Source organism: Lolium perenne, chromosome 3 (assembly GCF_019359855.2).
Source record: "Lolium perenne isolate Kyuss_39 chromosome 3, Kyuss_2.0, whole genome shotgun sequence".
NCBI classification, from domain to species: domain Eukaryota; kingdom Viridiplantae; phylum Streptophyta; class Magnoliopsida; order Poales; family Poaceae; genus Lolium; species Lolium perenne.
This window is the reverse complement of record NC_067246.2, coordinates 314,171,003-314,242,517: the sequence shown is the minus strand read 5'-3', so window position 1 is coordinate 314,242,517 and position 71,515 is coordinate 314,171,003. Positions and strand designations below refer to the sequence as shown.

At 45.4% G+C, this 71,515-nt stretch overlaps 4 protein-coding genes across 4 annotated transcripts; 3 read left to right on the top strand and 1 right to left on the bottom strand.

Annotated features, from left to right (window-relative positions):
- Positions 1-17,038: 17,038 nt before the first annotated feature.
- LOC127345520 (thiamine pyrophosphokinase 1) lies at positions 17,039-20,282 on the top strand. Its single transcript, XM_051372003.1, has 6 exons — positions 17,039-17,297; positions 17,406-17,502; positions 18,449-18,521; positions 19,347-19,448; positions 19,545-19,794; positions 19,873-20,282. The coding sequence occupies exons 1-6, from the start codon at positions 17,150-17,152 to the stop codon at positions 19,992-19,994; spliced, it is 792 nt and encodes a 263-aa protein (XP_051227963.1). The 5' UTR covers positions 17,039-17,149; the 3' UTR covers positions 19,995-20,282.
- A 3,927-nt stretch (positions 20,283-24,209) lies between these two features.
- On the top strand, positions 24,210-27,692 carry LOC127345519 (uncharacterized). The gene is made up of 7 exons (XM_051372002.2): positions 24,210-24,546; positions 24,937-25,055; positions 25,148-25,213; positions 25,320-25,517; positions 26,328-26,446; positions 26,615-26,720; positions 26,802-27,692. The coding sequence occupies exons 1-7, from the start codon at positions 24,270-24,272 to the stop codon at positions 27,423-27,425; spliced, it is 1,509 nt and encodes a 502-aa protein (XP_051227962.1). The 5' UTR covers positions 24,210-24,269; the 3' UTR covers positions 27,426-27,692.
- A 486-nt stretch (positions 27,693-28,178) lies between these two features.
- On the top strand, positions 28,179-37,432 carry LOC127340286 (uncharacterized). Its single transcript, XM_071827638.1, has 18 exons — positions 28,179-28,614; positions 28,705-29,044; positions 29,141-29,476; positions 31,328-31,756; positions 32,150-32,571; positions 33,975-34,236; positions 34,334-34,471; positions 34,757-34,838; positions 34,991-35,067; positions 35,143-35,258; positions 35,344-35,461; positions 35,866-35,982; positions 36,066-36,157; positions 36,234-36,300; positions 36,396-36,477; positions 36,566-36,657; positions 36,875-37,018; positions 37,108-37,432. The coding sequence occupies exons 1-18, from the start codon at positions 28,256-28,258 to the stop codon at positions 37,252-37,254; spliced, it is 3,420 nt and encodes a 1,139-aa protein (XP_071683739.1). The 5' UTR covers positions 28,179-28,255; the 3' UTR covers positions 37,255-37,432.
- Positions 37,433-57,292: 19,860 nt separating this feature from the next.
- Positions 57,293-58,012, bottom strand: LOC127340284 (uncharacterized). Its single transcript, XM_051366054.1, has one exon. The coding sequence runs from the start codon at positions 58,010-58,012 to the stop codon at positions 57,293-57,295; it is 720 nt and encodes a 239-aa protein (XP_051222014.1).
- Between the last annotated feature and the right edge of the window lie 13,503 nt (positions 58,013-71,515).

Sequence of the window (71,515 nt, the reverse complement as noted above, 5' to 3'; positions counted from 1 at the left end):
ACTTTATATGCATGCTAATGGGAATGTTATTAATATGAATGCTTTGAACACTATTGTTGCTAATGCTATGGAAAATTCTAAGCTTGGGGAAGCTGGTTTTGATGAGCATGATCTTTTTAGTCCCCCAAGCATTGAGGAGAAAATTTTCTTTGATAATACTTTGCCTCCTATTTATGATGATTATAATGATAGTAGTCTTTTGGTGCCGCCTGTTATGGAGGATAAATTTGATTATGATTACAATATACCTCCTACACTTGATGAGAATAATAATGATAGCTACTTTGTTGAATTTGCTCCCAGTATTACTAATAAAATTGATTATGCTTATGTGGAGAGTAATAATTTTATGCATGAGACTCATGATAAGAATGCTTTATGTGATAGTTATATTGTTGAGTTTGCTCATGATGCTACTGAAAGTTATTATGAGAGAGGAAAATATGGTTGTAGAAATTTTCATGTTACTAAAACACCTCTCTATGTGCTGAAATTTTTGAAGCTACACTTGTTCTATCTTCCTATGCTTGTTGCATTATGCTTCATGAACTTGTTTACTTACAAGATTCATTTTCATAGGAAGCATGTTAGGCTTAAATTTGTTTTGAATTTGCCTCTTGATGCTCTCTTTTGCTTCAAATACTATTTCTTGTGACTGCATCATTAAAACTGCTGAGCCCATCTTAATTGCTATAAAGAAAGAACTTCTTGGGAGATAACCCATGTGTTTATTTTACTACAGTACTTTTGTTTTATATTTGAGTCTTGGAAGTTGTTACTACTGTAGCAACCTCTCCTTATCTTAGTTTTGTTGCATTGTTGTGCCAAGTAAAGTCTTTGATAGTAAGGTTCATACTAGATTTGGATTACTGCGCAGAAACAGATTTCTTGCTGTCACGAATCTGGGCCTAATTCTCTGTAGGTAACTCAGAAAATTATGCCAATTTACGTGAGTGATCCTCAGATATGTACGCAACTTTCATTCAATTCGAGCATTTTCATTTGAGCAAGTCTGGTACCTCTTTAAAATTCGTCTTTACGGACTGTTCTGTTTTGACAGATTCTGCCTTTTATTTCGCATTGCTTTTTTTGCTACGTGGGATGGATTTCTTTGTTCCATTGACTTCCAGTAGCTTTGAGCAATGTCCAGAAGTGTTAAGAATGATTGTGTCACCCCTGAACATGTGAGTTTTTGATTATGCACTAACCCTCTAATGAGTTTGTTTCGAGTTTGGTGTGGAGGAAGTTTTCAAGGGTCAAGAGAGGAGGATGATACAATATGATCAAGAAGAGTGAAAGGTCTAAGCTTGGGGATGCCCCGGTGGTTCATCCCTGCATACTTCAAGAAGACTCAAGCATCTAAGCTTGGGGATGCCCAAGGCATCCCCTTCTTCATCGACAAAATTATCAGGTCACTTCTCTTGAAACTATATTTTTATTCGGTCACATTTTATGTACTTTATTTGGAGCGTCTGTATGTTTTTGTTTTTGTTTTTGTTTGAATAAACTCATGCTTGTGTGGGAGAGAGACACGCTCCGCTGGTTCATATGAACACATGTGTTCTTAGGCTTTACTCATAATATTCATGGCGAAGGTTGAATCTTCTTCGTTAAATTGTTATATGGTTGGAAACGGGAAATGCTACATGTAGTAATTGGTAAAATGTCTTGGATAATGTGATACTTGGTAATTGTTGTGCTCATATTTAAGCTCTTGCATCATATACTTTGCACCTATTAATGAAGAAATACATAGAGCTTGCTAAAATTTGGTTTGCATAATTGGTCTCTCTAAGGTCTAGATAATTTCTAGTAAAGAGTTTGAACAACAAGGAAGACGGTGTAGAGTCTTATAATGTTTACAATATGTCTTTTATGTGAGTTTTGCTGCACCGGTTCATACTTGTGTTTGTTTCAAATAACCTTGCTAGCCTAAACCTTGTATCGAGAGGGAATACTTCTCATGCATCCAAAATCCTTGAGCCAAACACTATGCCATTTGTGTCCACCATACCTACCTACTATATGGTATTTCCTGCCATTTCAAAGTAAATTGCTTGAGTGCTACCTTTAAATAATTCAAAATTTATCACCTCTGATTTGTGTCAATGTTTTATAGCTCATGAGGAAGTATGTGGTGTTTATCTTTCAATCTTGTTGGGCAACTTTCACCAATGAACTAGTGGCTTTATCCGCTTATCCAATAATTTTGCAAAAAGAGCTGGCAATGGGATTCCCAGTCCCAAATTAATCTATACCTAATAATAAAGGGAAAAGCGTTTCCGCGGTTTGGTCCGTCCCAATAGTTTCGTCCGTCATCCTTTGTCCTTCGGTCGATCGGTAAAAGAAATTGTTTTTCACTTCGATCGCTACAAAGGCTAACGTGGGTCGTGCGGTTTCCTTTCCTTTTTCCTTTCCCTGATCAATGGGTGGGTGATGGCCGGCCAAGTAAAGAAAATCCAACCGGATTGGATACCATGTCCAAGCCAGAGACGAGGAGTCCAGCTTTTGTAAAGCAACCCACCAGCGCTACCTCTTAAACCCAGACTCGATCTCATCAGCCCGGGCCGCGCGGCTGGTAGCAATTTCCGTTCCGGACTATGCATTGGATTACATACGTATTATTGGGACGTAGGACGAGGCCATGGAAACAGTAGCGATTAAAACTACGTCGACGGATAGGAGGGCGGTTTCCTCCACGACATCTTCGGCGAAAGATCGGCGCCAGTAACACCGTCAGGTCACGCATCATCGACGCCGGAGGCTGCCATGAACTTGACGACGAGACCGTAGTCATCACGCCCGGCGACTCGCACAACTGCGTCCCCCGGTGGCACAGATCGCCCCCGGACGCGACGCTCATGATCAAACTACAGAATCGCCTCTGTTCACCTCCGACAGGGTAGCCCAGCTACGGTGATTGGATATGCACGCCACCGGGCAACCTCAGGTCGCATGAGTTCGCCCCTGGTCGCGTAACCCAACTGCGGTGGTGGCGATGTACGCCGCCATGCTTCCCTAAACCTACGTCACAGGATGACGTTCCCTCGTCAAAACGATAGGCACACCTCATGGCTGCCATGGCCCATGGCCACGCGCCAGGTGATGAGGATTGTGGTGACGATGTAGTGCGCGAGTCCCATGGCGAGCTGCAGCCACAACGTGGCACCCGGGAACGTCAGTCCGACCACACAGAGCCGGGCTGAGTACTGCCGCCTTGCAACGTTTTGGGCACCAGACTGCCGTCGCCGCTACCACGCAGAGCTGGGTGCCAGACTACCACAACACGCGAAGCTAGGCGTCGACTGCCGCCGGATGCTGGCCGCTTGACTGCCGCCATGGCCAGATGGAGGGAGGGGTAGGGAGTGGGAAGCCGTGCTAGGATGGTGAAGCATGGAAGAGATGGAAGTACAAGCAGGAAAGCAGCATATTCGCCATGGCCACAACCTCGTGCATGCAGAGTACTACTTGTAAAATAAGATGGGGAATTAATAGGTGTTCCAAGACCGTTCGTGCTCATTATTTTTTTAAAAAAATAGACCGCTCGCGCTCGGCCGCCGCAGGAAATTGCAGGCTGCTCGGCTCTCTCTTTCCAGTGGCTGCAGTACAACACATCCACACAACTTCTTCTATCTGGTGTGTATTGGATCTAGAAGCGAGGTTATGTTGGCCGTTTCCTTGTACTCATACAAATTGGTATGGTCGAGTTGCAACTTGCAAGTGATCTTATGGCTGAAGCTTTAACCAATCTAGAGGGGATTGAGATTGCTATTAATCAAAGGCAGAGCACACTCTCGGAGGCTAATTGTTTTGAGTTGTGAAATCCATCAAAGAAAGGTGTGCACTGGAGCTGCGACTTTCTATTTTTTTCTTATTTTGTGGAAATATTTAGCTGTCTAACACCTTCGCAAGCTCATGGTGCCTGGCTGTAGGCCACCCTCGGTCTTCCGAAGATTAATTCAAACGGTGGTTCAGTGTTCATACTGATTAGGTTTCAGCATTTGGGACCGCCAGACAGCGACGGTACAGTCTTCATGGAACAACAACAAAATCTTGTTGATGCACTACAGGCACGAAAAGGCTCCATGATTGCAGCTGTGTTTCTTGGGTTATCTTAAGGTTCAACAAGTATACAACATGCTGCCCCAAAATTTATGACATCATAATGAAGCATGTGAAGCTTATTACTATGTTATAGTAGCAATGCACATCAAGCATACGCGATTTTGATGAATCATATAAAGCTTATTAGATTTCGCTTCGCCGGACTGTGTGCCTCTTCGAAATCTTGGATCACGCCCGAGTTGCCGCAAAATTTGCATTTGTAGGCTGCTATTGATAAACTCAGGGCTTCCCGCCGCACCTAGGCCACCGTGTGCCGCTGGGAGCCTTAGAGCACCCCCATCCGTCTCCCCGACGAGGACCCTGGCGCCCGTTTTTTTCATGGCGTTATTCGGTCCAGCTACGTCCCCGGTTTCTCGTTTCCCTCTAAAAAAGGGCATAAATCCCCAGGCCATCCCCGGCCTCCCGGGGTGCGCTCGGGGAGTCCGGACGAGAGAAAAGCGGAGACAAGCACGCTCTGTCGACGAGAAAATAAAGCCAAATACGCAGATTGTCAGGCGCATAGCTGGGGGACGGCTGGAAGTTTGGTGCTCCCCACGCTAAACTTTCGTCCAATCCGACGGTACTTTACCCCGAATTTGACCGTGGGGGAGCGCCAACGGCTGGAGATGCACTTATACAAGACCAGACTGGTTAGAGATTTGCTTAAAACTTGTCTTGAGCCTTACAAGTCCAGGGGTACACAACCTGCTTCTCCATTTGAGATTTGCTGAAGAAAGGTGTCTTGTGGAAGATCGGAGATGGTCCCAATACAGTTAACTGTTGCAGGATAATAGTGTGGTCAGTTTCCTAATGTCTGGATATGGGTCTGCTCGCACGTCCCTATTATTCCTATTATGTCAATTTGCAGATGAAGTTTAGAGCAGTATTAATTTAATACCCCAATGCGGTGTATATATGAACCTACAATATTTCACCAGTTTTGGGCAATGGATCGTTCAGTAGTTGTCAAAGATGTTGGATGTTCATGCTGCCATTTTGCAGTCACATTTGAGAGACTAGAAACACTGCACGAGTTGGGGAAAAGATGATGCATTCATGTAAGGCTGTGGAGCAAATTAAGGCCTATGTGTTATCATCTTGACCTTGGATCCCCTGTCTTTCTATATATCGCCATGATATTTTCTTTTAAGTTCTCCAATATTATTCAAAGGATTCTTTTTAAATCAACTTTGTGAATAATTAATTGAAACCGGGTTACTTGTTAGCGAAATTACATGGGGAAAACATCCCTAAAAAAACTACATAGGGAAACGAAAGCCAGATTTTTCTTTGATAATGAAAGCTAGACTATTTATTTCTAATAACAAGATTCCTAAAAAGTCTGAGTTATGCAAATAACTACCTAAGTCTTGGTTTCTTTGGTACTATAATTCTCCGTATTATACTATAATATTTATTAGAAGTCAGCCCGTAGCAACGCACGGGCATTCTGTACTAGTCTATACCTAATAATAAAGCACGAAGTGTTTCCGTGGTATCGTACGTTTTGGTTTCGTCCGTCTGGTGATTTCGTCCGTGGTTGCTATTCTACACGGCAGCCAAGGTCGGTTTAGGATTTTGCATCAGACACGTTTCCTATTTTTTCACTTCTGATTCGCTATATATACGCGCTACCTAGGCCGGACATCGCATCGTGAAGCAAACTCGCAGGGAAGTCGGCAAGCACGTGCTACGCGGCTGCAAGATCGCGAACGGTGATGGTTCCTAGCTACCGCTGATGTCCCCTTATTTCTTCAGGCTTTCCCTGTCGCCCACGTCGCTGTTCGCAAACTATAATGTCGGCGGGAGCTTCAAAGTCGACGCACATCGGCAGGGACTTCAACGTCGAACGAACTAACGGCGGCGGGAGCTTCCAGGTCGACACACATTGGTCGGAGCTTCAATGTGGAAGGAGGCCGTGCATCTGGGGTAGTTGTGCTGAGGCTATACCGTGTCATCAGGAAGCGACATCGGCGGGGAAGTCGGCGACCCTGTGCGACGACGACAAGGTCACGAACGCCGACGGTTCCTTCCCTCGGCACCAAAGGCTGCAGGGCGCATGCAGAGCCAGAGTTTTGAGGCCGCGCTCGACCGGCGACTACGAGGCGTGCATGGCCGGCGGCTTGAGGGCGCAAGCGGACCCGTTCCCGAGGTCTTCTGTACGCAGCAGCGCCACAGTCTGCTCGTATAACTGCATAAGTAAAGCTGTAATTACCTGACCGGACGAACAAAAGGAAGCCCCCCTTACTAAAGGCCGCCCAGTCTCCTTCAGATTTGAGCGATCATTGAATAAGCTAATGCCAAATTGGGTGCATGAGGTGGTTCAATAGACATGTTCTGTTGTTTAAAAAATTCTTCAGATGTTAAATCTACATCTTCTTATCTTTGGCAACAGCCAGGACGGGAATTGTCAAAGAAAATGCCGATGCAGTTTTCTTATTGATTCTCTGTCCAAGCCACCGCCGGGGTCATTGCTAGGCGCACTGGAGGGTACGTAGTTTGTGCTGGCATCTACCGACAGGTATGAGTATGTTCTTAATCCTATGATGGCGGAAACGATCGCCTTCCGGGATGGCATGCCTACTACAATTCAGGTGGCCTTTGAATCTACTCAGGTAATGGTGAATTTTTGGAACACCAGAGGACATGATAGGTAAGAGTTGATGACTGATCAGCACTGCTGCTATAGAAGAAGATCACATTGAGGACCGATAGTGTTCTTGCACTACAAAATCCACGATCTAGCCCGATGCAACAAACTCATGGCAGCCAACCTTGGATCGCCGCTGACAGCAACGACAACAATAGTTGGGCCGCTGCTGATGACAACGACACCAATAGCTAGGCGGTGTGGGTCGCCGATGAACCCACTTGACGGATATCGACCATGATATCTATGCATATTCACAACTTGTGGAGTGTTTAGGTGGTTCGGCGGAGGCGGGTTCGTCTTCGGCCAGCACCGCGGTTTTGGGGCCGGCGTGGTAGTTGAAGCAGTGGCTCCGGTCTTTCGCCACCGTCTGTTGCGTTGATGTGTGGTGTCGATCTGGTTGGTCGTCGACCCGTGTGGAGCGCAACTTCGGGGCTGGCGTGTGGTGTCATGTTGTAATGGTTTTTGGCCAGTTTTTCTCATAAACGGGTCAAACTCTTTTCTCCAATATTAATGAAAGACAAAGCTTTTGCCTCGTTTAAAAAAAACAGAAAACTAAACTGATCTACTCATATATAGTGTTTTAGTCTATTAGCTTTTCAAACGTGTAACCTGAATGGGCTCAACTGCTACTGTACTCGGTAAAAAATATAAAGGTATGCATCTTTATTTCGTTTCTTTATGGTGATTTTATATTTATTAACATATTGTTGTAAAAAAATTCAGTGTATAATATTAAAGTGATGCATATGTTATGGATAATTACTTGAAGATATGTTTTAATTATGCAGATCAAATGACTAAAGAAGACAATTAAAAAACATGAATAGGAGAAAATGCGACCAACTTCTTCGATGGTGTCAAATATGAGAAGTGTTATCACATATGATTCGCTGGAGCACTCGAGTTTTTGTTTCTCCTGGTGCAACGCACGGGCACTTTAACTAGTTAACCTAAATAGACACTCCTCCATGGTATGTGATTGTTAGACGGCACCCGAGGATTCGGTTAGCCATGGCTTGAGAAAGCAAAACTGGGGAGGAGTGTCACCATAATAAAACTAAAATAAAAAGGCACTCCTTCATGGTATGAGATTGTTGGCAGGCACCCGAGGATTCGGTTAGCCATGGTTTGTGAAAGAAAGGTTGGAAGGAGTGCCACCCAAAAATAAAAAATTTTCATGGGAGCCGCTCTTTGAAGGTTTGTCTGGCAAGGGGGTTAGAGTGCCCACTACCATTCGTTGACAACAACAAACACCTCTCAAAATTCTACTTGTATGCTCTCTTTATGTTTTCAAAACCAAAACTCTAGCACAAATATAGCAATCAATGCTTCCCTCTGCGAAGGGCCTTTCTTTTACTTTTATGTTGAGTCAGTTCACCTATTTCTCTCCATCTCAAGAAGCAAACACTTGTGTGAACTGTGCATTGATTCCTACATACTTGCATATTGCACTTGTTATATTGCTTTGCATTGACGACTATCATTGAGATATACATGTTATAAGTTGAAAGCAACCGCTGAAACTTAATCTTCCTTTGTGTTGCTTCAATATCTTTACTTTGAATTATTGCTTTATGAGTTAACTCTTATGCAAGACTTATTGATGCTTGTCTTGAAAGTACTATTCATGAAAAGTCTTTGCCATATGATTCATTTGTTTACTCATGTCATTCACCATTGTTTTGATCGCTGCATTCATTACATATGCTTACAATAGTATGATCAAGGTTATGATGGCATGTCACTCCAGAAATTATCTTTGTTATCGTTTACCTGCTCGGGATGAGCAGAAACTAAGCTTGGGGATGCTGATACGTCTCCGACGTATCGATAATTTCTTATGTTCCATGCCACATTATTGATGATATCTACATGTTTTATGCATACTTTATGTCATATTTATGCGTTTTCCGGAACTAACCTATTGACAAGATGCCGAAGGGCCGCCTCGTTTTCTCGCTGTTTTTGGTTTCAGAAATCCTAGTAAGGAAATATTCTCGGAATCGGACGAAATCAACGCCCAGCATCTTAGGATTGCATGAAGCTTCCAGAACACCCGAGAGTCGCCAGAGGGGGGCCACAGGCCCACCAGATGATAGGCCGGCGCGGCCCAGGCCTTGGCCGCGCCGCCTTACTGTGTCGCCGCCTCGTCTACCCTCCGACTCCGCCTCTTCGCCTATATAAAGGTCCCTGACCTAAATCTTCGATACGGAAAAAGCCACGGTACGAGAAACCTTCCAGAGCCGCCGCCATCGCGAAGCCAAGATCTGGGGGACAAGGTCTCTGTTCCGGCACGCCGCCGGGACGGGGAAGTGCCCCCGGAAGGCTTCTCCATCGACACCGCTGCCATCTCCACCGCCATCTTCATCAACACTGTTGTCTCCCATGAGGAGGGAGTAGTTCTCCATCGAGGCTCGGGGCTGTACCGGTAGCTATGTGGTTCATCTCTCTCCTATGTACTTTAATACAATAATCTCATGAGCTGCCTTACATGATTGAGATTCATATGATGATGCTTGTAATCTAGATGTCATTATGCTAGTCAAGTGGATTTTACTTATGTGATCTCCGGAAACTCCTTGTCCCACGTGTGTAAAGGTGACAGTGTGTGCACCGTGTGGGTCTCTTAGGCTATATTTCACAGAATACTTATTCATTGTTATGAATGGCATAATGAAGTGCTTATTTATATCCCTTTATGATTGCAATGTGTTTTGTATCACAATTTATCTGTGTGCTACTCTAGTGATGTTATTAAAGTAGTTTATTCCTCCTGCACGGTGTAATGGTGACAGTGTGTGCATCGTGTAGTACTTGGCGTAGGCTATGATTGTGATCTCTTGTAGATTATGAAGTTAACTATTACTATGATGGTATTGATGTGATCTATTCCTCCTTTCGTAGTGTGAAGGTGACAGTGTGCATGCTATGTTAGTACTTGGTTTGGTTATGTTGATCTATCATGCACTCTAAGGTTATTTAAATATGAACATCGAATATTGTGGAGCTTGTTAACTCCGGCATTGAGGGTTCGTGTAATCCTACACAGTTAGTGGTGTTCATCATCCAACAAGAGAGTGTAGAGTCTAGCATCTATCTATTTATTCTGTTATGTGATCAATGTTGAGAGTGTCCACTAGTGAAAGTATGATCCCTAGGCCTTGTTCCTAAATACTGCTATCGCTGCTTGTTTACTGTTTTATCGTTTTCTACCGCCTCGCAATATTACCACCATCAACTACACGCCAAATAGCACTTTTCTCAAGCGCCGTTACTACTGCTCATATACATTCATACCACTTGTATTTCACTATCTCTTCGCCGAACTAGTGCACCTATTAGGTGTGTTGGGGACACAAGAGACTTCTTGCTTTGTGGTTGCAGGGTTGCATGAGAGGGATATCTTTGACCTCTTCCTCCCTGAGTTCGATAAACCTTGGGTGATCCATTTAAGGGAAACTTGCTGCTGTTCTACAAACCTCTGCTCTTGGAGGCCCAACACTGTCTACAAGAATAGAAGCACCCGTAGACATCAATCTGCACCTCCTTAGAATTTTTCTCAGTGTTGAAAGTTGATTCTTTGTTTGGCCTTCCTACATCTGGCAGCACATCATAGTCAGTCGTGAGTCTTGACGCCATGTATTCTGCTTGCATCCCGAAAGTTTCTGACAATCGATGAAAATCCTTATCGCACTTATCGGCTAGCGCAAAGCTCCCTTTGACTGTGATTGGTCCCTTAGGTCCAGGCATCCTCCACAACAGGTACGTGTAATGTGGTACCGCCATAAACCTAGCATATGCTGGGCATCCCAACAAAGCGTGGTACTGTGATGGGAAATCCACGACTTCGAATTCCAGCCTCTCTATTCTGTAGTTTTCTCGGGTCCCAAACTGAACGTCGAGATTAATCTTCCCCAGCGGATAACTTGGCTTCTCCGGTGTGATATCATGGAATCGCGTGTCAGTTGGTTTTAGGTTTGCTAGGGATATGTTCATCTTCCTTAGTGTATCTGCATACATAAGGTTTAAACTGCTGCCACCATCTATGAACACTCGAGATACGTCGAATCCTGCAATTACTGCTGGTAAGATAAGTGCTGATTGCCCTGGTCGAGGAACTTGCTGTGGATGATCCGCTATTGTGAAGCCAATATCTTGCCCTGACCAGTTAAGATACTCGACTGTTGGTGGAGGCATCTTTTCTGCCATGAACACCTGTCGCGAGATTACTTTCTGAGCTCTATTGGATGGCCTGCCTTTCTGAATCATCGAGACCGCTCCGTTAGAGTTGGGATCAACATAAGGCGGTGGTGCAGGTGCTGCCGCTATTCTAAGCTGATGTCGATTTTCGTCCGTAATCGCGGAAGGAGGTGGCAACTGAATCTCACTCCTGGGTCCTTGAGGATTTCTGTGCGCTGCCTGAGCATTAGCATGCCTTGCCCACCTTAACATTGCCTGGAAATTTCGGCAATCCTTTTGCAAGTGTCCTGACTGTCTTTTTTCCGTTATTGTCGAGATAAAAATGCATCTGACATGGCCCGTTCATCATCTCTTCGGGGGACACAAAAGGTCTCTGGAACCTTGACCCGGTATTTTGCCTGTTGTTTCGAGAGTCATCTCTATTGTCGCCTCGCTGCTCGTTGCTCCTATGGTAATCATCTCTGTTGTTTCCTCCGGCGCTTGCTCGGAAGCCAGCCGAAATTTGCCCACGAGCATCATAACTTGAGTACTGCCGAGGAAATCGTCGCCTACTTTGATAATTTCGGCCACGGTCCTCCTCTGGTGACCTATGCCGTTTGTTGTGAACAGCATCTTCTCCATCTGCCCATCTGTTTGCTATCTCCATTAATGCGGATACTGTCTTTGGATTGGTCCTCCCCAAATCCTCGACAAAATCTCCTCGCCTGATTCCTGCGACAAACGCATCTATTGCTCTCTCGTCAGATATATTCTCTGCCGAGTTTTTAATGATATTCCACCTTTGGATGTATTTTCTCATTGGTTCGTCTGGCTTTTGTCGACACGCCCTCAATTCCTCTAGCGATGCAGGTTTTTTGCAGGTGGACCGGAAATTCTTGACGAATACGTCCTCGAAGCTATCCCAGCTGTCGATAGATCCTGGAGGAAGTTTCTTTATCCAAGATCGCGCGGCTCCACTCAAATGCACCTGGATGCTTTGCATAGCTGTTGCTCTGGTCCCTCCTGTGAGCTTCACCGTATCGAGGTAATCAACTAGCCAATCCTCTGGATCTTGCAGGCCGTCGAATTTCTTGAAGTTATCAGGCAACTTAAATCCCGAAGGGACTCGAGTTTTTCGGACTCTCCTCGTGAAGCATGGCAATCCGCACATATCCTCGTCGTTTAGTTCTGGGGAATGCCGATGTTCCCTTCTACTTTGTCGTGCTCTGTCCACCCTTGCTTGTGCTGCTGTGTCTCTTGCTCACTTGTTCCTTCGGGAGCTGCTGCTGCCGCAGGTCGTGGACTATTTTGCCTTGCTGTTCCTTCGGGAGGTGTTGATGCAAACGCCGTTCCCATGGCTCCAACTCCTGCCATTGCCATGTTGTACAGTGCCTCCATTGGATCTCCTGGAGGTGGCCTGGATGCAAGGATAAAAGCCTGTGTCGCCATATACCCAGCTTCTGGTGTTTTGGGGATGATGTTCCCTCTCGTGTCTATCGACATAAAAGACACGTCGAGGTTTTGAACCAAGTGCTCTCTTTCTCCTTCAGGTATGTTTTGCAACCTTGATCTTGCTCTGTTCCGAGCTTCCCTGTGGCTATCTCCCGAAGTTCCAGATTGTCGGCTTAACTCCGCTCTTCGCCTGCTTGATGCGGAGGCTGCCTCCTTTCTTCTGTTCAGAGCAGCTGTCTGTTTTTCCAATTCCCTTGCAGCTCGTGCGAGCCTATATTGATATGCTTGCAACTCTTGTGGTGTGGCTGTTGTAGCCATTGGTTCTGAGCCATCCATAGCTCTTGTGGCTCTATCCCATGCTGCTTGCGGGAGTTGAACTCTATCACGAGGCTCAGGTCCAACATATTTGTTGCCTAGACCTCGTCGTAAATCAGAGGGATCGACGTATGGATTTCCCAAATCGTCGAAAGCCTCAGATGTTTCCTCCTGATCGCGGCTTGGCTCTCCGATGACATAAATCTGATGGTACTTTGTATTCAGATCTGTGCTGGGTTTGGTGACACCATCATAAAGATTGGTGAAGACCTTGCCCACTGTAGTGGATTTGTCGATGAAGTTGAAGCTGTCGACACTGCTCGAGTCATCGCTTATATAGGAGTCCGCGGATGACTCGAAGGACATGTCGCTGAAGATCTTGGCGAGCTTTTCGCTTGCCCTGGTGCTGATGAAGCGTGGCGATGAAGTCTCTTCTTCGCTTGACTCGATTGACGATGTTGAGTTCGAAAAATCGGAATCAACCGCCGACAATCCCGACGAGATCGGAATTTCGAGACGATACGCTCCCTCTTTCTCGACGCGAAAGTGGAATCTTCCGAACGTCATCTCCATAGGCTCCTCCAGATACGCATATGCATCCAAACGGGAGGGCGGGTGAGGAACAAAATCGACAGGACCAGTTGCGATCTGTTTACCTCGATCCATCGCGTTGCTTGCAGTTGATGAAGTCGACGATCTTGAACGTGCCATCGAGATCAGATCCTTGACGCCTCTAATTCCCACAGACGGCGCCAATTGACAAGGGATTAACTTGTCAATGCCTACGGGTTGTAGATTAGGGTTTAGTTGGAAGTAGAGGGCAAGTAGATCTCGAAGGTTTCAGCCGAAAAGTACTCGACGATTGTGAAAACTAGGGTTTGTGAGACAATGATTCGATGCTTTCTTTGTCCCTCGACTCCCCCTTATATAGGAGGTGGAGCCGAGGGTTTCGTATTGTACAAGTTACAGAGTCCGGGAGGGTTTCCAACTCATCCCGCAAGATTACAAATATTATCTCCTAATACAACTCTAGCTTTCCTTAATAACAACTTGGGCTTCCGATTCTTCTTATTCTTCGAGTCGTGGGCCTTCAGTAAACCCCGGGTACTATCTTCGGCATGCCCATTGGGGATGCCTATGTCACCCGGTCTGCCGGCCTCCAGACCGGCGGGCCCGGCGTGCGGTCCGGTCGACCGGGCGCCAACCGGGCGCCAACCGGAGGAGCTCCTGGACGAGGCAAAGTGTCCCCCGGTCGGGATCCGGTCTACCGTCCGGTCTGGACCAGCAGGTCCGGTCCCTGGCCCGGTCCGACCGGCCTCTGCACCGGACAGTCCAGTCAGTGGTCCGGTTGACCGGGTTTGTCGGGAGAAACGATGAGGTGGCAAGTGACCAACGGCCATATTTCGAAGAACACTATAAATAGGCCTTCTCCTACCTCTGAACAGTTAGGCACTACACTACAAGCTGTTCTTGAGCTCTCTCTCTTTTACTCCATTACTAGAAACACCAAAAGCCTCCGATCTCCCTCCTCCTCCACCCAAACTCAAATCCCTCCGGGGAAACGTTAGAGGAGGACCCGATCTACAGTTCTACCAAGCCAAATCTCATTCCCCCTTGTATTCATCGAGAAGCTTGCTTCCTAGGGTTCCTTGGAAACCCTAGGTGGGCAAGAGGAGTCCGGAAGCATCCGGGCTGTGGATTTGCTCCGGGCAAGATTGTGAAGGTTTGGAGGCTACCTCAAAGTCTACCACAAGTGAGCGAGCTATTCCTTCGTGGGATAGGCTCCGGAGAATAGGGTGAGCCTTCGTGGCGTGGGGAATCCTTCGTGGGACCTCCACCCCTCCAAACGTGACGTACCTTCTTGCAAAGGAAGGGAACACGGGAATACATCCTCGTCTCCGCGTGCTATCGGTTATCTCTAACCGAACTCCTTACTTGTGATTTAACTGTCTGTGAGAGCCTTCGTGCTCGAGTTAGTTGTATCCTCATATAGGTTGCTTCACCTAGTTTGCATTAGGCTCACCTTTATATTTCGCAAAGCCTAATATTGCAAAGAAAGAATTAAAATCTGTAGAAACCTATTCACCCCCCCCCCCCTCTAGGTTTACCATCTCTATACTTTCATAGAGAAAATAGCCAAAACACGTCAATTCTTGTGGACATCAAATGCGGGGTCTCACACCACCTTCCAATCACAAATGCGGACTAAACTTGTGTATACACTTAGAGAAATAATTAGTTCGCACAATAGCTCCAGTATCATTGTTAGCAAAAATAATGGTTAAGGGTAAAATACCCTTACAATCTCCGCCTTTTTTGTTAACGATGACAAACCAAGCTAGAGTCAAATAAAGGTATTATGATGAGCTTAAAAAACTGTTTCCATAGAAGATATTAGACAAGCTCCTCATAATGTATGCATTTGGAGAATTTGCGTTTAAAAGCAAAGTGCATAAAATATATGAGAAGTTCCCCCAATATCTTTAGGAAACAAACATGGAATAGACAAGGTAAAGCAAGGATATCCAGAGACTGCATATATGGAACATGGGGGCATGTGAACCCACTTTTTGAAAAGTTCCGTTTGTGATCTCAAAACATGTTTTAAAAATCGAAACACAAAATGATTTCCCAGATGATCTCAAATATGTGCCCTGGAAATGAGTTTCGTGACGAAAAAATATTTTATTTTGTCTCGGCAAAAAAGTGAAATTTTGCAGGGCTATGTAGCAGTATATATGTGACGTATTTTGTCTTTTTTAGATTCTGAAATAAAAAAGTGGTTTCTCCGCGAAAACTTTCTACGCACACATGGAACATGCGTACGTACCCGAATATTTTTATTTCAGAATTTTTTAACATTTGGAAAATGCATTTCCAACTAGGATTCACATGCACCCAGGTTCAAACCGGACTTTTCCGGATATCCAAGCATATAGGTGTGAGCACTTGGGAGCCATCGTTGTCCCAGCGAAAACGATTCATTCGAACTTTTCCCCAAGACATGCAAGATGGTGCTTTAAAGTTCGTGGTACAAGACCACAAAAAACGGGTGGCAACAAAACTGCCAATTTTTACATTCCCACTCCCTCGGATCGTTCTAAATTGACAAGGTCTAGGCATAGAGGAAGAAACTATGTATGTAGTAACGATGCGTCAATTAAACATGACCACGTGGAGTTGACGCGAGAGAACATTGCGAACACACAGGTCCAACCAAATAGCCTAGAACCCTTTTTTTGCGAAACATAGTACAGATGCAGACGTTCACAAATGCACGCATGCACACCCTACCCCTATGAGTACTTCCGAGAAACTGGTTCATGAACTTGATCCGACGGGTCTTGATCTTGACAAAGTCACCACATGCGCCTCGTTGTCGACGGGAACGTCGCCTCCCATTAAAGAATATTGCGCCTTTTTTCGAGGGTACACACCAAATCCTTATAGAAGGAGAGCAAATGTTTTTACAAGAACCGACACTAAGATGCGAACATCGAAGCCGACGACTCCCCACACACACGCTAGCCCTACTCTCGCGACATCCTTGCTCTTTCTCCCACTTTGGCCAACTTCCACGGGGCAAACTCCTCCTTAATTCTTGCCACTAGCTGTTGCACATTGAATTGTTGAGCAGCGTTGTTGAAAACTCTCGCGTTTCTTTGTTTCCAAAGCATCCATGACGTGAGAATGACCAAGGAATCGAAACCTCGCATGTCCTTTTTGTGCACGAACTCCCTCGCAGCATCCCACCAGGCCTGGAGCGAGCTATCCAGTGTCGGCTCCAGGATGTTCAGCCCTGCTGCCTTCAAACACCCGAACCAAGTCTGATGAGCGTACGGGCACTGCATCAGGATTTGATCTACCGAGTCCACCTCTTGCGGACATGTGAAGCAAATAGACGTATGCTCCTGCAAACCGTGCCATCGCCGCCTGTCCAAAGTCCAGAGCTGGTACCTTAGCGCTAGCCAGCAGAAGATTTTACATTTGAGCGCCGCAATGGAGCGCCAAAGCGGCTCATGCATCTTAAAATCCACCTCTCCCTAGCACAGTAGCCGGTATGTTTCCTTGGCTGTGTACGTCCTATTGACAGCGCAAATCTACGAGAAAGAATAATTCGCTTTTATGAGATATTAAAGTATTAAATCTAGGGGTCGAACTCTCGTGGGGCTTGGGTGCATGGTTGGTTGTCAACCCTTTCTCTTTCAAGCTATTCCCGATTCTCCGGATCTACGGCGCACGCGCGGGCCACGTCTACCACCCTTCGTCTCAACTACCTCCTCTCCTCTCCACAAAGCCAAGAGCCTCCACGCGCTCCAAACTTTCTGCCCAACAACACAAGTACACGTCCTTCTCGCATCTCCTGTTGCCTTTCTCTTCTCCTCTCTTCAGCTCCCCACCGACCCCGCCGTCCCCGCCACGCCACCTCCCCGACGACCGCCCGCCATGCCGCTCCCGACGATGACTCACTCCTCCTCCTTCCTCCTCCCCTCCCCTCCGCCCCCGCCCGCCGACCCCGCCGACGCCGTCTCCTACGCCGTCGTCGTCCTCAACCAGCGCCTCCCCCGCTTCGCGCCCCTCGTCTGGACCCGCGGTAACGAATGCTTCCTCTACCTCCCCCTCCCCACCTTTCCCTGCCATTATTCTTCGCTCTTCTCTCTCCATCCCGCGCGAAACTGATGTCGCCTCGTTCCCTGAGCAGCGCAGCTGCGGGTGTGCGCCGACGGGGGCGCCAACCGGGTGTTCGACGGCATGCCGGACCTGCTCCCGGGCGAGGACCCCGACGAGATCCGCGAGAGGTGATTCAAACTCTCCCTCCTGCCTGCTTCTCCTTTAATTACTTCCATGCTCCTCTGGTCCTCTGCTTACGCTTGGCCCCTCTGTTTCTGTTTGACTCCGACTCTCTAAACATTAGTAGTGCACATCACGTGCTTGTTGGAATGCACCGGGGATACCACTCAATCTTATTTTACCTCTACGCCTTGCTCTTGTGTGGAAGCAGAGAGTAAATGTTGGCATGCCCTTGGTTGAACCCGGGTTCCTTTCCCGTAGTGCTGCTTCTCGCCGTGCTTTCTTTTGGCATGGTGTGCGGCTCCCTTTTGTTTTTGCAGTGCATTGTAATTGGTAACATAACTGCTTAGTGAAAAACTCCAAGCCAACCCAAATGCTTTGCGTGCATGTGTTCAAGAAAAAATATCAGAGTATTTTGAGCCAAGAAAGGTTCAGTACTTCACTATCAGTCTATTCCCTCCTAAACATAAGCCATTTTGGGACTTGTATTTAGTATTTACAAACCGGGGAAGTAACAAATCTTCGCTATTTGCATTGGATGTAGTCCCTGCCATTTTTAAATAGCTAATGCACATTTTCAATTCATAAAAATTGAAAAATACTACTGTATTACAGTTCAACTCTGCTTGGGTTATCCATGCATTTATATATGTAATGATGGACAGTTGTTTCTGAAAGAAAGCGGTTCTTACCAGAGGGATTGTCAGATTAATGCATATAATGGCACTGAACTACTATGCATAGTTATCAGCAGAAACATCATGCATTATTTATGATCATTTTAAGCAACCTGTATCCATCAAAGGAACATATTTATTTGTTCACCATGTCAACATAGTTGGTAAGAAATTTAAAAACTTGTTTATTGGTAGTCGGGAAATAGGTTTAATACAGTTTTATTTGTTGGGTGTGTGTATGTGATGATTTCATTGACTTGTCCTTACCTTCCTGCAGGTACAAGCCCGATGCTATCAAGGGAGATATGGACTCTATAAGGCCAGAAGTGAAGGAATACTATTCCAATCTGGTAACTGCTTTTAAACTCCTTTTTTGCATTACCTTGCTGAGAATGAGACGCTGAGGCTGGATAACTGAACCAACAATCATAATGCATACAACCATGTTATTGAGAAAGATATCATGCATCGCGAAAATAAACAAGCAGAAAGTTGTCATTATGTTGGCCATCCTGGTCCACGTGAATATGTTTCTTCTCTTTTGGTCCATTGCATGCTGTTAGCCATAATTGGATATCAGAACTTCATGTCTATTAGCTAGAGGCCATCTTGGTCCACATGAATATGTTTGTTCTCTTTTGGACCATTGAATGCTGTTAGCTACTACTATAATTGAATATCAGAAGTTCAGTACTTCATGTATTCTAGCTAGATGACTCTTTTCAATGACAGCAATGTGGGAAATAAATCTATTTTCCTGTGTGAAATCAAAGTGCTGAAATAATTACAATAAATAGGCCTGTAATTATTTTCAAATCCTCCAAGAAAACCAGAAAGGGAAATTATTCCTTGTTTAATTGTATTTGGCATGGTCAGTCATACCCCCAGTGGTGCACCACTTTGTACATGGACATGTTTTGGAGTGGCACCACTGTAAACTTATTGTATGTGCATATTTGATTTGACCTGTCTCTTGCTTTTTTCCTTACTCTTTTGAGAGAGGCGATACAAAGTTCAACGCTATGTCGCTATGCCTGTCCCTTTGTTCTGGATATTTGTATTCTGTATATGAATTTTTCTTTGTTAAAATTAGCCATTGAGGCCTTGACATTGGAAGTCCTTTTGCTGACTTGCAACAAAATGATGTAGTAACAACCTTCTTTGACCAATTGCAGGGTGCCAAAATAATCGATGAATCGCATGATCAGGACACTACAGACCTGCACAAATGCATATCGTTCATCACCACAAATCCACCTGACCCCGACAATTCTAATGTACTGAACATCAATTAATCAAATCATCTATTATCATTGTTTACTCTAGATAAGTTTATGTAACACCAGCTTTACAGATGTTTTGTCTGACTGCAGCTGTGCATTCTTGTTCTTGGCGCACTTGGAGGAAGGTTCGACCATGAGATGGGCAACATCAATGTATTATATCGCTTCTCAAGCATCAAGATCATCCTCCTGTCAGACGACTCCTCGATCTTTCTGCTCCCAAAGACGCACAGTCACGAGATCCATGTTGATCCATCGATCGAGGGTCCTCATTGTGGATTGATCCCCATGGGCGCACCGTCAAGTAGCACTACCACTACAGGGCTCCGGTGGAATTTAGGTACAAGCATCTAACTCGCAACCTGTTTTTTCGTATGCCCACAGAAATCTGATTGTCTCTGCTAAAATTTGTCTACAGATAACACCAGCATGAGCTACGGTGGATTGGTAAGCACATCAAACATTGTGGACGAGGAGAAAGTAACGGTGACTTCTGATTCTGAATTGATTTGGACAATATCGCTTCGGAAACATGCTTAAATTGTACTATATTGTACAGTAGACTATGGTCCAATTTTTGGCTCGTCAAATGCGTGAACAAAGTCAGCAATTGTTACCGTGATATGATGATGTTCCGTTTCATTGGAAATCTGGCGTCAGTAACCTGAAGAGATGGGTGTCCACGTATTTTAGCGCCTTGTTTTTGTATCTGTGCATTTCATATTGTGAAAATGCAACAAGTTGTTACATTATTGTTCAAGCTATCGGCATTGAACTAGTCCATTCTTTGGATATGTACTCTGAAGTTCTATGCATGTCTTAGAGAAATGGCTCGTGGAGTGTTGGTTGTGGAAATTAATGGTGCATTTGGATGACTGCATCAAGTGCATCATGATATTGTTTAATACTATATATATATTCTATGCTAGCTAAAAAATCCATTTTTTTTCTAAGGAACCAAATCATGAAGTTCTTTTAAATCAAATTACCCTAAACAATTCGATGATTCCAAATACTCCAAATATTTTTTTTGTTCTATACATTGTTGTATATACTTGTTGTGGTGTCCTCCCTCACGGGAGTCATGGGTGGCAAACACTAGTCACCAAACTTTGGCCGCCGCCGGTGCGCACTTATGGGCAAAGCCTGTGAAGCTGTGGGTGGCGGTAGGACTCCTGTTGTGCATCGCATGAGCTAGGGAGGCATTGTGAAGGCGGCGACGACCTACGTGTTGGCGCTGCTGAATCCGGTGTGGATGCTAGGGTAGGTGGTCTAGGGACATATCGTGCCTGGACGTCGATCGCCATGGTGGTAATATGCGGTTGTCTAGCGGCGCTGGTGGCGGTGGAACCTTGCGCGTAGCACACTCTCCGCCCTAGGGGGGGCATGCTTGGAAGTAGTTGGCGGGCCCTTGGCACCCATCCCTTCCGATGGCTTTGTCTGCGTGGGTGGTGCTCATTGTCGTCTCGGGTCGGGGTTTGCTCCGGAGCGTGGTGGTGGTGGCTTAGGTCTCATCGATGGGATAGTGCATGCTTGGTGGCCTCCTTTTCCGACGGAGGTGGTCGGCCGACTCTATGTGGCGGGTCTCTGGATCCCACATCTAGTGTCGGCGATGAGTTGGGGCAACACAACTATCGTCGACAGAGCTCCAACTTCGGTCATAGCAGGTGATGCGATGTGTACGCGTCGTTAACTTGTTGAAGGCATCGCCGGTGCAGCCAGTGTCCATTCACTCGTCCTTCTCCATGGAGAAACCCTAGATCTGGATATCCCGGATAAGATGGTTGCACTTTCGGCGTCGCTATCCTTCTTGAGAGCATTTTTTTGGAGTAGCTATCAAATTATGGAGTGGTGTCTTCTACCGAGTCGAAAATGGCAAGCCTCGGCGGCGTGGTGCAGCGGGACCTCGTGTTAGTAGTGGCATGACGAACTTGCACAGGCGCCATGGTGGCGTCAATGGCAGCATGGCAAGGTATACTGATTTCTGCCTTGAAGATGGACCAGGGGTTGAGTGCGGTGGTGGCTTCTGATGTGAGTGCATGAGATGTTCGTCGAGAGTCCGCTAGACCGGATAAGTGACCATGTTTCACCATAGGATAGCTAAGTGGTTGCCCGTTTTTTACTGATGGGGCGTTATTTTGTGTTTTTAGGGCTTAGTCGAGTGCTGTAATAATGTATGCTTTTATCAAATCTTTGTTAACGGTGTGTATCCCTTCGATTAAAAAAAAGTCAGGGTCAACCTCCACTTTAAAACATATACTTGTCGCCTGTTTAGAGTATCCTTTGCTGTTTTATGGATGGAAAAACTAAAAGAAAAGTGCACGACTCCGAATATACTTCCCGACTCTTCTTTACATGATCCTTGCTGTTTTAGATATACACTTATATAACTGAAAAAAAGAAGATGTTTCTAGATGAGAATCCACCATCGACCACGTCCCCATCCGGGACGACGTGGAGGTGACTTCCTGACTAGCGTCCTTAGAGCATCTCCACTCGTCCCCCCGAGGAGGCCCCCGGCGAGCGTTTTTTCCATCCGGACGGCGAAATTCGGCCCAGTCGCGCCCCCGGTTCCTCGTTTTCGTCCGGATTTGGGCCTAAATTCATCCGGCGATCCCACGCCCCCGGCCCCCCGGGGAGCTCTCGGGGACTCCGGACGAGTGAAAAGCGGGGAAGGGCCCGATCTGTCGGTGACTCGACGCACGAACCCCACCGCCACGTCGCTCAAATTCTCCCCCACCCCTCGTATCTCTCTCGCCGCCGGCACCACCCCGCCGGCTTGTTGCCCAGATTGCGCCGCCACTCCTTCCCCACCTGCCTATATTCCGCCGTGTTTGGACGACGGCCTATCTGGCTACTCTTCCGCCGGCCTGTTTTCCGGCCTGCTTGCTCGTCGTCGCTCGCGGCTCGGGTTGCCTCGACCACGCCCGTCAGGTGTTCGTCCATTTGCCTCGCCGGCCATGGACTCGGACGAAGAGGAGGAGCAGATGTTCGTCGAGCTTATGCAAGAAGAGATGGCAGCAGCCGCCCAAGACGAGGAGCACATGATGATCCTTGGTTGCTTGGCAAGCATGTATGCCGGACTGGCAACTCGTCGGCGTGGTGGGTCGGCACGAGGTCGCCGGAAGTGCAAGCCGAGACAGCGAATGGAGGGCTACTGCATGTTGTACGCCGACTACTTCGCCGACAATCCATTGCACGGTGAGACTGTTTTCCGGCGTCGTTTCAGGATGAGCAGAAGCTATTTCGCAAATTGTGTATGCCATCCGCCACTTTGATCCCTACTTCGATGCAAGGCGGATTGCACCGGTTTGGTTGGATTTTCGTCACCGCAGAAGTGCACAAAGTGGCTATGAGGATGTCGGGCGTATGGAGCTCCGGTGATACTGCAGATGACTATCTTCGGATGGCGGAGTCCACCGCCCTTGATTGTTTCTACCGGTTCTGCAGTGGCCGTCATAGCAGTTGTTCGGGGACTATTTCTTGAGATCACCCACCGTCGAAGACACTCGTAGGATCCTTGCAACAAATGAAGCTAGAGGTTTTCCAGGGATGCTTGGAAGCATTGATCGCATGCATTGGCAATGGAAGAACTGTCCGTTTGCGTGGCGTGGAATGTACAAGGGTCACAAAAAAGGCCGCACCGTGATACTTGAAGCAATGGCTACCCATGATCTTTGGATTTGGCACTCTTTCTTTGGTATGCCTGGATCCAACAATGACATCAACGTCCTAAACTCGCTCCCGGTCTTTTCCAAGCTTGTTGAGGGTCATGCTCCCCCAGGTGGACTATGTGATCAATGGTCGGCACTACAACAAAGGATACTACCTTGCAGACGGTATCTATCCACAGTGGGCAACATTGGTGACGACGATCTCCAACCCTAGCACCCCCAAACTGTGCGAGTGTGTCAAGACACAAGAAGCTTGCCGAACAGACGTCGAGCGAGCATGTGGGGTCCTACACAGAGAGATTTGTCACGTCCGGTTCCCTCGCTATGACTTGGTCCAAAGATCGGATGTGGGAGGTGATGAACCGCCGTGTGTGCCTACACAACATGATTATTGAAGATGAGCGAAAGCATCCGGTTCTCCGGGTCGAGCAAGAAGCACCATATGAGAGAGAGGGTCCTCTTGCACACCCTAATCACCAGGTGCCTCCATCATGGGCCGCCTTCATTGCTATGCGCCAGAGATTCGAGACTCTACAATGCACCACCGCCGCAAGATGATCTGGTGGAGCACATATGGAGGCTCCGAGGCAACGCCAACGCCGACGCCAACTAGTCTGTCTTAATTTGTTTGAAAAATTGTGAAATTTGTGTGCTTCATTTGTTTCAGCACTTGTTAAACATTGTACTGTTATCGCCGAATTTGTTTCAGCAATTTTCGTCCTCTTGTTTGCCGAACTTGTTAAATTTTATGTTGAATTTGTTTGAAATATGTCAAATGGTCGAGGTTGGGGGTTTCCTGCCGGGGGGACGGCTGGAACTTCGGCGCTCCCCACGCCAAAACTTCATCCAATCCGGACGAAAATTTCGCCGGATTTGGGCGTGGGGAGCGCCAACGAGTGGGGATGCTCTTATCGGAAGCACACGCAGCCCCTCCACTCTCTCCCTGCCACCGGGCCCAACCCCTCCATTCCAGCCGGGCCCCACTGCGCGTGGGCCCCACCCTTTCTTCCTCCCCAAGAGCAGGAGCAGCCAGGATTAGTTTCGTCTGATTTACACGATTAGATTGATAACACAAGCCCGGATCGAAACAACCTACCGGAGTAGCTAGGTAGCCTCGACCTCCAGACCAAACCCTTCTCCAATGGCGGCCGGCGGCGGGGTGCCGTGGGCGGAGGGGGTCCGCGCGGTGGGGCTCCAGATCCGCAACAGGTTCCGCGTGGCGCCCGTGGACCGCCGCTGGCTGTGGCGCAGGCCCGAGGGCCGCGCCGCATCCGAGGCCGTCCGCCAGTGGTCTGACCGCGTCCGGGCCCTGGTGCAGCGGGACAAGAAGCAGCAGGACCAGGGCTCCGCCGCGGCTCCTGATGGCGCGGTGGCGGTGAAGCCCTCGTCTAGCGCTATGAGATTCTACAAGAAGAAAGGTACAGAAGTTCTTCGTTATTCTGCTAAAATGCTCGCCACGGTGGTCCTTGTGAGTTTAGGTTTAACATCGAAACCAGTGACGAGTATCAGCTGATGCTATTGGCCAGTTTTATGCCAAAATTCATTGCTTAGTATTCGTGTAATGTGACTAGTTTTGGTATGTGTGGTATCTGTATCTGCAGTGTTAATCAGCCGTGACTAACATGAGCATACTCCTCTGGCACAACTGACTACATAAGTAAATGATTGAGCCTACTGAAATTATAAATTTCATGATGGACCCTGTTACTACTCCTTGACGTGCTCCTAGAATAAAGAAGGGAAAAAGGACGAGATTCTACCAAGCTATCTTTACTATTTTGTAACTCAGCATCTCTTACTGACTGCAGTGGGCAAAGAAATTGATGGGCTTGAAGACTCTGTTATTATGCGCTCGCTTCAAGCACTGGCAGTTCCTCTCATTGGCAACGCTTGCCATATTTTCATGCATGGCCTCAACACTGTCCAGGTATTGCATCTCAAGAGGGATCACATGTACACAATTATTTTTCTTGCGGGTGTATTATTATCGCCAGTTGTCTAAATCATGAAGATTTGCAGATTTATGGCGCGGAGAAACTTCAGCAGGCATTAAAGGAGAGACCTAAAGGGAAGCCTCTATTAACGGTATGGCGTAGTATAATTTATATCGCATGACATATTGTTGGATCTTCTCTCTGCTGTGCATTCTTTAGTTACACTGCTCTGTGCTCTGTCTTGTTCGTAATGTCAGGTCAGCAATCACGTGGCTGCTATGGATGACCCCTTTGTAATTGCGTCTCTTCTGCCACCATCTATCATGCTGGAAGCGCAAAAGCTGAGATGGACATTATGTGCTACTGACCGTTGCTTCACAAATCCAGTTTTATCTACATTCTTCAGGTCTGTTAAGGTGTTGCCTGTTTCTCGTGGTGAAGGCATCTACCAAAAGGTATCAAACTTGAGATACATTTGGTTATCTGGTAGATTCTCTAAGTTATTGCTATCAAACATGTGTTTTGTAGATCACCATTCAAATTTTAGTACTGATAGGTCAGTTTATTCAAGGATTTCTTTTTTGTAATGATCTTATTCTTGGAATCATGATATACAAGTTGTAAGAAAATGATCTTTAGTTTGTTGATTAATGGTCTGGTCACTGGGCTTTGCTTAACTCAGTTTTTGTTCCTATCATCAATTATGTAGCAGTATAAAAGGCCATCAACTTACATAGCTAACATGCAACTATATGTTTGGGGGATACTAGTATAATTATATTTGGAACAAAGTGTCAAGAGCTAGCACATGACCTAGCTTTCAGAAGAAAATGCTAGGGCTTTCTGGAAATGCTACCATAGTGCTACTCACTGGGCTTTGCTTAACTCAGTTTTTGTTCCTACCATCAATTTGGTGTAAAAAGGGCATCAACTTACATACCTGACATGCGACTATATGTTTGGGGAATACTAGTGTCATTTTATTTGGACCAAAGTGTCTAGCTAGTACCTGTAACATCTAGTTCCACACATGATTGAGCTTTCAGAAGAAAATGCTAGGGCTGTCTGTGTTGGTGCTAAAAAATACTTAGGTCTTACTGCAACTCATTGTGTCATCTTTCCTGCTTTTTACCTGTGTGAAGTAGTCTTGAGGCATTAGCGGGTTCATCCATTCTATAGAGTTGATGCAGTGTATTGCCTGGATAAATCTTTGGAACTGATGCAATATTTCTGTTAATTCACAATTCCCTTTTCTCTCTGTTCAGGGGATGGATATGGCACTCTCAAAACTTAACAACGGTGGATGGGTTCATATATTCCCGGAAGGAAGTCGTTCAAGGGATGGAGGGAAAACCATATCTCCTGCCAAGAGAGGTGTTGGAAGGTTAGAAGATCAGTTCATTGTTATGTACTATTAAAAAAACACTGCTTAACACATAACAAATCTGCATTCTGGTAAACATGTACAGTTTTTTAGAACCTTGGGTGTTAAGAGTTGATGCTTTTTTTTGCCATAGGTTGACCCATCTAATTCCTTATTTTTTCTTACCAGATTGGTAATGGACGCTGACAGCCTACCGGTTGTTGTCCCATTTGTCCATACTGGGATGCAGGACATAATGCCTGTTGGAAAACGTATCCCTAGAACAGGCAAAACGGTACCTACATGAACTGATGCAATTAGTATTTCTTCTCATTCAGTTTAGTTGATCTCTAAAGGTACTTATTATATTCTCTAGGTGATTGTGGTTGTTGGTGACCCAATCAACTTTGATGACCTGATCGCCGACAGCAGTGATGACACCCAACATATCTCTAGAGGCATCTTGTATGATAAAGCATCAGAGAGGATTGGGCAGCAGCTGCAGCAACTGAAGGTCAAAGTTGACAGATTGGCAGCAGAGCATAGGGCTGAGCTCCAAAACCGGCAGACAGACAATACAGTAAACGAGGGATGCAGGGTGTGGCAGCAGGTTGATTGGGATACATTTGGCGTAGGTAGCATGTTGCCATCAGCAGAACATTCCTCAGTGCAAGAGCTGCCAACAAAGCAAGTCCAGCATGAGCTGCTGATGGCGGAACAAAGCATCTCTCCACCGAAGCAAGCAGAGCCTGAACCGCACCTTGAGGAACAAAGCGTCCCTCCAGTCCCAACTGCAGCCATACCTTCCAACCTTGGCATTCCACACTGGTTCAGTCGTCACGCGGATGCGTCTGAGCTCATGGGGTTTGCTGCACGTGGCTTGTTCAAGAATGGTAGGTTCATGGAGGAAGGCTACCGGCAATTGGATCAATCGACTGTGTTCAGCGTCTGGCGGGAAGCTCAGGGCAACAATGCGATGCCCAGATGGAGCACCGCTTGACTTTGGCCATGTTTACGTGCCCGATGACTCTCCCTTTGTACAGTTTTGAGGACAATGACGCCGACATGAATTTAGATACATTTTGTTTTCTTCATGCGCTTGCAGTTTAGGAGCTAGTATGAATGAACAGGACACCGATAGTTGTCTTAGAGAGATGTAAAATTTCTGTAGCTGAACTATGCTGAGTCAGGTTTGATGTAAGCAATGCCGAACGACCTTTTATGTTTATGAACTAGAAGCTCTTTGAAGGTTTTGCTGTTGGTCTAACGAACTCCCAGAAGGTTTCGCTCTTGCCAAAATATTTGTGCTCTTTTCGGTGAATCTAGAAATCTGTGGAGTATGGAGACAGGCGGCACAACTTCACCAGCAGCAACTGTCAGGATCCCGGACTAGCATTCTTTGGAGTTTCTCCCGGTTATCTCGTGATCATTATTTTAGAATTATCCGGTGATAAATTTTCTTGCAGTTAATAATGGACCCACCATTTAATTCCTTTTCAAACGACGAACATTACTCCACTGTCGTGTCAATAAATTGCAGATCTCACGGCCCAACATTTTCTTCCGTGTTTGTTTCTGTACGATGCAAAATTTGCGGACCGAACTTTCCTCTGGTAACGGCAGAAAGGTTACCAAAGCCAGGTCACGGAGCATCTCCCAACGTTCACTCGCGAGTTTGAATCTTTCTTACTGTATAGCCGTTGCAGCCGCCCCATCCGCCCATATTTAAAATCCCGACGCCGCCCTCTTCCTCCAAATCTTCCGTCAATCCTCTCCCCATCTCCAATTCTCCATCCAGCAGCGGCGAGAAATCTCTCTCGATCCACCACCATGGCCCTCCGCGCGCTCGACAACACGCTGCCGGCCGCCGTGTCGGAGCGGCCCAAGAAGACCGCCAAGCTGTCGGCGCCCACCGTCGCCGCCGTGGCCGCCTTCCCCGGTGAGGGCGGCGGCAAGAAGCGCAACGACGAGAACGCGGCGCCCAAGGCCAAGCCCACGTCGCCGGCGGCGGTGGAGCAGGCCGTGGAGTACGTCCGCTCCGAGGACCTGCAGCCGGTGGCCGGGCCCAAGGCCCGGGCCGCCGGCCTGGTCGCGGAGATCGACTCCAAGGACTGGGTGAAGGTCTGCGAGGCGCTCAACGACGCCCGCCGCCTCGCCATCCACCACCCCGCGCTCCTCGCCCCGATCCTGTATGTTCACCTCTCTCTGTTCGTCTGGTCTTTTGTTCTAACGAAATCCCCAACTGGATCTGAACTGACTCGCTTTAATCGTTCTTGCAGGGAGAAGGTGGTGCTGGCGGTGGTGAAGACGATGAAGAACCCGCGCAGCGCGGTGCTCAAGACCTCGGTGATGGCCTGCACGGACGTGTTCAACGCCTTCGGCAACCTCATCTCCTCGGCCTCCGCGGACGCCTTCGACAAGCTGCTGCTCCAGCTGCTGCTCAAGGCGTCGCAGGACAAGCGGTTCGTGGCGGAGGAGGCGGAGAAGGCGATGCGCGCCATGGCCACGTCCATGCCGCCCCTGCCGCTGCTCAGGAAGCTCAAGGCGTACGTCCACCACGCCAACCTCAGGGTCCGGGCCAAGGCCGCCGTCGCCATGGCGCACTGCGTTGCCAGGATGGTATGGCAGCTGCAACTACTTGGCCGGAATGGGTTGTTCGTTGGGAAAATGTGATGCGGGGAGAAGGTGCTCACGAGGTGTTTGTTTAAAATGCAGGACATCGAGACCATGAAGGACTTCGGGCTGTCGGCGCTGCTGCAGGTGTCCGCGGAGCTGCTCAACGACCGGCTGCCGGAGGCGCGCGAGGCTGCCCGGAGCATCGTGAGCTCGACGCACGCCGCCTTCTGCAAGGAGGCAGCCCTGAAGGAGAAGGAGAAGGGGCAGGAACAGCAGGAGGAGGGTGAGTCAGCCGTGGCCGCCGCCGGGAAGGAGACGGAGCAGGAGGAGGAGAAGTCGGCGGTGGACGCGGCCTGGGAGAGCCTCTGCGCGCTGAGCCTGTCGCCCATCTCGGCGCTGGCCGTCGCCAAGATCGTCTCGCAGTCGCAGCCGCAGTAAAACCCTGGGCACGCTGCTTTCCAGTGCCGATTCGTTCGTTTGTTTGGTTGTTTCTGCTGGCGTTTATCACCATACATGCCATCTCGCATGATTTGTTCAATGTCTTCTTTCTTGTAGGCCCTAAATCAGTCTAGTGGTTCAGTAAATTGTTGCTTTCTCCCGAATCAGTAGTTTGTTGTCAATCGAAAACGATGACGAGGATCAGAATCAGTCCCATGTCCAAGCTCTAGGTAGCTCCAAACGGGTAGTCACTGTCCAGTTATCCAATCATTCGGCATGTGGGAATGGTTGGGCAAGGTCGCGGCGGCACGCGACTCATTGGCTCCACGCGACGGCGCGAGTGGCCTGTCTGTCAAGTGGTGTTGTTGTGATATCACTCGTCAGGACGGTCTGCTCTTTCACGGCGTCTTTTGACTCCGACCATTGCAGGTGCGTCGACAACGTTTTTTTTTTTTTTTTTTGAGTGTTCACCGGGGAGAGCAAAGCTCCCACCTGAATATATTTCTCATTTTTTTGTCACAAGGACAGGGGTGAAAAACCCCAGTTTTTGGGTAGCAGATTTACATGGGGAGGGGAGACCCATCCAACGCAAGGGGATGGTCTCATAGGGTTTACAATCGGACAGGGGGTAGGTAAGTGAGCCACAGATCGACGTCGGCGCGGTGATCAAGGGGGAGCCGAGCCCGCCAGAGAGTAGCGTCATCACGGCAGCGCTTGCGTATCCAGGAGAGTGAGGGGGAGAGGCCTTCGAAGACGACGTTGTTCCTGTGTTTCCATAAGTGCCAGAGCACAGGAGGCGAAGAGTTGAGGCCGAGCGAGCAGGAGCCATGGCCGGCAACGGGCAGACCGAGGCCACGGCAAGCGTGGCATCGTCGGCGACGGGGGGAGAGAGCCGAGAGCAGCCCAAAACTGACGAGCGAAGCTGCAGTGGAACATGATGTGAGCAGGAGTCTCAAGGTGGGCATCGCAGATGGGGCAGCGGCTGCCGTCCTCCTCCAGAATCCCTTTACGGAGCAGGTTTGAGCGGCATTGGATGCGCCCTTTTACCAGCAGCCACGCGAAGAATTTGACCCGAGGCGGGGCGGAGTTGTGCCAGACAAAGGTGGCGTTCTCGTCGCGGACGCCGCCGTCAGAGCAGAGTTTGTATAGCGCGCCAGTCTTCAGGCGCCCACCCTCGCGGGCGCACAGAGGGAGAGTGCGTCTGTCCGCCGTCGTAAACAGGTGGATGGAGCCAAGAAGCACCACTAGCTCCCCACGTTGACGCTCCGCCGTGGACGAGAGACGAGCCACCAGGAGGGAGTCAAGCCCGGCGTGGAGAACCTGCTGGACCGTGGCCGAGGGGGCAGTAGAGTGGGAGAGCAATTCAGGCATAGTCGCGGAGAGGGCGCCGCGCGGCAGCCAATGGTCGTGCCAAATGGAGGTCCGAGCTCCGTCTCCCAGCTGCACCCGCGAAATGGCGCGGTAGAGAGGGAGCAGCCGCAGGAGAGAAGTCCAGTGAGACCCACAGAGAGCCGATGAGCGGCGAGCCGTGTCGTCCAGGGGGGTGCAGGAGAGAGTGGCCCAAACTCAACGCGGCCACGACTCACTAGGGTTGGCGAAGAGCCGATGCAGGAGTTTGGTGAGGAGGCAACAATTTTGAGTATGGAGGGAGCGCACCCCAAGCCCTCCTTCCTCCTTGGACCGGCACACAACGTCCCAGGCCACTAAGCATTTGGCGCCCGTCACACGGTCAGCAGCCGCCCAAAGAAAGGCACGGCGAAGCTTGTCCAACGCGGTGACCACGCTAGGAGGGAGCTCCATCGCGCCCATGGCGAAAGTGGGAAGGGCGTCCAGCACGGAATTTAGCAGTACCAGGCGGCCTCCCGGGGAGAGGAGAAGGGCCCGCCATCCCGAAAGGTAGCGGTCGACCTTGGCGATGAGGGGCGCAAAGTCGGCGAGCCGGAGTTTGTCGGCGGAGAGCGGCAGACCCAGGTAGGTCTGGGGGAATCCTTCAACCCGACACTGGAGAGCGGCTTGGATCTCCGTGAGCACAGCGCCGTCGACGTGCATGGGAACAAGCGTGCTTTTGCGGAAGTTGATCTTGAGCCCGGTCGCGTCACCAAACTGGTCAAGGATGAGCTTGAGGCGGCGCGCCGCAGCACCGTCCGCGCGGAGGATGATGAGCGTGTCGTCCGCGTACTGGAGGACGGGGCAGGGCACGCCATCAACCAGTGGGTGTTGCAGAGTGTCATCACGACGCACAAGCCGTTGGAGGACGTCAGCCATCAGCATGAACAGGTAGGGGGATAAAGGATCCCCCTGCCGCAGGCCGCGCATAATTTTGATCCACTTCCCCGGGACGCCGTTGAGGAGGATGGCCGAGCGCGAAGACGAGAGAAGCAGGTCCATCCAGTCGCACCATAGCTCAGGGAACCCGCGGGCGAGCATCACAGACCGCAGGCTGTCCCAGCTCACCGAGTCGAAAGCCTTGGCGAAGTCGAGCTTGAGCACAACGCATGGTGCGCGTCGGCGAAAGCACGTCTGCACCAGCTCGGTGGCGAAAACGAAGTTCTCCGCAATGCTCCGCCCGTTGAGGAAGCCTGTCTGGTCGGCGTCGATGAGCTGCCCGATCTGCTGTTGGAGGCGAATGGTGAGAGCCTTGGAGAGCATTTTGACACTGCAATTCTGCAGAGAAACCGGGCGGAAGGAGCTCGGCGACAGCTGGCCCTGGGATTTGGGCAGGAGCACGACGTGGGATCGGTTGATCCTCTCCAGGTCGAGCGCGCGGGAGTGGAATTGTTCGAAAAGCCGAAGCACGCACGGGCCAACCATGGACCAAGCGGCCTTGTAGAAGCTGGGCCCAAGCCCATCAGGGCCCGGCGCGCTCGTGAAGGGCCCAACCAGGTCACCGCCGTTGACCCGAGGGCAACCGTGGTAGAGCTCGACGACGTCAAAAGCCGAGGAAGTGTCGGAGGAGCGGCCGAGCAGCTCGCCGAAGAAGGAGTGGAGGGCAGCGGCCTTGGCGTCGTGCGTTACCAAGGCGACGCCGTCGACGTCGAGGGAGCGGATCGTGTTCCGCCGCAGTCGCTGCGAGGCACGAGCGTGGAAGAAGCGTGAATTCTCATCTCCCTCCACAACAGCACGGAACTTCCCGCGCTGCTTCCAATGAGCAGCACGCTCGAGGACCAGGCGCTCCAAGGTTGACCTGCAAAGCACACGCAGCGAGAGCTCGTCGTCCGAAAGAGGACGGCCTTCCTCGAACAAGTCAAGCAAGTCAATCAAGAAGGAGCAGTTGTTTTGGTATTGGGGGTTGTAAAGGTGGGAGCGTTTCCAGACCTTGGCGGCGTTGCGGAATGCTTTGAGGCGAGCGGCAAGGTCACCTGCAGCATCCGAATTCCCAGCAGCATTGGTCCAGGCGGGGAGGGTGGAGGGAAGGAACAGAGGGTTCAACAGCCAGGCGTTTTCGAATCGAAAGCATGAAGGACGGGGGATTTTCGTGGAAGCGGTAACGAGGATGGGGACATGATCGGATGTGGGGCGAGGGAGCGAGGAGAGGGAGGAATTGGGGAGGGCCAGGTTCCACGCCTGGTTGAACAGAGCACGGTCTAGGCGAGCCAACACCGGCGAGGCCCTTTTGTTCGACTAGGTGTAGAGCCTGTCAAGAAGGGGGATCTCGAAGAGGGCAAGCGATCTAATCGTGTCGTTAAAGGCAGCGGCAAGGTTGATGTCCTACGGCGTTGTTCGGAGGCAACAATCAACTTCGCTCACGGTTCGTTCAAAAAAAAACTTCGCTCACGGTGCACCACAGGCGAGTGCAAGGGGAGACGACTTTGATTTCTCCATGAACTTATGTGTAATTTTATATTGATTCAAGGAAGTTGTTAACTTTACTTTTGTAGCCTCTAGCCTCTTCGGAAAAAAAAAGTTTCGTCCTAAATCAAGCTGTTAACAGATACTATAAGATAGCCTAGTTATTGTTTAGATATTGTCAATATCTCTAACTGAATCACGACCTGATCTTGCTATTCTTGTTGTGCAAGACATGTGCTGTTTGTAGGCTGATTTTATGTGATTAAAAGATTAAGCATAAAATACAGTATCACGTACGAATGCTTTCGGTGCACTCTATAAAATACAGTATCTCGTACTAAATGATCTTCAGAAGTCTCCTCTACAAAAATATTTAATTATCCTCCATTATCAGCAGAGTTGCTGATCTGCACAAGGCTCCCATATGTTCGTCAGGGGCCTGCGCCTCGCTTTGTTTAACACTGCATTTCTCGTTCATCTGGATGGAGAAGTGTTGCTGTAGAACAGAGGAGTGGTTCAGGGACTGGGCTGTAATTTTCTGTTTTTTTGAGGTCCTTTGTACTGCTGTGATTCGTTAATAGATCTGGGGTTTTCCGCAAAAAAAAATTAACCAGTGATGTGGCTCTCGCCGGCCTAGCGACATCAGAGAAAACGAGAGCTGTTGTTTTCTGCTTCCTTTCCTCTGTTTCTCATATCCCATTCTGTGAGTCCCTCTCCTTGGAATCTTCCTCATATTCTTCTTCTTATCCATCTCTCCATCGTCGTTTGCAGCAGTGACACGATTTGGGATGGCCGACGGCCAGAGCGTCGCCAAGCGGCACGGTGTGGGCGTGGCCGCCGAGGAGGACCCTGGCCGCCACCGTGCCACTTCCCCGGTCCATGAGATGCCAGATGTCGAAGACGGTAAGGCGCCTCGCCGGAGCAAGCGGGTGGCTTCCCTCGACGTCTTCCGTGGCCTCGCCGTCGCTGTACGTCATGCTGTGCAAGTTATGAAGTTAACTTCATCTTCGTGTGTTTGTGCGGATTGTGCATGACCGGGAGCGCTCGTTTTGGTGCGTGCTGCAGCTGATGATACTGGTGGACGGCGCCGGCGGCGAGTGGCCGGTCATTGGGCACGCGCCGTGGAACGGCTGCAACCTCGCCGATTTCGCCATGCCCTTCTTCCTCTTCATCGTCGGCATGGCCATTCCCCTCTCCCTCAAGGTTCGCTCCACTTCCTTCTCCCACAGAGTGTACAGTTGTACACCGAGTCCTATTATAACTTTCTCTCCCTTTTGAGTGTAACCACCAGTCAAAACTGATTCAGAAAAATGCTGAGCCAAATATGGCATATCATTTTATTATCTGAATTCTGCCTCCATGCCCGACCATTCCTTCTTCTACTCTGAATTATACTCACTTGTGGTTTTAGACTGCAATGACTAGCTGATTTATCAAGTTTCTCCATGATTTATAACGGCCGGTCGCACCATTCAAACAAACATGCAGAGAATTCCAGACCGCGGTCGGGCTGTGAGGCGAGTAATATTAAGGACAGTGAAGCTACTTTTCTGGGGGATCTTGCTTCAAGGTTTCATTTACACCCAAATTAGCTCCTTAATTTGTCCAGTTGCAAAAAAGCATATGTGTCTCACTCATTTAGGACCAACGTCCAGTTCTGTATTTTCTTTTCCGCAAATGAAGTGGAAAAGTAACATATTAGCAATGTGTTACCATATTCAGGTGGTTACTCCCATGCTCCAGATGACCTGGCTTATGGAGTTGACATGAAGCACATAAGATGGTGTGGTATTCTTCAGGTATGTAACCCACTTCTTAACATTTGAGTGAAATATCCATGTGCCGAGGATTGAATTTTTTCTTTGCTCTTTCAGAGGATTGCCCTTGCATATTTGGTAGTTGCGGTCATAGAAATTGCAACAAAAGATGCCAGGGTTCAGGATCTGTCAAGTTCAGGCTTCTCAATTTTCAGGCTGTACCTTTCCCAGTGGTATATTTGCAAACCTTGATGTGTCATCCGAGTTGTGAAAGATTGCTGCTTCCACATACTAATTATGGGTCTGCGTGTCTACAAGGATTGTTGCATGTTGCATTCTTTTGATCTACTTGTCCCTTGTTTACGGGATTTACGTTCCGGACTGGGAGTTCAGAGTGCGAAATGTTGACAGCCCAAACTACGGCAAAGTTTTAACGGTATGTGAAATTTTACATATATTTCTTCTTGTGAAATTATTGTTGCTGTCAGTTACTCTTGTGTGCATATAAATGCTCTTACATTTTAAGTAATTCGTACAAAGTTCCTATACGTGGTACTACACCTTTAAAAACAAGATACTGAAAATTGATTTTGCACACATTTCACCGTGCTAGCTCAAGATCCCTGCCATTCTTCACCAATTTTGCCATGACAAGCTAAACATATTACATTTCAGCAGCGCAGTATAATTTCGCTATTTGTAGGTTCATGCTTTCATGTTGGTTTGGTGATAGTGAGCTGATTTCAGTATACTAATAAATTACTCAAAACTGGTTTCAGTATACAGTCAAATCAGTTTTGTGATAGTTGCGACTCATTTACAGTGTTCCCTAATGATTAGGTGACGTGTGGTACAAGGGGAGATACGAGCCCTCCTTGCAATGCTGTAGGTTACATCGACCGTAAAGTTCTCGGCATCAATCACTTGTACCAGAAACCTGCATGGAGGAGGCACTGGGTATGTATTGTTTCACAGCAAAATCTTGTTTTGTTCTTAACATAACATTTTTTTTCAAACGTGTATTAACAAACAGTATGCAGGCTTGCACTGATGTTTCTCCACACGAGGGACCTTTTAAAAAGGATGCCCCAGCATGGTGTGCCTCACCATTTGAACCTGAAGGGTTACTAAGGTGGTGGTTTTGTCACAGGTCAAGGAGAGATTTCCTGTGTACAGACTGTTGAGACTTTCTTTTGTGAAATTTGCAGCTCATTTTCAGCGGTGTTAAGTACGGTCATCGGGGTACACTATGGACATGTGCTTGTTCATATGAAGGTGATCTTGCCTCAAAGTTCAGCAGCACTTATATGGTGGTGAGAACAGAGACTGGAACCTCATCTTGCCATGTCTTTTTGTTCCTGGAATTTCAGAGTCACATGGACCGGCTAAAGCAGTGGCTGGCCCTGGGCATAGCTCTCCTTGTTCTTGGAATCATCTTGCACTTTTCACATGGTAAAATCATAGTACATAAAAAGGACTAATGTATATATGTTTCCTCTCCTCGCATGTCTAAACCTGGTTGTTTCACATTTCCTTGCAGCAATTCCTCTGAACAAACAACTGTACTCATTCAGTTACATCTGCGTGACTGCCGGTGCTGCTGGCATCGTGTTCTCCATATTGTACTTCCTTGTAAGTCCTTTTTAGTTTTACAACCTGTTTATTGATTTTTTGTGTGGAAACAGCAGGAGGAAAAAATAGATCAGTATTGATCTAAACCTGCGATTATGTCCCCTAGCTGACGTTGGATTCAGTAAATAGCACATTCAGTCTCATGACATTAAAGAATTCTGTTTGACTCAGAGGAATGCTCAATTATATTCTCCAAACCTGACACAACGTTTCCCAGGTTGACGTCCTGAATCTGCGCTACATCTTCGAGCCGCTGCGGTGGATCGGCATGAACGCGATGCTGGTTTACGTGATGGCGGCCGCGGGCATCTTCGAGGGCTTCCTCAACGGCTGGTACTACGACGGGACCAACAACACACTGGTAATTAAGAATAGCACATCACCATCTTCAGGCTTCGGTGCACGACCTCGATGGACAGCAACTGCTGATAAATATTTTGCGCGATGCAGGTTTACTGGGTGAGGAAGCACGTGTTCGTGGGGGTGTGGCACTCAACCAGGGTGGGCATCCTCCTCTATGTCCTCGTCGCACAGATCCTGCTCTGGGCGCTCGTCGCCGGCCTCTTCCACCGTGCCGGGATCTACTGGAAGCTTTAGCTATCGAGGAACGTTAGCATTCGATAGTCTTCAAATATCGGCAAAGATAAGGTTGTTGTTCCTTTGTAGTTCCAAAACCTCTATCGTGCAAACTTTAGTCTCCGAGCGGCGCTGGAGCCCGGTAGTTTCTTATCATGTTGCTACCTAAGATTGAACTTTGCTGTTGTTCAGTTATCAATCAATGATAGTGGAGCTCGGCCCCGTTTTCGGGGAGCCGCAGGAGATATAAAAAAAAGCTACCGAGGAACGTGTGCACTGTGATGTACGTGCAGCGAACAAAGATGCAACGGTGCGTGTTTTCCTTAGTTTTTGCGGGATCGACCATATGCTCATAAGAAGATGTCAAAATCAGTAAGTTCTACACAAACAAAACCCACATCAGATTGCTGGATAGAATTGGTAGTCGAAGATTGCGTTATCTGGCCGCGGCGACAAGGCGACAACCTAGGTGCTCCCAGAGGGACCGCCCCGCGCCCGGGTGCATGGCCGGTCCATAGATTTCGGGGGCATTAGGGCAAAACGACACCAAGGGTACGTTTGGATGGCAGCCAGGAACTGCCCAGCCAATTTCTTGGCGTTGACTGAGGGCCAGGGCGTACGTTTGGTTCGAAGCCAAGATTTCGATTCCCTGCCAATTATTTGGTCCAGCCTTTACTTTTACGCCCATACGCGGGCGAGACAGCGGCGACGAAAATGCCCGCCAAATATTTGGCACACCCAAGTTTTGGCGAGGCTCGTGTGGGCATCATCCACACACACCCCAAGGCTCCTTGTTCACAGTGACAAACCTTTTCTAGGGAAGGGGGCCATTGCCCCCTACTTTAGAAAGTTTAAGCATGATTGGTGTTCTTGTCCCCTTAACAATCCCCATCAAGCTTCGCCGCTTGGTCAGACTTAGGGTATGTTTAGTTCTAGCCCATGGTTACTCCACCAAATATTTGGCTAACCAAAATTTTGGTTGACCTTTTGGTTGCCCATGAGTTGGCCAACAATGCAAGGAAAGTGAACTAGATTGGCCAAATAGCCACTGGCATGCCAAATAATTGGCAACCATCCAAACAAAGATCAAAGTTTTGGCATGACCAAAATATTGGTAGGGTAACTTTTGGCCACAATCCAATAGGCCCTTACAAAGATATTAGTATTGCACAAGATAAATATTAGGGTAATGTAATAACAAAATAAATAAATTTACTTTTGAAAGATCCATGGTCTTCGAAATCTCGGTGAATACATTTGAAACTATTTTTTTCTATTGATCGAGCTCTTATTTCAAACACTAGCTGCTTGTGTAAATGTTTATATAAGTATGTAGCTCTAGAATTAATCATAATATTTTATGAGGTCGGTATTATATTATGCACATTTGAAAATGACGAAGAGAAATTGTGTCACCAGGAAAAACTATTTAGAAATGTATTAAAAGATTTGTTAAAAGGAGTTGGAGTAGAAGCACGGTAAATTCCAGCTTGGGCCTTCTTATTTTCTATAACTATTCCAAATTGTACGACCTAAAAAGTAAATGTTAAAATATTTTTTTGGAATAAAAGAAGTTAGAGTGGAGGCACGATAAGCTGCAACTTAGGTCATCTTGAGCCTAGGCCCTAGCTCATGAGGGCCGGGGCGAGGGCCCCTCTGCCCTGCCCTATGGGTCGGCCCTGCCTGTGCGCGTGGAGGTGACTAAGGATGAAGTAGAGGGGTCTTCGTAACCCTCTATAGATGAACCTATGTACAATGAGCAAGCTCTTGAGCTATTTCTGAGTTAATTATCGGTTGTCTAAAAGAGGGAAGCAAATCAAATGTTTTGTCTAAATTGTTGAATAGTCATACTAGAAGACTCTATTGAATATATGGTATATGGTATAGAAGGTTTTGCTATCAACGGTGAGATGAACATCTTTGTTTTCAATGTGATAATAATGTTGAACGAGCAACTGCCTCTTTCCAAAAGGAAATACATGGCCACCTTGATATTGAACAGATTGAGCAACTTTTTTCCATTATGACAACCTATAGGGTGGGCTCTGTGATATATGGAAACGTAGAAATTTGGTGCTATGGCTCATGACCTTAAAATATTAAGCCATCCAATCCTTAAATATTGTATTGGAAATTGCTGTGATAACTCTTATGATTATTTTTTATACCGAGAGGATCATTGACGACCCAGAAAGTATTCACATTTTGTAGGACCCAATGTAATGATTTAGTAGGGAGACAAAGAAAACAAGAGACTAGAAAGTGAAAAGGAGTAGAAGAGAATGCACAACAAATATAACAAGAGAAGGAATAATGGAATCATCCATCCTCAGTGGCGGACCTATGTTGAAACAAAACTGGGCCATGGCCCGCCCAGCTCAGCCCAAATCATTGAAGAGTGGGAAGAAAATTTGGCCCAAAAATGCAAAAATATATGGTCTTCTTTGGGCTGGCCCGCCCAACAATTGTGCTGTAGTTTCGCAACTGTCCATCCTCACATTCTAAAGATGATAGTACTTATCTAATTTAAAATGCTATAATTATTGATAATTTACCTTGCTCTGATGATGAACCTTTTGAATAAAACTAACTTTGTGACCACAATGATAACTATTTTTTTGATGCACCTTTATATATGCTCACTTGTGACAATAGATCTCTGACTCATGATAGGCTTGCCTTATTCTTGAATTCCACCAACTTCATCTCAGAGAAGTATGATTATGTTAATGACTATTTGCTAATTGTCTTGCGATCTGATGATTCTGCAATCAATTATAACTTGACAGCCAAGTTTTTCACTTTTGTAACCCAAACCTAGTTTTCCTTGACCTGATTAGTAACAGAAAATTTAGCAAAACCGGTTCTCTTAAAAATAAGGTCAAGACAGTTTGCTATAAACCCACCGCTGAAACTTATAAAACCAAACAACCACTTAGGGTGAATGTGTCACTGTATGATTAGATCAATACGCGGAGCAACGAGGGCGCGCCATTTCTTCCGACACTACTGATTGGGAAATAGGATTAAATTTCGTTGATGCTTGCGGCTATTTTGTCAGAGGAAAGTGTGTTCACATTGATTGGAGAATTTCAAGGATCCTCTACTTTTGCAAAAAGTTTCAAAGCTGCATATTTCTAGTGGTTATATTGTTCAGTATGCTTTCATCACCTGCAACTATTCTTAGAGAGAATAGTAGGACTATGTTCAGTGGCGGACCTAGAACTTTCTAGAAGCCTGGGCAAACATGCCTCCCATGCCATTTTTTGGGACAAAATGCTATAGAACACCATATGATACTAGGCATGCCGCCACCGCTAAGCCCGGGCGGCCGCCCAGGCTAGAGGGATGGTGGATCCGCCCATGACTATGTTCATGGTTACTTTAATGTTTGTAAACCTCCTCTCTATCTGTCATTTTTTGGATGGCATTTATCTTTCCTAGCAACTTCGTAGCTTATATAATGCAACGCGAACACTTCGGATATCCATATAGGAAGAAGGTAAGACTAAAATCTTACTTGGTGATTTCTTTGTCCTCTGTTCTAGAGTCGTAGATGCTTTTATTTTTCTCTATTTTAAAGGGAGTGTCAATTTTAGCACTTCGGATTTAATTGATGGCCTATTCTTTGGAGTCCCCAACGTTTGCTTAACAAACAATTGTAGACGTTCAGTTACATCTGCCTTACCACGGGCACCGCTGGCATTGTGTTCCCTATACTCCGCTTCCTAGTACTTCCCTTCTTCAGTTCTGCAAGTCATTTTCTTGAATTTTTGTGTGAAAAACAGCAGAAGAAAAAATAGAACAACAGGGAAAAAAATAGAACAATTACAATCTAAACCTGCAATAAAGATGCCTATCTGACTGCAGATTCAGTAAACAGTACACTGGTATGACATTTAACAACTTCAGCTTGATTGCATTGTAAAAACCTACCTTTCCCGGGTCGACGTCGTGTGCCTCTGCACTACATCTTTGGGCCGCTGCAGTAGATCGGCACAAATAGGAACGCGCCGCTGCGGTAATTCGCCGGCCTCTTCCAGCGTGCCGGGATCTACTGGAAGCTGTAGCTAAAGAGGAACGTGCTGGTGTGCAGTACGTACAGGGCACGGCGATTTTATAAGGCCATAGGCCCGGCTTTATAAATAAAGCTATTCGGCAACCACAATAGCATCATAACTTACAAGACAAGTTTCTGGCTTCGACAAGCCCCACACATCACAGCCACACACAAATAAGTCTTTCGCTGAAGAATACAAGAGACATACAGGCAGCACACACACATCTACGAAGATAACGGGTAGCGATCATCTGGTCGGCGTTGTACTAGTGCATGGAATACCATGTTTAATTTAGTTTACTCAATGTGTTATCTGTAATAACATACCTAGATTTAGAGCATAAAGTTCAAACATTTTGTTCATGCAATTTGATACTCTTACTTCCACATTTCATTGAGCTACAACTATCACTTGCACTTGTGAGTGATCAAGCAACTTTATCACGATGTGGCTAAGGAGCCGAGAGCGTAGCGCTAACCTTTTATTCTTGTCTGTCCTTTTATTTTATTTTTATTTGTAATTAATATTTTTTGTTCTATTTTTTATATAATTATATTTATCATAATTAAGAATCCAACAAAAATTCTATGGATGAATTAGAGGGGGCTTCCCAACCCTCTGTGGGTGATCGTATGTACAATGGGCAAGCTTTTGAGATATTTCCGAGTTATCTCTATTCTAAAAGAGGGAAGAAAATGAAAATTTATTTAAATTATTGAATAATCATTCTATTAGCCTGTGCCAACTTTATGGTATAAGGTGCTTTTCTCAACAACGAGACAACAATCTTTGTTTTCAATGTGATATTAAGGTTGAAAGAGCAACTGGCTGTTTTCAAGAAGGGAGATATGATAAACTTGATATAGATGACGAAAAGGTAGAAAGTTTGTTGTATTGAAAATTTCAGTGGTAATGATAACGATACTTCTTACTCCATAGAAGGCCAGTGCTATTTATTACTATGATACTTCTTATAACGAGAGGGTCATTGCTGCCTTAGAAAGCTAGTGATAATGATTATGGTACTTCTTATAATGAGAGGTTCATCAACGCCATAGTAAGTATGCCCCAATAAGCACAACCAAGGAGGGAGACAATGAAAACAAGACTATAGAAAGTGAAAAAGAGTAGAAAGCGAATGAATAAACTAATGGAAAAAAAGAAGGAAGACCCTAGCTAGTCATCCACCCTCACCATACCTTCCAAGGATGATATTAGTTCCCTCATTCAAAATGCTATTATTGTTGATAATTTGTCTTGATCTTATGATGAACATTTCAATAAAACTAACTTTGTGATCACACAAACAACTTTTTTTTGAATCTTGTGATGCACCTTTATATATAGTCGTTTGTGACAATAGTGTTCTCACTCATGATAGTACGTCCTATTTTATTCTTGAGTTCTTTCAACATCTCCATAAAAGAGAAATATGTTTACGTCAAGAACTATTTACGCGGGTTGTAATTGACTTGTGCTTATGATGATTCTACCATATATAGTTGAGTTCGCCCTTAATGGTTGCAACTAATTTGAGATAGTAAAGTGTTTTCATGTTGGCTGGATATTTATAAGACTTAAATGTTTATTTGGTGATTTCTTTGTCGTCTGTCCTAGAGTTCTAAATGATTTTACTTCTCTGTTTTCAAAACTGAGCTTTCAAATTTGGCACTTAGTTTTGGATCTCTTATTCTTTGGAGTTGTCACGGTTTTCTGAACAAACAATTGTACACGCTCAGTTACATCGACCTGACCCAACGCTGGCAGTGCTCTCTCTATAGTACTTCCTAGTACAGTGTACTTCTTTTATCTTCAATTCTGCAAGCCATTTCTTGTATTTTTGCGTGAACAAAACAGCACGAAACAAAATAACTGTAGGAAAAGAAAACATCCAGGATCTAAACCGGCAACAAAGACGTCTAGCTGACACCCACAGTAGACCTCGTATTACAGTTAACAGCTTCAGCTCGATTGAATTGTCCAAACCTTAAATCTTTCTCAGGTCGATGTGGTGAGTCTGCGTGGTGCTATGGTGGATCGGCATGAAAGCGATGGGGGTGCACGTGATGGCAGCGTCCGGCATCTTCGACGGCTTCCTCAACGACACTGGTAATTAAGTATAGCAACATCACCATCGTCAGGCTTCCGTGCACGACCTTGACAACAACGTACTGCCAAGAGCTTTTGTCACTACTACATCGCTGGCCTCCTCCACCGTGCCGGGATCTGCTGGAAGCTGTAGCTATCAGGTACCGTGTTGGTGTGGGATCGATCTTGTCTGCTACACGGTGTCGCACGCACCCAGACAAAGACTCACTTTGTATGCTCATAAGGTATAGTACAAGTAAATTACACGAACAAAACAACAACAGGGCACAACATCCACATCAATGGACACGCGCACGCCGGACGGGCCTACTGCGTTGAGTTTACATACTGAAACAGAGGTGCATCATCTCGCGGGGTTAACACCACGGGGCTCAAGTGAACTCCGGCCGGCCAGACCAGCCGCTGTCGCTGGCTGTTTGATGGGGGCGGCGCAACACGGCGCACCCGCACGCCCAGTGGATCGGCGCGACGTAGCCGCCGACGGAGCCGCTGGACAGTTGGCGTAGCCGCCGCGGCTGTCTCCGCCGCCTCTTCGTTCATCCTTTTCTGGTGCGAGTCGATTATAGCCTGGACCTTCATGTACGCACGCTGCTTCGTCATGTCTCGCCGGCAAGACGGGCACGTCGGCGTCGGCGCCCTGTTGAACCACTCGCGGATGCAGCCGCTGTGGAAGGCGTGCGAGCAGCCGGGTAAGGGCATGGCGCTGCCGTCAGCCAGCTCCTCCATGCAGATCGGGCACTGCGCTGACGCCATCTTCCCCGCGCCGCTGACGGCGGCGGCCTCGACGGAGGGAAGCACCACGCCGGCCCCGCTCTGGCCTGCTTCTGCGGAAAGTGACTCGCGCTGCGATGCAGCCGCCATCGCATAGATCGAGTTTGGAGATGGTGGCCTCTAGGTCTACGTCGAGGTTGGCATATATATAGCCGTTCGATTCTTGACTGTATCGGACCCGGAGAGTAATTCCACGCGTTGGCCTATTGGGCCAGCGATTTCCATATTGCTCATTTTACTTCCACCACATGGCCTGTCACTGTCAATCCCGATAAGGGTTTCGGACTCAGCTTTGCAAATCGCAATTTTCAATAACATTCCACCGTGTAAGAGTCCCGTAATCAGGTAAAATTCCTCGAAGAACTCTTCACCAAAAAAACACGCACTTTAGGAACCACATAAACCTTCCATAACCTTTTCCAGACTTCTACATCATTGTCCGAGGAGCTTGCCTGACCAATGATAGCATCTTGGACCATCTGGGGTTGTACTATTGCTCGATAAGCAGAACGTATAGAGTAATTTACAGATTTCTCCCTTGCCCACGCAATCCAATCATCACCAAAATTCGATCTATGTATCTTTAGGATTTCATCCGCATCAGGTGCGAAGAACAGATTACAAACCAAGGGCACATTCCGCTGACTTTTGTTAAACCAGTGTCCCTTCGCCGGCCCATGGGCCGCAAAGAATGTTTCTTCGGAATCCATTTGTCTTCCCAAATAGCAATAGACTCTCCCGAGCCCACTCTTTCGATCAAGTTGTCCTTCAAAGCTTCTCTTCCCGCCAAAATGGCACACCATGTCTTGAACATAGTCCTTGGAATTGGAGCATCCATCAAATTCTTATTACAGCAGTATCTACCAAGTAACAGTTGATCACATAATGAATTAGGATTTGTCAGCAATCTCCATACTTGTTTTCGCTGAAGGGCAATATTGAAAATATGCATATCACGAAAACCCATACCGCCTTGATTCTTTGGGATAGATAATTTGTCCCACGCAATCAACTCAATGGATAGTTTATCTAGATTTCCACTCCACCCAAATTTTTCAGAGAGAGATGTAAGTTTTTGATAGGATCCTTTGGATAGAAGGAAACAACTCATACTATAAGTCGACTTGGCTTGGATCACGGATGTTATAAGAGCCCCCTTTCCTAGATATGAGAGGTTCTTTTCCGCCCAACAATTAATCTTGCTTCTAGAGCTATGAGCAATATATTCAAAATCTTCACTCGTCGTGATGGTGCTTCGGTGATAGCGCGAGACGATCTTGTTAGCGGTTGTTGTGGAAGTGGTTGGGAAACCCCAAGAGGAAGGTGTGATGAGCACATCATCAAGTTTTCCCTCAGTACGAAACCAAGGTTTAATCGATCAGTAGGAGAAAGGCCTTACTTCTGAAGGTGTTGCTGGCTGACTAGTGGCAGGGCGCACTACCGGCGTCAACAACAACGTAAAACCTGCACACAACACAACCAAAGTACTTTGCCCCAACTTGCAGTGTGGTTGTCAATCTCACCGGTTTGCTGAACACAAATAATTAGACGTATCTAGTGGAAAGAGATTTTTGCAGAAAGTAAACATAACAAGATTGTAGTAGAATTTATCAGTAAAGGAAACAGGACCAGGGTCCACAGTTCACTAGAGGTGTCTCTCCATAAAGATAAATAGCATGTTGGGTGAACAAATTACAGCTGGGAAATTGATAGAATATCGATCAATACATGACAAGATGATTACTATGAGATTTAATATGGGCATTACAACATAATACATAGACCGTAATTCAACTGGGTGTATGACTAATAATCCACCTTCAGGTTATCATCTGAACCCCTTCCAGTATTAAGTTGCAAGCAACAGACTATCTCATTAAATAATGTGTGCAAAGTAAACAATAGAATTGCCCTCGGATAAAACATTATTGTTTTCTCCCTAGTAGCAAAAGCACATCTACAATCTTAGTAATGTCACTCCCCCAGAAAACCAGAGGCATGAACCTACTATCGAGCATAAATACCTCCTCTTGGAGTCACAAGTGTCCACTTGGCCAGAGTTTCTAATAGCAACGGAGAGCATGCAAGATTACAAATAACATATGACATGAATATATAACCAGTCTCAACATAGTAATATTCATCGGATCCCAGCAAACGCAACATATAGGACTACATAAAGATGATCTTGATCATGTAGGGCAGCTCACAAGATCTATACATGAAGCACAAAGTGGAGAAGACAACCATCTAGCTACTACTATGGACCCATAGTCCAGGGATGAACTACTCACGCATCACTTCGGAGGCGGGCATGGCAATGTAGATGCCTCCGGCGATGATTTCCCCCTCCGGTAGGGTGCCGGGAAGAGCTTCAGAACCCCCCAAGATGGGTTCTGCGATGGCGAACGCGATGAAACTTTTCGTGGATGGAGGCTCGGGTATCCAGGGTTTTCCCGAGAAGATGTATAAATAGGCGGAGGATTTAGGTCGGTGGCGTGCCTGGTGGGCCCTGACCCCCCTTGGCGCGGGCCAGGCCTAGGCCGCGCCATGGGGTGGTTTGGCCGCCCTGTGGCGCCTCTTCGAACCCCCCCTCTGGACTTCGTCTTCGTTTCGGTAAAATATTGACTTCGCCTTTTGTTTCGTCCAATTCCGAGAATATGTCCTGTACAACTTTTCTGAAATACAAAAACAACAGAAAATAGGAAACTGACACTGTGGCATCTTGTTAATATGTTAGTGCCGGAAATCATGTAGAAGTGCAACGAAGTGTAAGCAAAACATATATGAATTAGTGTAAAACAAGCATGGACCATAAAAAATTATAGATACATTGCATCAGTTAGCCATCCTAATGCAGTGGGAAGGCTGATACGTCTCCGACGTATCTATAATTTCTGATGTTCCATGCTTGTTTTATGACAATACCGACATGTTTTGTTCACACTTTATGTCATTATTATGCGCTTTCCGGAACTAACCTATTGACGAGATGCCGAAAGGCCAGTTGTTGTTTTCTGCTGTTTTTGGTTCCAGAAAGGCTGTTCGGGCAACATTCTCGGAATTGGACGAAATCAACGCCAAACCTCCTATTTTTCCGGGAAGGCTCCAGAACACCGAAGGAGAGTCGGAGGAGAGCCAGGGGGGCCCCACACCATAGGGCCACGCGGGCCAGACCCTGGCCGCGCCGGCCTAGGGTGAGGCCACCCTGTCAGCCCTCCTGCGCCGCCTCTTCGCCTATAAAACCCCTTTCGACCTAAAAACGCAGTACCAATTGACGAAACTCCAGAAAGACTCCAGGGGCGCCGCCACCGTCGCGAAACTCCAATTCGGGGGACAGAACTCTCTGTTCCGGCACCCTGCCGGGACGGGGAATTGCCCCCGGAGCCATCTCCACCGCCGTCTTCACCGCCATCTTCACCGCCATCGCTGCCTCCATGATGAGGAGGGAGTAATCCACCCCCGAGGCTGAGGGCTCCGCTGTAGCTATGTGGTTCATCTCTCTCCCATGTACCTCAATACAATAATCTCATGAGCTGCTTTACATGATTGAGATTCATATGAGTTTTGTATCACTACTATTCTATGTGCTACTCTAGTGATGTTATTAAAGTAGTTTTATTCCTCCTGCACGGTGTAATGGTGACAGTGTGTGCATCCGTGTTAGTACTTGGCGTAGGCTATGATTGTGATCTCTTGTAGATTATGAAGTTAACTATTGCTATGATAGTATTGATGTGATCTATGCCTCCTTTCGTAGCGTGAAGGTGACAGTGTGCATGCTACGTTAGTACTTGGTTTAGTTGTGTTGATCTGTCATGCACTCTAAGGTTATTTAAATATGAACATCGAATATTGTGGAGCTTGTTAACTCCGGCATTGAGGGTTCGTGTAATCCTACACAGTTAGTGGTGTTCATCATCCAACAAGAGGGTGTAGAGTATGCATTTATCTATTCTGTTATGTGATCAAAGTTGAGAGTGTCCACTAGTGAAAGTCTAATCCCTAGGCCTTGTTCCTAAATACTGCTATCGCTGCTTGTTTACTGTTTTACTGCGTTACTACTGCTGCGTTACTACTGCTTGTTTACTGTCCTGGGCAAAGCACTTTTCTGGTGCCGTTGCTACTACTTATTCATACCACCTGTATTTCACTATCTCTTCGCCGAACTAGTGCACCTATTAGGTGTGTTGGGGACACAAGAGACTTCTTACTTTGTGGTTGCAGGGTTGCATGAGAGGGATATCTTTGACCTCTTCCTCCCTGAGTTCGATAAACCTTGGGTGATCCACTTAAGGGAAACTTGCTGCTGTTCTACAAACCTCTGCTCTTGGAGGCCCAACACTGTCTACAGGGAAAGGAGGGGGCGTAGACATCAAGCTATTTTCTGGCGCCGTTGCCGGGGAGGAAAGGTAAAAGGTACTCACACTCCGGATCTCGGCTACTAAGCTATTTTCTAGCGCCGTTGCCGGGGAGGAAAGGTAAAAGGCACTCATACTCCGGTTCCAGGTAAAGTACTCTTCTGGCGCCATTGTGTTTGTGCTCGAAGCTATTTCCTTTAGATCCTGCAATTGCATCTTTTTGTTTCTTGTTTACACTAGTTAGGCATAATGGAAAACAACAAAAATATGAGAGATCTTTATGAACTTTATCTTGAATTAGGACATGATGTGTTTGAAGAAAGAATTAAAAAACTCATGGAACTTTATATGCATGCTAATGGGAATGTTATTAATATGAATGCTTTGAACACTATTGTTGCTAATGCTATGGAAAATTCTAAGCTTGGGGAAGCTGGTTTTGATGAGCATGATCTTTTTAGTCCCCCAAGCATTGAGGAGGAAATTTACTTTGATGATACTTTACCTCCTATTTATGATGATTATAATGATAGTAGTCTTATGGTGCCACCTGTTAGGGAGGATAAATTTGATTATGATTACAATATGCCTCCTATATTTGATAGCTACTTTGTTGAATTTGCTCCCACTACAACTAATAAAATTGATTATGCTTATGTGGAGAGTAATAATTTTATGCATGAGACTCATGATAAGAATGCTTTATGTGATAGTTATATTGTTGAGTTTGCTCATGACACTACTGAAAGTTATTATGAGAGAGGAAAATATGGTTGTAGAAATTTTCATGTTACTAAAACACCTCTCTATGTGCTGAAATTTTTGAAGCTGCACTTGTTTTATCTTTCTATGCTTGTTGCATTATGCTTCTTGAATTTGTTTATTTACAAGATTCCTTTGCATAGGAAGCATGTTAGACTTAAATGTGTTTTGAATTTGCTTCTTTATGCTCTCTTTTGCTTCAAATACTATTTCTTGCGAGTGCATCATTAAAACTGCTGAGCCCATCTTAATGGCTATAAAGAAAGAACTTCTTGGGAGATAACCCATGTGTTATTTTGCTACAGTACTTTGTTTTATATTTGCGTCTTGGAAGTTGTTACTACTGTAGCAACCTCTCCTTATCTTAGTTTTGTTGAATTTTTGTGCCAAGTAAAGTCGTTGATAGTAAGGTTCATACTAGATTTGGATTACTGCGCAGAAACAGATTTCTTTGCTGTCACGAATCTGGGCAAAATTCTCTGTAGGTAACTCAGAAAATTATGCCAATTTACGTGAGTGATCGTCAGATATGTACGCAACTTTCATTCAATTTGAGCATTTTCATTTGAGCAAGTCTGTTGCCTCAATAAAATTCATCAATACAAACTGTTCTGTTTTGACAGATTCTGCCTTTTATTTCGTATTGCTTGTTTTGTTATGTTCGATGGATATTTCGATTCCATTGACTTTCAGTAGCTTTGTGCAATGTCCAGAAGTGTTAAGAATGATTATGTCACCTCTGAACATGTATATTTTGATTGTGCACTAATCCTCTAATGAGTTGTTCTAAGTTTGGTGTGGAGGAAGTTTTCAAAGATCAAGAGAGGGAGATGATACAACATGATCAAGGAGAGTGAAAGCTCTAAGCTTGGGGATGCCCCGGTGGTTCACCCCTGCATATATCAAGAAGACTCAAGCATCTAAGCTTGGGGATGCCCAAGGCATCCCCTTCTTCATCGACAAATTATCAGGTTCCTTCTCTTGAAACTATATTTTTATTCGGTCACATCTTATGTACTTTACTTGAAGCGTCTGTATGTTTCTTGTTTTTGTTTTTGTTGAATAAATGCTTGTGTGGGAGAGAGACACGCTCCGCTGGTTCATATGAACACATGTGTTCTTAGCTTTTAATGTTCATGGCGAAGGATGAAACTGCTTCGTTAATTGTTGTATGGTTGGAATCGGGAAATGCTACATGTAGTAATTGCTAGAATGTCTTGGATAATGTGATACTTGGCAATTGTTGTGCTCATGTTTAAGCTCTTGCATCATATACTTAGCACCTATTAATGAAGAAATACATAGAGCTTGCTAAAATTTGGTTTGCATAATTAGTCTCTCTAAGGTCTAGATAATTTCTAGTATTGAGTTTGAACAACAGGGAAGACGGTGTAGAGTCTTATAATGTTTACAATATGTCTTTTATGTGAGTTTTGCTGCACCGGTTCATCCTTGTGTTTGTTTCAAATAAACCTTGCTAGCCTAAACCTTGTATCGAGAGGGAATACTTCTCATGCATCCAAAATACTTGAGCCAACCACTATGCCATTTGTGTCCACCATACCTACCTACTACATGGTATTTCCTGCCATTCCAAAGTAAATTGCTTGAGTGCTACCTTTAAACAATTCAAAATTTATCACCTCTGATTTGTGTCAATATTTTATAGCTCATGAGGAAGTATGTGGTGTTTATCTTTCAATCTTGTTGGGCAATTTTCACCAATGGACTAGTGGCTTCATCCGCTTATCCAATAATTTTGCAAAAAGAGCTGGCAATGGGATTCCCAGTCCCAAATTAATTAACTTAAATAGACACTCCTCCATGGTATGTGATTGTTGGACGGCACCCGAAGGATTCGGTTAGCCATGGCTTGAGAAAGCAAAGGTGGGGAGGAGTGTCATCATAATAAAACTAAAATAAAAAGGCACTCCTTCATGGTATGAGATTGTTGGCAGGCACCCGAAGGATTCGGTTAGCCATGGTTTGTGAAAGAAAGGTTGGAAGGAGTGCCACACAAAAATAAAATAAAATGGGAGCCGCTCTTTGAAGGTTTGTCTAGCAAGGGGGTTAGAGTGCCCACTACCATTCGTTGACAACAACAAACACTTCTCAAAATTTTACTTTTTATGCTCTCTTTATGTTTTCAAAACCAAAGCTCTAGCACAAATATAGCAATCGATGCTTTCCTCTTTGAAGGATCTTTCTTTTACTCTTATGTTGAGTCAGTTCACCTATTTCTCTCCACCTCAAGAAGCAAACACTTGTGTGAACTGTGCATTGATTCCTACATACTTGCATATTGCATTTGTTATATTACTCTATGTTGACAATATCCATGAGATATACATGTTACAAGTTGAAAGCAACCGCTGAAACTTAATCTTCCTTTGTGTTGCTTCAATACCTCTACTTTGAATTATTGCTTTATGAGTAACTCTTATGCAAGACTTATTGATGCTTGTCTTGAAAGTACTATTCATGAAAAGTCTTTGCTATATGATTCAATTGTTTACTCATTGCATTTACATTGTTTTGAATCGCTGCATTCATCTCATATGCTTTACAATAGTATGATTAAGATTATGTTGGTAGCATGTCACCTCAGAAATTATCTTTTATCGTTTACCTACTCGAGGACGAGTAGGAACTAAGCTTGGGGATGCTGATACGTCTCCGACGTATCTATAATTTCTGATGTTCCATGCTTGTTTTATGACAATACCGACATGTTTTGTTCACACTTTATGTCATTATTATGCGCTTTCCGGAACTAACCTATTGACGAGGGTGCCGAAAGGCCAGTTGTTGTTTTCTGCTGTTTTTGGTTCCAGAAAGGCTGTTCGGGCAACATTCTCGGAATTGGACGAAATCAACGCCAAACCTCCTATATTTCCCGGAAGGCTCCAGAATACCGAAGGAGAGTCGGAGGAGAGCCAGGGGGGCCCCACACCATAGGGCCGCGCGGGCCAGACCCTGGCCGCGCCGGCCTAGGGTGAGGCCACCCTGTCAGCCCTCCTGCGCCGCCTCTTCGCCTATAAAACCCCTTTCGACCTAAAAACGCAGTACCAATTGACGAAACTCCAGAAAGACTCCAGGGGCGCCGCCACCGTCGCGAAACTCCAATTCGGGGGACTGAACTCTCTGTTCCGGCACCCTGCCGGGACGGGGAATTGCCCCCGGAGCCATCTCCACCGCCGTCTTCACCGCCATCTTCACCGCCATCGCTGCCTCCATGATGAGGAGGGAGTAATCCACCCCCGAGGCTGAGGGCTCCGCTGTAGCTATGTGGTTCATCTCTCTCCCATGTACCTCAATACAATAATCTCATGAGCTGCTTTACATGATTGAGATTCATATGAGTTTTGTATCACTACTATTCTATGTGCTACTCTAGTGATGTTATTAAAATAGTTTTATTCCTCCTGCACGGTGTAATGGTGACAGTGTGTGCATCCGTGTTAGTACTTGGTGTAGGCTATGATTGTGATCTCTTGTAGATTATGAAGTTAACTATTGCTATGATAGTATTGATGTGATCTATGCCTCCTTTCGTAGCGTGAAGGTGACAGTGTGCATGCTACGTTAGTACTTGATTTAGTTGTGTTGATCTGTCATGCACTCTAAGGTTATTTAAATATGAACATCGAATATTGTGGAGCTTGTTAACTCCGGCATTGAGGGTTCGTGTAATCCTACACAGTTAGTGGTGTTCATCATCCAACAAGAGGGTGTAGAGTATGCATTTATCTATTCTGTTATGTGATCAAAGTTGAGAGTGTCCACTAGTGAAAGTCTAATCCCTAGGCCTTGTTCCTAAATACTGCTATCGCTGCTTGTTTACTGTTTTACTGCGTTACTACTGCTGCGTTACTACTGCTTGTTTACTGTCCTGGGAAAAGCACTTTTCTGGTGCCGTTGCTACTACTTATTCATACCACCTGTATTTCACTATCTCTTCGCCGAACTAGTGCACCTATTAGGTGTGTTGGGGACACAAGAGACTTCTTGCTTTGTGGTTGCAGGGTTGCATGAGAGGGATATCTTTGACCTCTTCCTCCCTGAGTTCGACAAACCTTGGGTGATCCACTTAAGGGAAACTTGCTGCTGTTCTACAAACCTCTGCTCTTGGAGGCCCAACACTGTCTACAGGGAAAGGAGGGGGCGTAGACATCAAAGGCCCAAATATTTCTCACTAAAAGCTTTAGTCTGAATATTCATAATTGTTTTGACCTTTGCTTTGTGCTCATCAGAAGTACACGGGCTGAAGAAAATGGCACTCTTTTCTTTACTAACCCTCTGACCCGATGCCTCTTCATATAACTAGACATAACTAGACGATATCATTCATCCTTCTTCCGCTTGCTTCATTCGCATTGACAAAAATCAAACTATCATAAGAAAAGAGAAGGTATGGGATCCACGGGGATCTATTACAGACTCACATCCCTCTTTCGACAAAATCAGTATTATAGTTGTGAAGCAGAGTCGATAAACCTTCACCACAAAAGAGAAAAGGTACGACGAAACAAAATCTCCCCGCCTGATTCTCATGAAGGATAAAAGGGCTCTAATAATTTACCACTAAATTTGACTGAAAAACGCACCGAGGAGATGAACTTCATGATCAGTTGAACTAGTTTTTTGTGGGAATCCTAGTTTCAACATCATAGCCTCTGGAAACTGACACTCTACACTATCATATGCTTTCATCATGTCTAGTTTAACCGCGCAGTGGTCCTTCTTTCTTTTCTTCTTCTTTTTCATAGAATGAATACTCTCAAAAGTCACTAAGGCATTCTCTGACTCTGTTATCAGACATCCAGGTACAAAAGCCACTATAGTCTTCTGATCTTCTTTCCCCTTCTCTACTAAAAGTAATTTTCATAAAAAACGTTCATGATCCTATACCATCTCACACATCAATGTAATAAGAAGGTGTACTTCCTTGGATCACCATGGCGGCCTGATACTCCTTGTTGTGCCCATCGCTGTCAACATCCAAGAAGTCCCACTTGAAATTCTTGTAGACATTGTAGAGAGATAAGGTACGGTGGCACTACCCCATTAGACAATGTTCTCCTACAAGGATTCGTTGTAGACATCGACGGAGCGTCTGGCATCAACATGTTGCTCTGTGTTTAGAATATTGTCATAGAGATTGTGTGTCTGGATGGGAGTGTCGTTATCATTAATGACCTCAATAAGCAAGTTATAGTCGCTATCAAGAGTAGGAGGTGAACTTTTCATCACGGAGCGGCTGATCGCCATGGTTTGATCTTATTGAAGAAGGCAACCAGTGAAAGATCACGTATCTTCATTTCAGCAAGTTGCTTGTAGATTTGCATAAACCGTGCCATGGTCTAGGAGGAAAACCTAATCTCAATCACAGACACACATCGTGTGCAGTGGTTGCAAATAAAACCATGCCATCTTTTCCTCGAGAGCGACTATGGAGAGGATGGCTTGGTCCTGTTGGACCAATGAGCAGTTCGCCGGATTGGGAGATGTGGTTCAAGCACCATATGTTTTCGTCATGGTGATTTAGACCAGTGAGAAGGGAAGTGATACATTGACATGACCAATCGGGCAATGGCTATAGAGGAGGGGTAGACCATGTTGTGCCCTAGTACATGTAGTTTTCTAGCTTGAGCTTGATTGTGAGAACATGAGAAAAATGGAATGGAGCCGTCAGTATGGTGTCGGTTGGTGGTGGACACACCCAGATCAGAGACGAGGACACATGAGGTGTTGCCCTAGGGGGGTGGAGAACATGACATCGATATGAAGGGTGTCTAAGGGGCCCAAGTAGGGAGTAGTGTCGTGGAGGCAATGCTAGACCATAATCCCCTTTATGAAGTGCATTTTTCATTCGATACCATCTAGTCTAGCCCATGCATATTCATCCAATTTTCTTCCTTTTTTTTCCAGTTCAACCACACTGAGCGGACACGGACGAACATACACCAATAACTTTTCTCATGTGACCACCCAGATGACGTCGGCCTCCATGGCGACCGATTGCGAGATCTTCTTCATGCTTGACCATTCCTCAACCTCCATCCCATTCTTCTACCTCAACCCTTTTTGATCCCTTCGTCTCTGGTCGGTGGCCGTGACCCTACGATGTGCGTCCATTGGAGTGTTACTGGTCCTCCCGGCGTCCAATGCACTGCTCCAACTACTTTACAGCTTCCTCCACAGCCTCGTGCTACCAGCCAATGTACATGTAAGTGTTAATTATTTAAGAATTGTGTTGTATTGCTAATTTAAATATATTTTTTCCACTTGATTGATTAATTGATGAAAATTTTGATTTATTACAAATTTCTGATTTATGAAACAACTGGGAAAAACATAATATGCACTCTTATTTTAAAATAAAATGAGATGAAGAAGCCGCTGAACATGCATCTGTTCCTGATGCTCTAGCATTGGTGGAATTTTTAAATCAAAGGCAAGATAAACATGGACAAAAATATCAGATGCAAGATGAAGGAGATCAAGAAACTCATGGTAGCCTAGATGAAGAAGAATAAAAGGAAGAGCAACAAGAGAGAGAGAACATGTGATGTGAATGATCCAATCTTGCAAATATAGTTCACACCAAATACAAAAATGAGATATTGACATCGCATGAATGTTAGCTATTGATCAGATTGAGATAGGTCAAGGAACTAACCAAATTCACTCATCAAAGCAACCAAGATAGACTTGATGGCTTCTTGTTTAGATTATGTTTCTACTCTAATGCACATATTAAATTTGGTATGAATTATTTTAGAAAAAAACTAGCTGTTGATGCACCAACAGAAGCAAACCGAGATGATGAAGCCACCCTATGAGAACAATAATGGAAAGTATTGAAGATCTTGGAAAGAATTTACAGAAGAAATCACATGACATATTAAATACAGTTTGTCTAATGCATTTCACAGAAGTGCCTTTTAGAAAAGATGAAATTAGATAAATAATTTGATCAGTTCATTCTGATGGTTATTGAGTTCTGTGTGGAGAATGGCAGCGATGTTCCAGACAAGGAGGAAACATATGTCATGTGTGGGTGCGACCGTGGTCAACCTAGTCATTTTACAACTGGAAGGTATTTATGAGCAGATATATATCGAGCAATAAAATGAGAGCTAGCTCGTTGAATTGAATATCAGCTTCACTAAGAAAGTGCTGGATCTCTTATCCATTAATGTTACAATCATACCAAGAAACGGGTTTACATATTTTGTTACTAAAGAAATAGTTTTAGTGGTTGAAAAATACTGTCCAACATATTTTACAGAACAAGAGGTATGGGTTGTAGCTTCTGTTGAACCGTTTTGTTGTGGATACTAAAATCGGTGTAGAATTGAGGAAGACTGAGACCAGTAATTTTTTTATGTTGATTCCTTGTTGAGATACGACGAGATAGAATATACAAATGGTTTGACATGGTTCTTTGATTTCCAGTTACTCTCGCGGATGCTGGTCTTACTTTTAATAGCATGAAGATCATTAATTTAAAGCTATGTAACAAAATGAAATACAATTTTTTGTCGATAGCATGTTCCTACAAATTGAATGGGAAATTGCTTCAAAAATTGGTTATGAAGATTTTATTGCTGATTTCAAAGCTATGAAGATTCGAAGAGCATTTCTCTATTTACTTGCTGGCCATATTTAGTTGTCTTTTGGTCGTTATTTGCGTCCTTTTTTCTTTTGGAACATGAAATTTCTGTTTTCTATGAAATTTCCCACCTCTTGTGTTTTTTTTTTTCATGCTCCGCGACCGGGCATATGGTGCCCATAGCGGGAGCAGAATTGATGTTGGGGAAGGCAGTGGTGGTGCAGGCAGGGCATGGTGGCGGTGGAGCCATGAAGCTTACGGATTGAGATTAGATCGAGGGGAACGGCTCAATCGCTGTATGCCGTGGCCTCTCCTATATACCAGAGAAGTACTCACTACAAGAATCTAACCAATACGGTTGGGAATACACGGATGACTTATTCGTCTGCAATACAAAAACTAACAATGTCGCGCCGGCAACACGGGCACGTCGGCGCCTTGCCGAACCACTCCAGGATACATTCCCTATGGAAGGCGTGCGAACAGCCGGGCAAGCCTGTGACGCCGTCAGCCAGCTCCTCCATGCAGATTGGGCACGCGTCACCCGTACCAGGTGCACACCGACGAGCAGAGTTCGACGGTACCACGGCGACGGCCTCGCACAATAGCAGCAGCTCCTTCGCCTCACTGTACACGCGCGTCAGCTCCACGTGCATCCACACGTCGCAGGCGTAGCTCCCGCCGCCGGCCGCTCCTTGGACGATTCTTTCCACGAGACCAGCGGGCACGAACTCGTCCCACTGGCCTTCCTCGGTGCGCTCGACGTCGTAGTACTGCATGAGCGCCGGGAGAACCTTCATAAGCATCCCGCGGATGGCGCCGCGGCACGCGCTCTTGGTCCGGAACACGGCGCCGCCACCGTCGACAGGGTGCGCTACTTCTTGCTCCTTCCCCTCCAGTTCATCGTTGTGTTCGACCTTCGTCGTCCTTCCTCGTCCTATGCGGTGATGCTCACTCACGAAGTTCACGGAGCACCGCCGCAAGCGCACTGCGCACGGTTGGCCGTGAGGCCTGAGCTCCATCTTGAATCCAGTCAGCTTCGAGTCTATTCGTTCCGTGAAAAGGCGCTCGCACTGCGGCTGCGACATGACCTCCATTGTTGCAGCGATCGATCGAGTTGGGAGTCCGTGTAGATGGCTCTGCGTGAGGGTACATAGGCTGGCATATATGTAGCCGGGGAAGCAGGAATACTGGTCGGACTCGGATATTATATTGAAACAATCTTACTTCCCGTTCTTAAATAAATACAAGGCCACTTTGCTTTTTAAGGTAAACTTTGTCTAGTGATTTGGTTAATTAAATATAAGTTGCATGCTACTATTCAAAACTATATCATAGGATGCGCATTTCAATAAAATTTTGAATGATATATTTTAAATATTATATAACTTATATTTGGTTAACTAAATTATTAATCAAAACTTTAACACGAAAAACAATGTGGCCTTGTATGAACAGAGGAAATAGTAATTGCTCATATCATGTCCGAGTTCAATCCTAGCTCCTAGGTAGCTTCCGTTTAGTAGCCTTGTACGGCCTCGACATGTTAGGGCTCATTTTTTATTGGATAGTACTAGCGTCATTTTTCAGCCCTCGGGGATTTAATTTTCCAACCCTCGGGTCTCCGTGCTGACATGTCTTATTTTTGCTCTATGTAGCAGAAAAATACCCCGCTTTTGTTTAAGTGTAGAAAAAACGATTTGACTATGAAATAAAAGAAAACGACTGAACTCGCTAGAGACCTCACCTGAGACTCGCCGGGAAGCTCATACAAAATAAATGCTATTGTAGAAAAAATCGATCTCGCCGGAGACCTTACCGGAGACCTCTCGGAGACTCCGTAGTAAACATATTATGGAATTGTAGAAAAACAACAGAAAAGTTGTAGCAAAAAATTATACCAATGTTACAAATCTGAAAACCTCATTGGAAACATCGATGGATACCAAAGGTAGCAAAGCTGGCCTCCGCCGGTAGCAACGCTAAACACCTAAGGTAGCAACACAGATCTTCGTCGGTAGTAACGCCGGATGATCAAGGTAGCAACACCCTGGACCGCCAACAGAAACTCCAGGATACACGCGGGGTCGAGGCATGGAGGTGCTTGTAGCACTAGCAACCCGCTCCTTGTAGTACCTCTGCCCACCGATGACCGATGAGAAAGTTGAGGAGGATGACTAGACGGTGGTGGAGGTTGAGGGATAATATGGCAGCGTGGGCATGTTAACGAAGATTCATGTCAGCGGCAAGACGAGCTCGCGGAGGTTGGAGCAAAGAAGATAAGTTCATGTGGGGGGCAGTGGAGGATGAGGAGGTTGAGATGCGGCGGAGGACGTGGAGGTTGAGGTGCGGCGAAGGCCTACGAGGTTGGGCGCGTGGCGGCGAGGATCCATGGTACGTAGTAGGGAAGATCCTTGACGCGCTGGCAGCGGTCGAGATTTCGGCGGGGAGCCATGTCGCTAGGATGGGAGCGCATGATTCAGCGGCAGGGTCAAGGTAGCGCCGACAGACGACGAGGTCGAGGGCATCCAGCTGTACGGAGGTGGGGGGAGCTGCTAGGAGGCGACCGGCGATGAGGTCTCGTAGAAAAAAAGGTGAAGGTTGGGAGGATAAGGTTGGAGAGGAGATTGGAAGAAGAAGAAAAAAAGGAAAAATGTATGGGGCCCATGCACGTGCGTCCTTGTGATGCTTCGCATCCAACGGCGATGGATCAAGAGGTTACAGAGAGCGTGCGATCCCATGGAGGAGAGCCATTTTGCTTTTTAATTAGTGGGACAAGCATAAGATTACATAAGGCATATGAATGAAATGTCATGTGTATCTAACTCCTATGAAAAGATAAAGTGTTTTTGATTATGGCAAGAAAATATTGTATGAGGTATGAACTAATGTTTTTCTATAAGATTCAGACTACAAGATTAGACTACAAGATTTCCACAGAACTTTTTCTATGAATCAAATTGGTCGTGTATGAAATTTTTCATAAAATCTAAATCCTACATAATAATTCATATATAAATCCTATGGATCAAAGTAGGTCTTAACGTCCATGTCAACGTGGAGGAGTACCAGATGAACAAATTATTACAACACAGTATGAAAAAATATAATATGAACTGAGTGATGTTAATTCTCAATAGACCGAGGCATAGGTACATCCTTCCCTACTGGATAATTCATCGCTGTCATGTCAAGACAACTTTGCCATGTGCCCAGGCAGCGCAGAACATGGCAAAGACTATCTCTACCGTCTCTGCTAGGCACGCAACACACGGCAAAGTGCTTCGCACAGTAGAGCAACACAAAACTTACGACACATATACTAGATACAACAGTACACAACACAATAACAATACACATGAAAAAATAAAGAGCACAACAAAGAAAAAAAACACACAGAAAGTACAACACAATATGAACTGAGTGATGTGGCTGCGGTGGTTTCTTGCCGTGTGCTTCCTAATGGATGCTCGACAAAGACTAGGGCCACGGCGATAGTTATGCTTCCAGCGCGGACATGAGCTTCATGTCGTTTCTCCACAAGTGTGAAGTTTCCCGCCATAATTGTTTTGTCGTGTGTATGGTAGAAAAGGCACGACAAAGGTCTACCCTTTGACGTGACTAAAGAGAAGTTGCACATGGCAAAGCATACACTCTTTGTCGTGCACTTTGTGGATGTGCGCATGACAAAGCCGTGATGGCCGCGTGGAGACATTCAAACTTTTTCCTTGTGTTTGTTTAGATGCAAAACAACGGCTAAATCTTTGAAAGACCCTCCTCCATCCATTATCCACTCTACTGTAGTTATCACACGCACCAATTCATGATGTAGTGTACAAGTTATTGGTATAACACTCGCGGAACACCATTCCGTGAACATTACACCCAATAGAGTAACAATAGAAATATCGTGGGTCCAAAGGTGCCTGACTATAGTATTTCATCAAAAAAATCCGCTACAAGGGATCCCCAGAATCTCCATGGCACAATGAACCTGCCAGGTAAGTTCATGCTCAAACTAAGATACATAAGAAGCAACTCATAGACTACTCTACGACGAGATCTATTTCGGGTCCTACGGGTCTTATGCTTGCTGCTACTGATACCTCCGATCTAGATTACATGTTGTAGTATGGTAAGCTTTTTCTCTAGAAGACCTAGGTTTAATCGAATATTGGGAAGCAGTACTAAATGGTGTATAAAGGAAACGTCTACAAGACTTTGCTAGTGTATTTTATCTTCAGTTTACCTGACCTATGTAGTTTACTTTTAAGGGGGTTGTGTTCAATGATGGAAATATGTCAGCGTTAAACTTTCACCTGCAGCTATGCATACATATATAAATAAAGCTCATATGTGTAACAAATAAAATATAGATAAGAGATTTGTGGTTAGCACATCCGTAAATACCCCTGCCCCTCAAGCCAGAGGTGACAAAATCCTAATGGTCCAACCAATATCCTTACAGCCACAAGCAACAACAGTTATTAAGTAAATACAGACCAAAGTCTTAAGCTACATGATTGTGCTATGATCCCGAATGAACCACTAAACATGTGCCGATACTTTCCCCTTTTTTTCACTAAGGTTTCGCGTGTACACGCCGTTCTCCACTCATCCCACCTCTTCCCTTGATCCTCTCTAATGACATGGATACCTGCAAATCATCAAAGACGAGGTAAAGAGACAAGGATACAAGATCGTAAAACTCCTATTCAATCCTTACACATAACATAAGATTAGATGCACATAGTTGCTGCAAGGATTCACCCCAACACGCAACCCCTGAGGAATACTCACACATAATATCAAGATCAAGATCAAACATATAAATTATTGTGCAAAATACTTAGATTGAAATCACAATATATATTCTTACAACTGGTTGTCAATTCTTAAGGAGATCTCTATTACAATGGTGATGGCTATGGCTATGGAGGAGATGGCGGATGGGATGGATGAACTATGGGGATGGATCTCCTTCGGTGTTTTGCAGATGGATCTGGTGGATGTCGGCTCTGTTTGACGACGAATAGCTCTCTTTGCAGCATCGGCCTCTTCAAGACTTTATAGTGTTTGACCTTGGGAAAGAAGCAGCGCACGACAAGTGCGGACGGACGGTACGGGCATGATACGTCTCCAACATATCGATAATTTCTTATGTTCCATGCTTGTTTTATGACAATACCTACATGTTTTGTTCACACTTTATGTCATTATTATGCGTTTCCCGGAACTAACCTATTGACGAGATGCCGAAGTGCCGTCTCGTTTTCTCGCTGTTTTTGGTTTCAGAAATCCTAGTAAGGAAATATTCTCGGAATTGGACGAAATCAACGCCCAGCATCTTATAATTCCACGAAGCTTCCAGAACACCCGAGAGGGACCAGAGGAGAGCCACAGGGCCACCAGACAGTAGGGCGGCGCGGCCCAAGGGTGGGCGCGCCCCCCTATTGTGTGGAGCCACCGCAGCCCTTCCGACTCCGCCTCTTCGCCTATACGAAGCCCCCTGAACTAAATCTTCGATACGAATAAGCCACGGTACGAGAAACCTTCCAGAGCCGCCGCCATCGCGAAGCCAAGATCTGGGGGACAGAAGTCTCTGTTCCGGCACGCCGCCGGGACGGGGAAGTGCCCCCGGAAGGCATCTCCATCGACACCACCGCCATCTTCATCACCGCTGCTGTCTCCCTGATACGCGTTCAACACGCGTCCGTTGGGAACCCTAAGAGGAAGGTGTGATGCGTACAGCGGCAAGTTTCCCTCAGTATGAAACCAAGGTTATCGAACCAGTAGGAGCCAAGAAGCACGTTGAAGGTTGATGGCGGCGGGATGTAGTGCGGCGCAACACCAGAGATTCCGGCGCCAACGTGAAACCTGCACAACACAACCAAAGTACTTTGCCCCAACGAAACAGTGAGGTTGTCAATCTCACCGGCTTGCTGTAACAAAGGATTAACCGTATTGTGTGGAAGATGATTGTTTGCAGAAAACAGTAGAACAAGTATTGCAGTAGATTGTATTTCAGTAAAGAGAATTGGACCGGGGTCCACAGTTCACTAGAGGTGTCTCTCCCATAAGATAAACAGCATGTTGGGTGAACAAATTACAGTTGGGCAATTGACAAATAAAGAGGGCATGACCATGCACATACATATCATGATGAGTATAGTGAGATTTAATTGGGCATTACGACAAAGTACATAGACCGCCATCCAACTGCATCTATGCCTAAAAAGTCCACCTTCAGGTTATCATCCGAACCCCCTCCAGTATTAAGTTGCTAACAACAGACAATTGCATTAAGTATTGCGCGTAATGTAATTAGTGACTACATCCTTGAACATAGCACCAATGTTTTATCCCTAGTGGCAACAGCACATCCATAACCTTAGAGGTTCTTGTCACCCCTCCAGATTCACGGAGACATGAACCCACTATCGAGCATAAATACTCCCTCTTGGAGTTACTAGCATCAACTTGGCCGCAGCATCTACTAATAACGGAGAGCATGCAAGATCATAAACAACACATAGATATAACTTTGATAATCAACATAACAAGTATTCTCTATTCATCGGATCCCAACAAACGCAACATATAGAATTACAGATAGATGATCTTGATCATGTTAGGCAGCTCACAAGATCCGACAATGAAGCACAATGGGGAGAAGACAACCATCTAGCTACTGCTATGGACCCATAGTCCAGGGGTAGACTACTCACACATCACACCGGAGGCGACCATGGCGGCGTAGAGTCCTCCGGAAGATGAATCCCCTCTCCGGCAGGGTGCCGGAGGCGATCTCCTGGATCCCCCGAGATGGGATCGGCGGCGGCGGCGTCTCCGGGAAGGTTTTCCGTATCGTGGCTCTGCATCGGGGGTTTCGCGACGGAGGCTATTTGTAGGCGGAAGGGCAGGTCAAGAGGCAGCACGGGGCCCCACACCATAGGGCCGCGCGGCCAAGGGGGCCGCGCCGCCCTAGGGTGTGGCCCCCTCGTGGCCCCTCTTCGTCTCTTCTTCGGACTTCTGGAAGCTTCGTGGCAAAATAGGACCCTGGGCGTTGATTTCGTCCAATTCCGAGAATATTTCGTTACTAGGATTTCTGAAACCAAAAACAGCAGAAAACAACAACTGGCACTTCGGCATCTTGTTAATAGGTTAGTTCCAGAAAATGCACGAATATGACATAAAGTGTGCATAAAACATGTAGATAACATCAATAATGTGGCATGGAACATAAGAAATTATCGATACGTCGGAGATGTATCAGCATCCCCGAGCTTAGTTCTGCTCGTCCCGAGCAGGTAAAACGATAACACAGATAATTTCTGGAGTGACATGCCATCATAATCTTGATCATACTATTTGTAAAGCATATGTAGTGAATGCAGCGATCAAAACAATGTATATGACATGAGTAAACAAGTGAATCATAAAGCAAAGACTTTTCATGAATAGCACTTCAAGACAAGCATCAATAAGTCTTGCATAAGAGTTAACTCATAAAGCAATAATTCATAGTAAAAGCATTGAAGCAACACAAAAGAAGATTAAGTTTCAGCGGTTGCTTTCAACTCATAACATGTATATCTCATGGATATTGTCAACATAGAGTAATATAATAAGTGCAATAAGCAAATATGTTGGAATCAATGCACAGTTCACACAAGTGTTTGCTTCTTGAGGTGGAGAGAAATAGGTGAACTGACTCAACATTGAAAGTAAAAGAATGGTGCTCCATAGAGGAAAAGCATCGATTGCTATATTTGTGCTAGAGCTTTGATTTTGAAAACATGAAACAATTTTGTCAACGGTAGTAATAAAGCATATGTATCATGTAAATTATATCTTACAAGTTGCAAGCCTCATGCATAGTGTACTAATAGTGCCCGCACCTTCTCCTAATTAGCTTGGACTACCGGATCATCACAATGCACATGTTTTTACCAAGTGTCACAAAGGGGTACCTCTATGCCGCCTGTACAAAGGTCTAAGGAGAAAGCTCGCATTGGATTTCTCGCTATTGATTATTCTCAACTTAGACATCCATACCGGGACAACATAGACAACAGATAATGGACTCCTCTTTTATGCATAAGCATGTAACAACAATTAATAATTTTCTCATTTGAGATTGAGGATATTTGTCCAAAACTGAAACTTCCACCATGGATCATGGCTTTAGTTAGCGGCCCAATGTTCTTCTCTAACAATATGCATGCTTAACCATAAGGTGGTAGATCTCTCTTACTTCGTACAAGACGGACATGCATAGCAACTCACATGAAATTCAACATAGCGTAGTAGATGGGGTCCCAAGTGAACATTGTTATCGCACAACAAGCAACTTAATAAGAGATAAAGTGCATAATTACATATTCAATACCACAATAGTTTTTAAGCTATTTGTCCCATGAGCTATATATTGCAAAGGTGAATGATGGAATTTTAAAGGTAGCACTCAAGCAATTTACTTTGGAATGGCGGAAAATACCATGTAGTAGGTAGGTATGGTGGACACAAATGGCATAGTGGTTGGCTCAAGTATTTTGGATGCATGAGAAGTATTCCCTCTCGATACAAGGTTTAGGCTAGCAAGGCTATTTGAAACAAACACAAGGATGAACCGGTGCAGCAAAACTCACATAAAAGACATATTGAAAACATTATAAGACTCTACACCGTCTTCCTTGTTGTTCAAACTCAATACTAGAAATTATCTAGACCTTAGAGAAACCAAATATGCAAACCAAATTTTAGCATGCTCTATGTATTTCTTCATTAATGGGTGCAAAGCATATGATGCAAAAGCTTAATCATGAGCACAACAATTGCCAAGTATCACATTACCCAAGACATTTATAGCAATTACTACATGTATCATTTTCCAATTCCAACCATATAACAATTTAACGAAGGAGAAACTTCGCCATGAATACTATGAGTAGAAACCAAGGACATACTTGTCCATATGCTACAGCGGAGCGTGTCTCTCTCCCATAAAGTGAATGCTAGGATCCATTTTATTCAAACAAAACAAAAACAAAAACAAACCGACGCTCCAAGCAAAGCACATAAGATGTGATGGAATAAAAATATAGTTTCAGGGGAGGAACCTGATAATGTTGTCGATGAAGAAGGGGATGCCTTGGGCATCCCCAAGCTTAGACGCTTGAGTCTTCTTAGAATATGCAGGGGTGAACCACCGGGGCATCCCCAAGCTTAGAGCTTTCACTCTCCTTGATCATGTTGCATCATACTCCTCTCTTGATCCTTGAAAACTTCCTCCACACCAAACTCGAAACAACTCATTAGAGGGTTAGTGCACAATAAAAATTAACATATTCAGAGGTGACACAATCATTCTTAATACTTCTGGACATTGCATAAAGCTACTGGACATTAATGGATCAAAGAAATTCATCCAACATAGCAAAAGAGGCAATGCGAAATAAAAGACAGAATCTGTCAAAACAGAACAGTTCGTATTGACGAATTTTAAAATGGCACCAGACTTGCTCAAATGAAAATGCCCAAATTGAATGAAAGTTGCGTACATATCTGAGGATCATGCACGTAAATTGGCTTAATTTTCTGAGCTACCTACAGGGAGGTAGACCCAGATTCGTGACAGCAAAGAAATCTGGAACTGCGCAGTAATCCAAATCTAGTACTTACTTTACTATCAAAGACTTTACTTGGCACAACAAAACACTAAACTAAGATAAGGAGAGGTTGCTACAGTAGTAAACAACTTCCAAGACACAAAATAAAAACAAAGTACTGTAGGTAAAAACATGGGTTGTCTCCCATAAGCGCTTTTCTTTAACGCCTTTCAGCTAGGCGCAGAAAGTGTGTATCAAGTATTATCAAGAGATGAAGTGTCAACATCATAATTTGTTCTCATAATAGAATCAAAAGGTAACTTCATTCTCTTTCTAGGGAAGTGTTCCATACCTTTCTTGAGAGGAAATTGATATTTTATATTACCTTCCTTCATATCAATGATAGCACCAACAGTTCGAAGAAAAGGTCTTCCCAATATAACGGGACAAGATGCATTGCATTCAATATCCAAGACAACAAAATCAACGGGGACAAGGTTATTGTTAACGGTAATGCGAACATTATCAACTTTCCCCAAAGGTTTCTTTGTAGAATGATCAGCAAGATTAACATCCAAATAACAATTTTTCAGCGGTGGCAAGTCAAGCATATTATAAATTTTCTTAGGCATAACAGAAATACTTGCACCAAGATTACATAAAGCATTACAATCAAAATTTTTAACCTTCATCTTAATGATGGGCTCCCAACCATCCTCTAGCTTTTTAGGAATAGAGGCTTCGCGCTCTAGTTTCTCTTCTCTAGCTTTTATGAGAGCATTTGTAATATGTTGCGTGAAAGCCAAATTTATAGCACTAGCATTAGGATTTTTAGCAAGTTTTTGCAAGAACTTTATAACTTCAGAGATGTGGCAATCATCAAAATTCAAACCATTATAATCTAAAGCAATGGGATCATCATCCCCAATGTTGGAAAAAATTTCAGCAGCTTTATCACAGGTAGTTTCAAATAGCTTTAGCGCTTCAGGCAGTTTCTCGCGCTTTGCATTAGAAGTGGAAACATTGCTAACACCAATTCTTTTATTATTAATAGTAGGAGGTGCAGCAACATGTGTAGCATTAGCATTATTAGTGGTGGTAATAGTCCAAACTTTAGCTATATTCTTCTCTTTAGCTAGTTTTTCATTTTCTTCTCTATCCCACCTAGCACGCAGTTCAGCCATTAATCTTATATTCTCATTAATTCTAACTTGGATAGCATTTGCTGTAGTAGTAATTTTATCATCTAAATCCTCAGGTTTAGCAGCCATTTTATTAATTAAAGAAGATTGTGATGCAGACATGAATGAGATTCGGTTTTCAGCATTAGCAAGTTTAGTTTGCAACCCCGAGATCTCCCTATTCAGATTTTCAAGTTGATTCCCTATATTCTTCAACAAGGTAGATTGCTCATTCATTGTTTTAGTAAACAATTTATTTTGCTCATATTGTGATTGCATAAAGCTCTTAGTGGATCTTTCAATTTCTAGCATCTTCTCTTCATTAGGTGAAACATATCTACCATGAGAATTACCATTAGCAGGATATGGCCTAGAATCATTGTAATTGTTATTTTTAATGAAATTCACATCAACATATTCTTTTTGAGCAACCAATGACGCTAATGGAACATTATTAGAATTAACATTAGGCCTACCATTCACAAGCATAGACATAATAGCATCAATCTTATCACTCAAGGAAGAGGTTTCTTCGACAGAATTTACCTTCTTACCTTGTGGAGCTCTTTCCGTGTGCCATTCAGAGTAATTGATCATCATATTATCAAGAAGCTTTGTTGCTTCACCAAGAGTGATGGACATAAAGGTACCTCCAGCAGCTGAATCCAATAAATTCCGTGAAGAAAAATTTAGTCCTGCATAGAAGGTTTGGATGATCATCCAAGTAGTCAGTCCATGGGTTGGGCAATTTTTAACCAAAGATTTCATTCTTTCCCAAGCTTGAGCAACATGTTCAGTATCTAATTGTTTAAAATTCATTATGCTACTCCTCAAAGATATAATTTTAGCAGGGGGATAATATCTACCAATAAAAGCATCCTTGCATTTAGTCCATGAATCAATACTATTCTTAGGCAGAGATAGCAACCAATCTTTAGCTCTTCCTCTTAATGAGAAAGGGAATAATTTTAATTTTATAATGTCACCATCTACATCCTTATACTTTTGCATTTCACATAATTCAACAAAATTATTGAGATGTGCAGCAGCATCATCAGAACTAACACTTAAAATTGCTCTCGCATAACAAGATTTAGTAAAGCAGGTTTAATTTCAAAGAATTCTGCTGTAGTAGCAGGTGGAGCAATAGGTGTGCATAAGAAATCATTATTATTTGTGGTTGTGAAATCACACAACTTAGTATTTTCAGGGTTGGCCATTTTAGCAACAGTAAATAAAGCAAACTAGATAAAGTAAATGCAAGTAACTAATTTTTTTGTGTTTTGATATAGCAAACAAGATAGCAAATAAAGTAAAACTAGCAACTAATTTTTTTGTATTTTGATTTAGTGCAGCAAACAAAGTAGTAAATAAAACTAAGCAAGACAAAAACAAAGTAAAGAGATTGAGAAGTGGAGACTCCCCTTGCAGCGTGTCTTGATCTCCCCGGCAACGGCGCCAGAAAAAGCTGCTTGATACGCGTTCAACACGCGTCCGTTGGGAACCCCAAGAGGAAGGTGTGATGCGTACAGCGGCAAGTTTCCCTCAGTATGAAACCAAGGTTATCGAACCAGTAGGAGCCAAGAAGCACGTTGAAGGTTGATGGCGGCGGGATGTAGTGCGGCGCAACACCAGAGATTCCGGCGCCAACGTGAAACCCGCACAACACAACCAAAGTACTTTGCCCCAACGAAACAGTGAGGTTGTCAATCTCACCGGCTTGCTGTAACAAAGGATTAACCGTATTGTGTGGAAGATGATTGTTTGCAGAAAACAGTAGAACAAGTATTGCAGTAGATTGTATTTCAGTAAAGAGAATTGGACCGGGGTCCATAGTTCACTAGAGGTGTCTCTCCCATAAGATAAACAGCATGTTGGGTGAACAAATTACAGTTGGGCAATTGACAAATAAAGAGGGCATGACCATGCACATACATATCATGATGAGTATAGTGAGATTTAATTGGGCATTACGACAAAGTACATAGACCGCCATCCAACTGCATCTATGCCTAAAAAGTCCACCTTCAGGTTATCATCCGAACCCCCTCCAGTATTAAGTTGCTAACAACAGACAATTGCATTAAGTATTGCGCGTAGTAATTAGTGACTACATCCTTGAACATAGCACCAATGTTTTATCCCTAGTGGCAATAGCACATCCATAACCTTAGAGGTTCTTGTCACCCCTCCAGATTCACGGAGACATGAACCCACTATCGAGCATAAATACTCCCTCTTGGAGTTACTAGCATCAACTTGGCCAGAGCATCTACTAATAACGGAGAGCATGCAAGATCATAAACAACACATAGATATAACTTTGATAATCAACATAACAAGTATTCTCTATTCATCGGATCCCAACAAACGCAACATATAGAATTACAGATAGATGATCTTGATCATGTTAGGCAGCTCACAAGATCCGACAATGAAGCACAATGGGGAGAAGACAACCATCTAGCTACTGCTATGGACCCATAGTCCAGGGGTAGACTACTCACACATCACACCGGAGGCGACCATGGCGGCGTAGAGTCCTCCGGGAGATGAATCCCCTCTCCGGCAGGGTGCCGGAGGCGATCTCCTGGATCCCCCGAGATGGGATCGGCGGCGGCGGCGTCTCTGGAAGGTTTTCCGTATCGTGGCTCTCGGTACTGGGGGTTTCGCGACGGAGGCTATTTGTAGGCGGAAGGACAGGTCAAGAGGCGGCACGGGGGCCCCACACCATAGGGCCGCGCGGCCAAGGGGGGGGCCGCGCCGCCCTAGGGTGTGGCCCCCTCGTGGCCCCTCTTCGTCTCTTCTTCGGACTTTTGGAAGCTTCGTGGCAAAATAGGACCCTGGGCGTTGATTTCGTCCAATTCCGAGAATATTTCGTTACTAGGATTTCTGAAACCAAAAACAGCAGAAACAAAGAATCGGCACTTCGGCATCTTGTTAATAGGTTAGTTCCAGAAAATGCACGAATATGACATAAAGTGTGCATAAAACATGTAGATAACATCAATAATGTGGCATGGAACATAAGAAATTATCGATACGTCGGAGACGTATCACTCCCATGAGGAGGGAGTAGTTCTCCCTCGAGGCTAAGGGCTGTACCGGTAGCTATGTGGTTAATCTCTCTCCCATGTACTTCAATACAATGATCTCATGAGCTGCCTTACATGATTGAGATTCATATGATAAGCTTTGTATCACTATTAATCTATGTGCTACTCTAGTGATGTTATTAAAGTACTCTATTCCTCCTCCATGATGTAATGGTGACAGTGTGTGTATCATGTAGTACTTGGCGTAGTTTATGACTGTGATCTCTTGTGGATTATGAAGTTAACTATTACTATGATGGTATTGATGTGATCTATTCCTCCTTTCATAGTCTGTTGGTGACAGTGTGCATGCTATGTTAGTACTCGGTATAATTGCGTTGGTCTATCATGCACTCTAAGGTTATTTAAATATGAACATTGAATGTTGTGGAGCTTGTTAACTCCGCCATTGAGGTGCTCTTGTAGCCCTACATAATTAGTGGTGTTCATCATCCAAAAAGAGAGGGTAGAGTGGTTTTATTATGTGATCAATGTTGAGAGTGTCCACTAGTGAAAGTATGATCCCTAGGCCTTGTCTCCGAATAGAAAAGTCACACCACAAAGATTCCTATCTCCCACGTCAACTGCACGCCAGCAAGCATTTTCTGGCGCCGTTGTCACTGTTTGTTTACTGTTCCACTGCATGTTTACTCGCTGCCATATTTTATTCAGATTGCTATTACCACTCATATACATCCATATTACTTGCATTT

Coding starts and splice junctions, on each gene's coding strand:
- LOC127340286 (XM_071827638.1), top strand. CDS start 28,256: ATGGCCCTCCGCGCGCTCGACAACACGCTGCCGGCCGCCGTGTCGGAG. Junction 29,477..31,327: donor TCTCGCAGTCGCAGCCGCAG/TAAAACCCTGGG, acceptor GGAATTTAGCAG/TACCAGGCGGCCTCCCGGGG. Junction 35,068..35,142: donor GATGGTGTGGTATTCTTCAG/GTATGTAACCCA, acceptor TTGCTCTTTCAG/AGGATTGCCCTTGCATATTT.
- LOC127345520 (XM_051372003.1), top strand. CDS start 17,150: ATGCCGCTCCCGACGATGACTCACTCCTCCTCCTTCCTCCTCCCCTCC. Junction 17,298..17,405: donor GCCCCTCGTCTGGACCCGCG/GTAACGAATGCT, acceptor TTCCCTGAGCAG/CGCAGCTGCGGGTGTGCGCC. Junction 17,503..18,448: donor CCCGACGAGATCCGCGAGAG/GTGATTCAAACT, acceptor ACCTTCCTGCAG/GTACAAGCCCGATGCTATCA.
- LOC127340284 (XM_051366054.1), bottom strand. CDS start 58,012: ATGGAGGTCATGTCGCAGCCGCAGTGCGAGCGCCTTTTCACGGAACGA.
- LOC127345519 (XM_051372002.2), top strand. CDS start 24,270: ATGGCGGCCGGCGGCGGGGTGCCGTGGGCGGAGGGGGTCCGCGCGGTG. Junction 25,056..25,147: donor ATGGCCTCAACACTGTCCAG/GTATTGCATCTC, acceptor GAAGATTTGCAG/ATTTATGGCGCGGAGAAACT. Junction 25,518..26,327: donor GTGAAGGCATCTACCAAAAG/GTATCAAACTTG, acceptor CTCTCTGTTCAG/GGGATGGATATGGCACTCTC.